Source organism: Crinia signifera, chromosome 4 (genome assembly GCF_055691185.1).
Source record: "Crinia signifera chromosome 4, ASM5569118v1, whole genome shotgun sequence".
Taxonomy (NCBI): domain Eukaryota; kingdom Metazoa; phylum Chordata; class Amphibia; order Anura; family Myobatrachidae; genus Crinia; species Crinia signifera.
The window spans coordinates 324,674,816-324,746,904 of NC_139220.1; the positions used below are offsets into that span (position 1 = coordinate 324,674,816).

The 72,089-nt window shown below is 42.1% G+C and overlaps 4 protein-coding genes across 4 annotated transcripts; 3 read left to right on the forward strand and 1 right to left on the reverse strand.

The window, feature by feature from the left end:
* Window positions 1-1,235: 1,235 nt before the first annotated feature.
* On the reverse strand, window positions 1,236-2,180 carry LOC146073399 (olfactory receptor 6B1-like). The gene has a single exon (XM_083180577.1). It carries the CDS (start codon window positions 2,178-2,180, stop codon window positions 1,236-1,238), a length of 945 nt encoding a protein of 314 aa, XP_083036703.1.
* Window positions 2,181-15,881: 13,701 nt separating this feature from the next.
* On the forward strand, window positions 15,882-16,811 carry LOC146073400 (olfactory receptor 11H4-like). The gene has a single exon (XM_083180578.1). It carries the CDS (start codon window positions 15,882-15,884, stop codon window positions 16,809-16,811), a length of 930 nt encoding a protein of 309 aa, XP_083036704.1.
* Window positions 16,812-27,495: 10,684 nt separating this feature from the next.
* LOC146073401 (olfactory receptor 6F1-like) lies at window positions 27,496-32,522 on the forward strand. The gene is made up of 2 exons (XM_083180579.1): window positions 27,496-27,517; window positions 31,565-32,522. The coding sequence occupies exons 1-2, from the start codon at window positions 27,496-27,498 to the stop codon at window positions 32,503-32,505; spliced, it is 963 nt and encodes a 320-aa protein (XP_083036705.1). The 3' UTR covers window positions 32,506-32,522.
* Window positions 32,523-51,441: 18,919 nt separating this feature from the next.
* Window positions 51,442-52,461, forward strand: LOC146073402 (olfactory receptor 10A3-like). Its single transcript, XM_083180580.1, has one exon. It carries the CDS (start codon window positions 51,442-51,444, stop codon window positions 52,459-52,461), a length of 1,020 nt encoding a protein of 339 aa, XP_083036706.1.
* Window positions 52,462-72,089: the final 19,628 nt, after the last annotated feature.

Below are 72,089 nucleotides of genomic sequence, written 5' to 3' on the forward strand. Positions count from 1 at the left end.
CCGGGGACAGGGGAGTGCATTGCACATCTCTCTTTCCCCAGCTTCACTGTGTCCGGTCCGCCAGCCATTCATACCTCGCGGGCTGGCTCCTGATTGGCTGCCGGACCGCGAGCTATGATTGGCTGAGAGCCCAGTCACAGTGACACAGGGAGGGGAAGGAGAGATGCGTGATTTACTCCCCTCCTTTCCACTCGGCTCCAGTGGCAGCAGTGGCGGCGAGGAATCAGCTGTGGCGGGGCGGCGGAGGCCATGCCCCCCGCCACTTAGATATGCACGCATGCGTATTAAACACTTAGGAGGGCATTTGTTATGGTGGTACGGGGTACCGGCACAATATGTTTTACCGGTATGCCGTACCACCCCGTACTTACAGCCCTGTATAGCAGTCACTTTTAATGGGTCACAAATTGCCCTTTATGTGTCTATGATTTAATAGAAAATGGATATACAAGAGGTGACACTGAAATAAAATGGTTGCATTGTATATTTCAAGTAACCTATATTAGAAGCACAACGAATGAAACACACAAAATATAGTGGAGGTGTACTTACAATTTGTCAATGGGCAACTCTGGCTTGAGTTCAATTAATTACAATTGCCCAATCCAATGGTTCCCAAACTGTGTGCCATGGCACCCTGGGGTGCCTCGGGACACTTGCAGGGGTGCCTCGGGATGTTGATTTAGGATTAATGTAAATTATTTATTGTAATAGGCAAAACCAGTGCTGGGAGCTGCCAGTCCTGAACTATGACATACTAACGACAAACAGAAGTGAATTGTCTCTCCTCACATATTCAAACCTAGGGATGACCTATAAAAACAAGTTATTTAATATAATATTTTTTTTCTAAAATTTCTCAATAAGAAACTTTTATCCTAGGGGTGCAGCAAAAAAAAAAAAAAAAAAAAACTACAATTCTGATTCTCCAGGGTGCCATGACTAAGAACTTTGTGAACTACTGGGCCCCAATCCAATGATAGGTGGCATACTCCATGGCATACAAAATATCAGCAATTTTTAAAATACTGTAAAACTGCATACTGTAGAATTTAGAGTTTAGTTTTTAGTCAAGGATTTGCTGTATGCCTATTGGTAAAATGATGAGATTTCAAAGTAAACAAAACTAGAGTGAGGAGTCTCTGAAGACATTTAAATATTTATTATTACAAGTGCTTCAAACAAAGTACAAATTTAGAAACGTAAATAAATGAATACTGTAGTATAATTAGATATTACATTATTTTTCCTTTTCTTTGCATTCTTATTAAATTTCCGATAATGGAACGCATCTCCTGGTTTCTCAGGCAATATATGATCGGGTTAAACAATGGTGTGACCACAATGTACATCAACACTATCAATTTGTTTTTAGACAAAGAGTGTCCTTTAGCTGGGACCAGGTATATAGCAAGCACGGTTCCATAGTACAAAGACACAACAGAAAGGTGGGAACTGCAGGTAGAAAATGCTTTGTTCCTTCCTGTGGTGGTAGAGATCCCAAGGATGGTCATGAAAACAGAAATGTAGCTGCTGAGGATTAATATAAATGGTATCACTGCTATGGGGAACGAGAGGACCAATATATCAATCTGTAAACTGTCTTTGAGGGAGCAGGAAAGTTCTACAAAAGGAACGAGGTCACAGAAGAAGTGGTCTATGACTTTTGGTCCACAAAACTGCAGATGACATAGAAAAACAAGTGTAATTAATGTGATTAGAAAGCCAATTGCCCATGAAAGTGTAGCCAGGCAATGTTGGAATTTGTGATTCATGATTGTGGTGTATCGTAAAGGGTTGCATATGGCCAAATATCGGTCATAGGACATGACCGTGAGGAGGTAGCACTCTGTGCTTCCTAGAGCTAAATAAAGATACGACTGAGCAATGCAGCACGTAATAGAGATGGTGGCTCCTTCCAGCCATATGACACGCAACATGTTGGGGACAATGATGGTCAAGAATGCGATTTCTGTCAATGACAAGTGTTTGAGGAAGAAGTACATTGGGAAATAGAGTCGCGGTCTGGTTGAGACCAAGGAGATAATCATAATGTTGATCATGATTGTGACCATGTAAATGACCAGGATCAGGAGAAAGAAGGCAGCCTTGGAGTCTCTGAGCCCTGGGAATCCTATCAGCAAGAATTCAGTTACTAATGTCTGATTCCCTTCAATCATCATTAATTTCTGCAAAGTGTATAAAGAAAGTCATTAACGCTAGGTAGAAAGCTATTTTAAAACATGCATACATTTTCCATGTTCGTGATTATTTTTCTGTTCAGTATACCAGGGAGAAACTTTAGGAAGATCCCTCACAAGCAGAGAATTGTAATAGGATGGTAACATAGAAACTGCTAACAACATTACTATTATAATTCATGTTCATTACCCTCATTATCATCACTAGCCAATGTGCCAGATTTCAAAGGTTTTCTGGGTGGAACATTTTACTCCTTTTCACCCGTTTATGATTTATATTTCCAAAATTCCCTGTTTAGTGCATTGCTGCAAATAACTGTCATCCATTTTCAGACCACTTAGCAGCTCTCATGTTCCAGGTCACCCAGCAGGTGTGAAGTTCATCAACTGTCACATTTTCCAGAACCCAATGGAGATACACTTCAATTGGCATTTGGACGTCTGGCCGCATAACTCCAAAATAAAGCAACCGCTTACAAGACCAAGAACTTTAATTTGGTATATGACATGCCCTGGTCAGACAATGACATCATAGAAAGATACTTCTGCTAATAATAATCATTATCATAATAATAATAATAATAATAATAATATTAATAATAATAATATTATACGATACCCACCTAACATTGGAGATGCCTGTAACTATAACATTTTTAATCAGGTCCATCCAAACAAAACTGTATGTTTCTTTAAAAATATATATTTTTGCAGAAGACATTGGTTAAGACTAAATTATTTTCCTGGCATAATTGAATTTGTTCCCTCTTCTTAGAAATACAGTACTCTAGTGGTTATCAGTGGTCCAGCGGTGGTCCTCTGCTCTGAAGGGGCTTCACAGTTGTCAGAGTGTGTGGCCAGAGACTTCATAATTCTGAATCCTAAAAACGATATCTACAGTATTCTCTGATCTCTGAGCTTTTATTTGTTTGGGAGCAAATAAAACCAATACTCTGTGGACTGTTTATTTCTGTGATAAATAACAAGCTACCAAGGGAATGCTGTCTTGTGTCACCGAAGCGTATTCCTGTTTAGAACAGATAACAAGAGTCTTAACATTTTTATTTGAAAAAAAAAAAAAAATCTAGATTTTAATACAAATAACAAGCATTTTTCCAAGGTAGAGGGTACATAAAAATAAAGGCATTGTGGGGTGGTGGTGGTAGGAGAACAAGGTATTATGGTGAATTGCAAATGGACAGCAATATTGCAATGGATGTTTTTAGTAATATACAGTAGAGAGTAATTTACATCGAGAATACTACAAGTAGGGGTTTAGGGATATCAAGAGAAGAAAGTGAAAATCCCGAGCTTCTGTATAGAGTGAGTTATTGGGACATAGAGGGTAAATAGAAGACATGGGAGTGTTAGTATAAAGTGGAAGATTGAAATGGAAGAAGGAGGGTTCATCAACTGAGTTGAGAAATCTAGAAGAGTTGAAGAGAGAAGAGTTATATTATGAGATGTGCTGCCATTAAAATTGACCAGCCAATGGCTTCATACCCCCAAATGAGTGAGGGCAATGTTCATCCATATACTGGTGATAGTCACACAGGAATATAAGCACCAACTTGATTAATGAGGGCTGGTAGCGTAAGCTGGTTCACTCGTTTGAAGTTGACTACTATAAGGTGCCTGGCTGCCATGATTGATGAGATATAGCAGAACATAGGAAAGGTGGGCTGGGGAGGAGACATCACAGTTTATATTACAGTGTATATTACATCAATTACTTCGCACCAGTTTTTCTGGATTTTTAGGCAGGACACCAGATGTAGAAGAGGGTGCCAGACATGCCACTGTTCCCCTAGCAGAGAGCTGAGGAGGTAGGGAAGATGGTATGTAAGTGATGTGGACCATAGTACTGCCTGTACATTAGCCTATAGGAATTCTCTGAATGGTGCGTGCATATTGAGCTTTTGGGTAGCTCTCTACAAATCTGTTCTCAGACCCTTGGATCCAGCTTCTCTTTTATGAATGCCTCCCATCAATTTTGTGGGTTTTTTACTGTTTCTTGACCAGATAAATCAGGTTTTATGAAGAGGGAATAAAAGGTGTATATAAGTCCACAAGATCTGCTTAAACATAGAGAGAGAGACTGTAGTCTAGGGTGCAAGTTTTAATAATCCAATTATATAAATGGCACAGTTTTGAGTACTGGTATAGGGATGATGATGGGAGGTGACGTCGATTCTGTAGCTCAGAGAACTCTGGGAAGCAACGTCAAGGGGCTAAGTCTGTAAACAATTTGATTTCATGCGATGCCCAGTTATGAAACATTGAGGGATCCCGGTCCATGGTAAAGGCTGTGTTGCTCCACAGTAGAGTCATTCTATGTGGTTTAGGCCCTAATTATGGTTGGTGCGGATATGTCCGCGTGCGTTCGTTCCGCCAATGTTTTGTGTTTGCGCATGTGCAGAGGCATATCTGCGCATGTGCGAAAGGGACATACGTCCAAATTCCGCATGAATTGTTTACACTACGAACAGGGGGAGGAGAGGGACGTGAAGGGCTGTTTGGCCTCATTAACATATGCATACGCCACGCGTTTCATGGGCGTTCCCATGAAAACGCTGAGCGTACGTATGGTAATGCGGCCGTGACGCACGTGTGACATTGCCGGATGTCAGCTGCCCGCCCAGATCCCTGCTTTTGCACGGAGAAATGCCCGAGTGGTCTGAGCTCGCGGGAGCTGCCTGACCACTCGGTCCTGCATTTGATGGTATGCGACCATCGAATGATGGGAGAGGTTCCCAGAGATGGAGGAGGTGTATACATGAGAAATCCACTCGTGCTCCGTGCGGTCAGCGGCTTACCGCATTTGGACGGAGTGAGTGATCCGTACGAAAGGCGGGGTTTAGGACGCACGGTCCTGGCCGCATATTCGGCTCCGGCCGCACAGACCAGAATAAGGCCCATAGTTACTAAAGAGTATGATCAGTACAGATGTATCCTCATATGTTTTTGCCAGCGATGCTTTAGCATCATGAGCTACATCTCGCAGCGTTGTATATAGTAGTGTTTTAAGAGTGTTTCCATCAATTTCCCTACTACTGATGTAAGGCTTACTGGTCGATAGTTGCTTACCTCTTCCTTTCTTCCACTATTGTGCTGTGGGACTACATTTATATTTCATATATATATATATATATATATATATATATATATATATATATATATATATATATATATATATATATATATAAATAAATATATATATATATATATATATATATATATATATACTGTATATAGCAGGTTTGTATGGCGGCACCCGGAGGCAAATAACTGTAGACAAGACTGTGGTATGCAGATCAAACATTTTCAATGTTTATTGTAACATCGTCATCAGGATAAAGAATACAGCAGTGTACATACCTATATGGGAAACACCACACCACGTGCAGTCGCCCGTCCGGCCCCGGTTCAGTGTGACGCGCCCACCAATGACGACATCAGTCTGTTCCGGTTGTCAGGGCGACGCAGTACTAAAAAATGTGTATATAAACATGGAACAAATCTGAGAAAAAGAAGAAGAGACAAAACCACATGAAAAAATTACATATATACAATAATGGGCATACATGTGTACCTGCAATAGGCACCCAAATACGCACATAAACACTTTAAAATGAATGGTCAGGGTGATGAACTTGGTAAATAATCTTATACATCAAAATAAAAGTTTTAAATGCTTTAAATCCTGGATATGCCTATAATAGACTATACTAGACTCAGCAGCTGAACAAACGAGTGTCAGTTATTTAAAGAAAAAGAGCCTAGAACACTCAAATCGCGATAGATTCGCAATGTGATAAACTTCGACACAGCCTGTCGACCATCAAATAACAGATCAGGAGCTAGATAACCCAAGTCAGGAGTTAGATGAAACAGTGCAGTCCTGTAGATTCATTGAGCCCTTTGGGTGCCAGGGTCCCCAATCTGTGGATACACCTGGCTTCTTTCTGTAATAAACGTAAGGACCTGTCACCCCTACGGATACTCGCAGGCTCATGATCAATGATCATGTAGCGCAAGGAGGCAATGTTGTGTCTTTTATTCAAAAAAATGACGTGCTACAGGCTGGTCACTATGTTTACTGGCTTGCACTGCACGAATAGAGGATTTATGTCCTGCTATTCGTTCACGCAATGTGCGGTCAGTCTTGCCTACGTAATTGAGGCCGCAGGGACAGGTGATAAGGTAGATTATAAATTTAGTAGTGCATGTCACTATGTATCGGATGGGAATACATTTCCCTGTCAGCGGATGGGGAAAGTCACTCCCAGTATACAGCGCACTACACACCGTGCAATTTATGCACCGATAACTCACATTCTTTCTTTTCAACCAAGTATCTTGTACTGATTGTGCTCCCTGCACATTTGTACCCATCAACTTTGGTTGCTAAGGTACTGGGCGATAGCACCCATACGTTTGGATTTACAAAAGGAATCATCTACACCCAGGATTACGATTACTACAGCACTAGGGGTCTGCTATGACCAATACTAATGCTGCGGGTGATGACATTGCCAACTGTTTGGAAATTGAAAATCTTGCTTTGCTGACCTAGGGATCGATACTCTCCTTCTCAGAAGCTGAGGCCGAATCCATACAGTTTGATCAACAGCTTTGTGATACAGTTGAACCCACTCCATTGCAACATCTATATAAAGATTGGCAGCACCTTAAACAGAAGGAGGTTGACTATTTATACCACGGGATAACCCTCAGCGGTTACTGCAAGGATAAAAAGATACCCCGCGGGTTTAGAATCAAGAACTCACCAACAATAGGACGCTTCAACACCGCGTTCTGTAAACGGTGGATCGCCGTCCTGAACAAATGTAGTTTCGATCTGTACTATTAGTAATTGAGGAGTCATCCCGCGAATTAACTATAGCTAAGGAGATAGTGGCTGCATTTGAAAGGGAGCATCTAGCTGCATTCCAACAAGACACCGAACAGAATTGGAGCATTAAGATTGAAGCACAGATTGCATTGTACAGGAGGGAATTGATCCAATTTAAAAAGGACAAATTAACAAAGGTAAACGCAGACTACAAATTTAATCGTGTTTATCAGTGGGCGAGTAACGACAGGCAGCGGAATCACTACCAACGTCCACGGGACTATAAACAACTCTGGCAGTCTGACTCCTCACAAGAAGGGATTACCAACAGCGATTCTGAGGGCAACACGGACAGTCACAACTCTGAAAGAAGGACCCCTTTAGGGGTAGGCTCCCGCCGCGGCGACAAAGGAGGAGAACCCGTAGAAGGGGGTGAAATCGCGCAGCAGAGGACGAGGGCGAGGATAAGTCGAGAGACCACCACTACATTTGAAGGCTAATTTTCAATCTGTCCGACCATCTACTATCCCCCATGGAAGTGCAATTTTTGCAACGGGGACTTTCATTTGTACCCTCAACCCAATTGGACAGCATGGAATGGTCTATAGAGAAATATAAACTCAATAGACAGCTCAAACTGCATGAGTACTTCAATGGATTAAAAGTAGAGATGCGTCCCCAGGCTCTTATAACAGATCCCGACCCTGGTCCGATGCAACTTAAAAAACTCCAAAAGAGATCACGCTTTGAACCAACCTCGATTAATCCATCGATCAAGACCTATAATCGATTATTGGATAAACAAGTCAGTGAAGTCCTGGTTGAATCTACAGTGTCCTGTGACAAATACTCAAATCTCAATGTCGCTGAGATGAAAGCCCTCAAAGACCTGGCACAGTATACTGACATTGTGATACGCCCAGCCGAAAAAGGCGGGGCAATTGTCGTGCAGAATCTGACCGATTATCTCCAGGAACTCTTGAGGCAACTAAGTGATGACTTAGTCTATGATAAATTGGATCATGACCCCACTACAGGTTTTTGGTAAGAAACTTGCTGATTGATTAACAAGGGCTGTCGTGTTGGTTGTCATACCAGAGACTTTGAAATAATCCCTTATTACTGAGAATCCGGTAGTACCAATTCTCTATTCACTACCGAAGATTCATAAGTCTCTGGTAGTATGTCCTCCAGGCCGACCGATTATTTTGGCATATTTCACAAAGTTTCAACATACCTTGATGCTGTACTTCAGCCATGTATTGTGCAACACCCTAGGCATTTGTTGGACACCACTCATTTTTTGAACAAGCTTAATGAATTGTCATTACCATTGGATAACTCCATCTTACTGTGTAGCCTTGATATCTCTAGTCTATACACAGTGATCCCGAATAGGAATGGCCTCTTGGTTGTGAGACGGCTGATTGAAGACAGTCCTGCTTACTCTGGTCCCGATGCTAATTTGGTAGTTGACTTGGTAGAGCTTGTATTAACATGCATTTACTTCATCTTTGATAATGTATTTTACCTACACGCGTCAGGCTGTGCGATGGGGTCCAACATGGCCCCATCGTACGCGAATGCCTATATGTACATGATTGAGGACCAGCTCGTTTTTGCCGATGATATGTTTTCCAAAAATGCAGTATTTTACGTTCGTTACATAGACTATTTATTCGTCGTTTGGTCTGACACCAGAGAGACATTGGAAACATTCATCGGCAAACACAATGATTCCGGACACCCGGTACAATTCACCTACAACATGAGTAGTGAATTTGTCAATTACCTTGATGTACGTGTAAATTTGCAGGAAGGAAAGATCAGTACGGAATTGTTTAAGAAGGTTACTGACAGAAACACCACCCTGCACGCCACTAGCTTTCACCCCCACAAACTAAAATTTTCTTTACCGTATTCGCAATTTCTCCGTGCGATCAGAATTTGTTCAGATCGCTTAACGGCGATTGCGAATATAGATATGATTATCACTGACTTTGTAATGAGGGTTTACAACAAACACCAACTGATAAAATCCAAAGATAAAGAGCTGCTATTGAGTCGTGAAGAGACATTAAGACCGACTGTCAAAAATAAAACTGACAAGAGATTACCATGGGTAAACCATTTTAACACTGACAGCAAAAGGATCTCTTAAATAACCAAACAACGCTGGCCAATAGTTAGACCCTGAACTGAGACTTGCAGATACCTGTATCATGCCCTGTTACAGTAGGGGTAAGAATATCAGAAACTGGGTAGTGAAGACTGATATAAGTGAACTTCAGGGAGCACAATCAGTACAAGCAGTGGCATAGCTAGCATGGAGCCAGTGGAGCTCAAGTTCCAGGAGCCAGAGGTTCAAATGGCGCCGTGCACTGCTAACGGCACCTGCTTCTTCTCTGCTGTGCTGCCGGCTCACAACATCAGCTGGAGCCACAGCTGGAAACAATGTTTTAATGTTTTTTTTTTAGGTATTTATTTCTTAATTGCTGCAGAGACAAAGACAGCCATGTATAAAACCTAATATAAAAAGTTCAAGGAAGCCCAAGAGGAGCCTCCAATGTTTTATTCTAGTCAGTAATTAGCCTAATTATTCAGGAAGCTACTGCCATCGCTGGACTAACATAACAGTTTACAATGACAACCGAGGAGCCCTCATACCTAATAAACATTCTTTGAGTATTACATTAAGTATTGCTACGTGAAGATCTATTCGCTTACAAAGTTCTTTCAGATGTAGGATTACACCGCCCAGCCCTAGTTCTTGAGAAAATGGATGGTCTCTATTGGGAATATGGGACTCTACCAGACCATTATAGAATTGGATACAACAATCTGGGAGTTCAAAACACAGTTATTCTGAATTATAAGTAATCGGCCACTATCAGTTGACAGTGGATATGTGCTTGATGTTGGTGGTGTTACATATTGGCCCTTATTCAGATCTGATCGCAGTACATTTGTTCTCAAAATGGGCAAAACCATGTGCGCTGCAGGTGGGGCAGATGTAAAATGTATAGAGAGAGTTAGATTTGTGTGAGTTATTTTGTTTCTTTGCAGCGTAAATACTGGCTGCATTATTTTTGCACTGCAATTTAGATTTCGGTTTCAACGCACCCCACCCAAATGTAACTCTTTCTGCACCTGTTACATCTGCCCCACCAGTAGTGCACATGGTTTTGCCCATTTTGAGAACAAATTTGTACTGCGATCAGATCTGAATAAGGGCCATTGTGCATTTCTTGTCTCTTGTTTGTGTATCTCAAAAATTTGAGTCAATCTAGAAATGCTGTTGTCATATTCTGAATCGGCACTGCAAATTTACCCCAAAATTGCTTCAATATGACTAGTTATACAATGAGTATTGGTCAGTGTCATCAGTCAAGTCAAACTTCATCCAAAAATGTATTTATTTCTGGTCAAGAAAATGATCGAAACAGAATAATCTGAACACGGACTTCACAGATGACCATATTAATTTCCCCATTCTTCGCCCTTTTTCTAGTGACTCTCTATTCAGAAGATGAGATGATACATTGAGGATGAGATGATATGTTTTATCTTGACTGAGCAGCCAATCATAGATTTATTTAATGCTGCGATCAAGGACATAAGCTCTGCAAATGTGATGTGGTTGTATGCCTTTCCATAAACCTTCTGTAAAAGAGCTTTTGTATACAAGTAAACCTTTGCTATCTCCTGTGTCGCTGCCATTGTTTTGAAGACATCATCAGAAAGATGGCCCTACTGCCAACAAAATAACGTTGTATTAGTCTAACGCATGGGTCTTCAAACTGTGGCCCTCCAGAAGTTGTGGAACTACATGTCCCAGCATGCCCTGACAGTTTTGGCATGCTCTTATAGGAAAAAATGTGGCAATTCATGCTGGGACATGTAGTTTCACAACATCTGAAGGGCCACAGTTTGAAGACCCATGGAACGTGTTTGCAAATCTCAAAACCAGAATACAAACAGAACAAAAGGTTAATATAAGGTATGGTGGTTTATATGACTATAGAGACTCAATATAATGAAACAGCCACAAACAATAACATCTTCCGTCCCAGTTGGCAAAGCAAATGATGTCTAAATGTCTTACTGATGTGGCACAACATGTAAATCCCATGGCATTCAGTAATATATAAAACGCCTAGATAATGCCATAAACATTTTACATTTATAAATAATAGTCTCCTATGCTAGGCTAGACACGCTTTACCCTTAATGGAATCTGTGGACCATTTAAAACACCTTAAAATCAGTTGAAGAGCAAAGGTAATGCCTTGATCACATCAGTGGGAAAAGAGGTTCAGCTACCTGTGAAGATCTGATCAAAATAACTCAAGAATATTCATGAAAGACTCTAGGATAGTTCATGTAGCTCAAGTCAAAAGTTCTCTTTTTTTCATGGTAAGGAAAATACTTTAAATATTGAACTGGTATTGACATTCAACCGACGATGGAAAGGTGGCCCGGGGATTTAGTTGGTTTTCTATTGAGTCTGGTGTTACAGAATTGATTCAGTCTATGTACCTATATTATTAGTGGAGGGAGAAGCCAATTATAGATATATCAATTGCTGTAAACATGATTACTATTATAGACTAGCTGACCCACCCGGCAATTCCTGGGAAAACCTTGGGGTTTTTTTAATTTCCAAAATTGCTGTAATATTTCGTCTTATTCTGTGTTGTTGTATGAAATACATCGCTCCTGACTTGATAGCTTGTGTGTGTTGATGAATTCCACGTCCACATATCTGTGCAATGTTTAAGCGTGAGTGTTTGTGTATCTGTGCAATGTTTAAGTGTGTGTGTTCTTTGTGTTGTACTGTATTTGGTTGTGTGTTGTAGTGAATGTGGGTGGGTGTTGTATTGTGAGTGGTGTGTTGTGTTGTGTGTATCTGTCCAATGTGTAAGTGTGTGAGGTGTGCTACGTATATACAATATATGTGTGTGTGGTGTGCTGTGTGTATCTGTGCAATGTTTAATTGTGTTATGTGTGTTTGTGTGTGTTGTAGTGAATGTGGGTGGGTGTTGTATTTTGAGTGGTGTGTTGTGTTGTGTGTATCTGTCCAATGTATAAGTGTGTGAGGTGTGCTACGTATATACAGTTTATGTGTGTGTAGTGTGCTGTGTGTATCTGTGCAATGTTTAATTGTGTTATGTGTGTTTGTGTGTGTTGTACTGTTTTTGGGTGTGTGTTGTACTGCATGTGGTGTGTTATGTGTGTGTGTTCTAAGTATATATGTGTAGTGTGCTGTGTGTGCGTATGTGGTGTACTGTGTGTGTGTGATGTGTTTGTGTGTATGTACAATGTGTATGTGTGTGTGTGATGTGTGGTATATGTATATCCCCAATTATTTAAAGCCTCCACTATAATGGTGGGCAATTGTTCCTGCGTCATCCGTTTCCCAGATCATCAATCTTTTTTCCAGATCCTCAATCAAGGCAAATTGAAATTTGGGGTGATATTTAATAGGATGAGCGATTCAGAAAGTGAGAGAATTGGAAAGAAATCTCCAGTTTTTTATAAAGCGGCAATCATTTATACTGCAATACCAGTTTGATTTTGAAGTGTAAATGATTGCCGCTTTAAAAAAAGGGCGATTTCTTCCCAAATCTCTCACTTTCTGAATCTCTCATCCTATTAAATCTCACCCATTGTGTTTTTTAAATTAGTAAGTGAAATTTCGGTACTTGTGCAGTTTCATGCAAATCGCACGCAAATCATATTATGTGCGATTTGCATGCAATTTGCATATGATTTGCATACAACTTGATCCACGATGCGATTCAGCACACTCCCACTATCCATGTCAGCCCACAGTGTGGTGAGCGCAGCGTGCCCTGTTCACTACCACTACCCCACTATCCACATTGGTGTGGAGTTGATGTTATAAAGTGTGGCGAGTGCAGCGAGACACCGAGCCCAAAGTGTGGCAAGCGCAGTGAGCCCCGTGTGGGGATGCAGAAAACAAGCCCAAAGAGTGGTGAGTGCAGCGAGCCCAGCAAGGGACACGGATTACTTGACGTGTATTATGCTTCCGCTCGCCACGCTTCGGGCTAGTTTTCCGTGTCCCAGTGCGGGGCTCACTGCGCTCGCCACGCTTCGGGCTGCCGCACTTTATAAAATCAACTCCACACTGATGTGGATAGTGGGGGTATGAACAGGTTGGGAGGACGCGTACTGATGTGGTGGTGTGCTAAATCGCATTGCAGATCAAATCATATGCAAAGCGTATGCAAATCGGTACTCTGGGAAGTGCCACCATGAAATTACACAAGTACCGAAATTTCTGTTTCATTTCAGTTTAATTCAAACTGTGAAGTTGGATCATGGTGAAGATATTTTCAATATGGATGTTCCCTAAGCTAAGTGCCCTGGTCTTTTTTCCTTCATTTTAAATAAAGTTCCTTATAACTTCTTTTGGAATCAAGGGCTGATATGAGACTCCTATAGAGAATCACAGGTTCTGGTATTGCTGATAGATGATGTCTAGATCGACATTGCTATAATCGACCACCCTTGATCAAACTTGTCTCGTTAAGAGCCTAAAGATAGTCGACAGCATCTAGATCAACAGTAATGAAAGTTAGACTCCAGCATTAGGTCAATGGGGAAATTATCAACATTAATAAGGTCGACATGAATTTTTCACAGGTTTTCTTGGTGGCTATGTCGACATAGGTGAACATGGACAGCAAATAAGTATACATTGTCCACATGCATGGCTCGCTACACTTGCCATTCCTTGGGCAAGACACCTTGTTTTGCTTGGCACACTATTATAATCTAACTCTATGCCCACTTGGATGGTAAAGTGTGAACGGTTGATCATGTTCCCCGCGACCTAACGCTTGCTTTCATTACTATCAAGCTAGATGTTTTCTAGCTTTAGGCATCTAACTGGATGCGTTTGACTAAGCGTGGTTGACCATTATTGATCTAGACACCGTCAATCCTGTAACCGGATATGGAATCACAGGGGTATATTTACTAAAGCATGGGTTTATGGAAATGGAGATGTTGTCCATAGCAACCAGATAGATTCTAGCTATTATCTCCTAGAAGGTGCTAGATATAGTACAAATAGAATAATATTGGTTAATATGGGCAAAATCTCCACTTCTATAAACCTGCACGTTAGTAAATATACATCATCATATTAACATTGATCTTAGAAATCCAACAAATTTCTCTCAACAGTTCTTCACCTTTGAAAGAATGCTTACGTCAAAGGATTTGAATCAGATATGGTTGTTGTCCCAATTAATCTACAAAGAGCAATGTTTCATTCTTTGCGCATGCTACCATCGTAGTGTGGTGTCAGCTGCAGATTGATTGACAGGCTACAGGTGTTTGGAGGCTACAATGGGGCATGTTTGTAAAAACGGAGGTGTGTCAGAGATGTTTCCTGGCATGCCGAAGCAAGCAGTTGCCTCATTGGAAACAGATTCATTGGCTATGGTAGATTAGTTGTGGTGAAATTCTTTGGCACCTTCGTGTTAATGAGATGTTTGTTGATCACCGAGATGGTTGCAATGTTGGATTTACAGGTACTGTACATCTTGTTTGGGATCAGTATTGACTTTATTGGTGAAATATACAAAAGTATAGAAGGAATGAATTTCCGATCGTCCAGTGTAGGCATGCACTTGGATTCGCATGCGAGTGTACGGATAAAAAAATAATTCGATGGTCACCGAACATTTTTTCCCGTTTGCGAATAAAAGTCAGTCTAGACTGACTTTTATTTGCCTCGGAGATGTCTGAATAGGGGGAGGGTGCTGACATCATGTGACTTTAGGTGCCCGTCCTGTACAGGCGTTCACATGCCTGCATTGTCATGGGCAAGGCCGCCATCAGGGGGGTGCTATGGGGACAACTGTCAAGAGACTGGCCACTCTGACTGAAAGTAGGGCCCAGGCAGCTTTATCCCCACATGGCTGCCAGCACCCCCCTTCACAAGCAGCTGCGCCCAGCCGCCAGCCCCTGTCAACAGAAGCAGGCTGTGTATCATCCGCAGCCCACCACTGATCTTTAATAATGACAGCTACCTGCTACCAATCAAACAAGCAGTGCAGCGGGCAGCAAGAAAGCTGGAAGCCCCCACCGCGCAACACTCAGGCGCCGCAACGTGATGTAATGAAGTCACGCCGCACCAGGAGGACGAGGAGTAGAGCCGACTCAGCAGAGGAGGGCAGAGAGATCTGTGTGTCTCCACCCTGCCTGCCTCCGCATGCTGATAAATAGTTACCCACAGCGGGGGGGCTAGCTGGCTTGTGTGTTTCCCCCCTAACAAAATAAAAACCTGGCATCAGAGCCAGGGTGAAACACTGTTAGTTATTATGGGCAGGCTTGCTGCTTCATCCTGCACACACTTGTAACAATAGTAGTGGGGGGCCCTGCTTATTTTCTAAGTCCCGGGCCCCACATTTTCTTGTGGCAGCCCTGGTCATGGGGACACCCAGTGTTTTTCTGGGCACACCCAGGTAATGCTGGGCGTTCCCAGGAGACAGACTTCTGCCCGCCCCTCTCTGTGTGAACGTCTCAGTGAGTGTAATACTCTCCGAAGGCATTCACACAGTGGGTACATGCGTATTTTTGCTGATACACATGCACATAGAATAGATCATTGTCTGATTTAATATTTCCTGGACATTTCCTTAATGTAGTCATATAGAATTTCTGAATAGAGGGAAGGTCAACCCAAGAACTAATCTTAAATACAGTATGGCATAATATTAATCACATTGTAAAATAAATTCATAGTAACAAAATAAAATCTTCATTGTTTATTTTCCAAAGAACTCGCAATGAGCAAAGATAATTACACAGAGGTTAATGAATTCTTACTTTTGGGATTTCCGCAAATGAAGGGTTTCAAGGCCGTCATTTTATTTCTACTGATACTGATTGTTTACATGATGACACTCATAATAAACTCTATGATCATCGTATTGGTGTCAACCAGACACCAACTTCACTCTCCCATGTACTTCTTCCTCCAGCAATTTTCACTTAATGAAATTGTGTTCCTGACTGTTATCATCCCCAACATGCTACGTGTCATATGGTTGGAAGGAGCCACTGTGTCTGTCATAGGATGTATAACACAGACTTATCTTTATGTTGCTATTGGGTGCACAGAATGTCATCTCCTCGCAGTCATGTCTTATGACCGATACCTGGCCATATGCCACCCTCTACGTTACAGCACCATCATGAACACCAAACTACAGCATTCCCTGGTTATCTATTGCTGGGTGTTTGGTTTTCTCATCACCCAGGTTACTCTTAACTTTCTGTGTCAACTTGAGTTCTGTGGACCCAACATCATTGACCATTTCTTCTGTGACCTTGTTCCCTTTGTTGAACTTTCCTGCTCTTACACAAATGCCCTACAGTTAGAGATTATGATTCTTTCTATCCACATAATAGTCATTCCATTTGTCTTAGTAGTAATTAGTTACATCTGTGTATTCACAACAATTCTTGAGATCTCCTCTACAACTGGTCGGAAGAAGACCTTCTCCACCTGCAGCTCCCACCTCTCCGTGGTGACCATGTACTATGGAACCTTGATCACTATTTACTTGGTTCCAGCTAACGGAGACTCCTTGACCATGAACAAGTTGATGGCCCTTTTGTACATCGTGGTAACTCCTCTGTTTAACCCAATCATATACAGCTTGAGGAATCAAGAGATGAGAGTCATCATGGAGAATTTGCTTAGTATTAAGTAAACATTCGATAAACTATATTTGTGTAATGGTACTACTGTATTTAACTGTGGCTTTTCTTTTATTAAAGGTATCTTATTTTTAAGTGAAAGTGTAGAAATGTACTTTGGTTTCATTAAATTACAGATCTCCTTACAAGATCATATTTAGGCAATGGGAAAATGGAAATACAGTATAAAAACATTGCATTTTTTAAGGTAGTTCACAGTCATATATTACAAAGAAGGATTAAGAAGAAGTTGCTGTATAAAGAAGTTGTTGGATATTTGTTTTTGGCTTATAAAGGGGACTATTCAATATGTGAAATGGGTAAAAGTTGTTTCAATTATCCTTTATAAACAAGAAACACATTTTGCAAATCGGAGTCTACAGAATAAACAGAAATGAATGAAAGCATAACTCTGCATTTATTACGTGTTATATCTACTGATGGTACTGGGATATATGGTCTACAAATTGCACCAATGCATCCAATTAAATGGATCTAAGATGAAATTTTGCTACTGTGATTTGGATCTTTTCTAAAGTTAATTTATTGTTCACTATATATGCCACTCTAGTCGCAGTGATTAAAACTTCTTAAAACGAATGAAAAACTCTACAAAATCTGAGTTTATTTCAGTATAAATCTGGAGTAATATGTTGGGATATGTTTACAGAAAGAATGACCAATTTAGCATTTATTATGGAAACATAGAAATATAGAATGTGACGGCAGATAAGAACCACTTGGCCCATCTAGTCTGCCCCTTTTTTTAAACATGTTACCTCAAACCATATTTGATGCTTATTTTTTTGTAAGGATTACTTCTGTATTTGCCTCTACCACCTCTGATGGGAGGCTATTCCACTTATCTACTACTCTTTCTGTGAAGTAATTCTTCCTCACATTTCCCCTGAATCAACCTCCCTCTAGTTTCAGTGCATGTCCTCGTGTTCTGTTGCTCCTCTTCCTGTGAAGAATGTCTCCCACCTGTACCTTCCTCCCTCTAGTGTCAGTGCATGTCCTCATGTTCTTTTGCTCCTCTTCCTGTGGAGAATGTCTCCCACCTGTACCTTCCTCCCTCTAGTGTCAGTGCATGTCCTCTTGTTCTGCTGCTCCTCTTCCTGTGAAGAATGTCTCCCACCTGTACCTTCCTCCCCCCAGTGTCAGTGCATGTCCCCGTGTTCTGTTGCTCCTCTTCCTGTGAAGAATGTCTCCCACCTGTACCTTGTTATATCCCTTGATATATTTGGAAGTTCCTATCATGTCCCCCCTTTCCTTTCTCTGCTCCAAAGTATACATAGTAAGATCTTTTAGTCTTTCTTGGTACGTTTTGTGATGTAGGCCATGCACCATTTTAGTTGCCCTTCTTTGTACAGTCTCTAATGTATTTATATCCTTCTGGAGATATGGCCTCCAGAACTGAACACAATACTCTAGGTGAGGTTGTACCAATGACCTATACAGTGGCATTATTACTTATTTCTTTCTACTGCTACCTCTCCCTATGCAACCAAGCATCTGACTTGCCTTCTTCATTGCTTTGTTATTATTTACACACAATCTGTAAAAAGGACATGGAACAAAGTAAACAATTAATTTATTTATGTATTTTTAAATAAAAATTCTGGTGACAATTTGTCATTAAGATTATAGGCAAAATGAAATAGGGTATGATTTTTAGACATGTGCGATCTTTTTGGAAAAAAATGAGCGATTTTGCACGTTTTCTGAAAATTTCACATTTTGTCCTGTGCTCATGTAACGGCTGAAGGACCTTGTGTAAAAAAGTGTCACCTGGCTGTGGCATGACACCACTGGCTGTTGGAGCCCGATGCTGGGTTCAAAATACTGGCGACCCCTGTAGTTTTTGTCCCCGTATCTATGGAACCAGGACCGGTCCAAGAGTCTGGTGCTGGTTTCTGAAATACAGGGGATCATTTACACATTTATTCCCTCATGTTTGGGGAACCAGGGCTGGTTTTGCTCAAAAGGGGGGACCCCCATGCCATTTTTTTTGCCAATTTTAATATTCAATATTCTTTATTTCATTTTCCATATAAAACTTGAAACACATAGCATACATAACCACATACATATTACATATATGCAACATAGATACAGTTGTCTTGTTTGCATTCGTCATCTCCCCTTACCAATTTTTTTCTTTGGCTCATATTGGCTCTCTATCCCTTGCCTCTCCTTCCCCCCTCCAACATTACCAGATTATTGTCTTGTATTTTGCGTATTCTCGGACACATAGCGATTCCATTGTATTATTCTATTATCATCATACAGTACCGTATTGTCTTAAGAGAAGTAGCTTAGGCGTTATGGCCTTTTTTCTTTCTGTCTAGCGTATATCGTTAGTGTTACAGACTATTCAATTTCTTTGTGCATTACATTTCTGTATTTATTACAATCATTTTCTTCTTTAAAGTGAGAACAGTGTCTATTATCTATACCATCTATGCAGTTTCTTTGTGCACAATCTCTTTCGGTGTTAATCAAGTGTCTACTCTAATTATGTAGAGTCTGTTTATCTCTAAAGTGCATAGAGAGACAAAATAAAAAATAAATTAAAATAAAATAAAAATCTCCATTGTGTGTCTATAGAATCATTCGTCTCTTATACTATTTAGGCTATAAGCAAGTGACTTCTTTAAAAGTGAACCATTACCGACTTTAGTGAAAAAAAAATTGAGAAAGGGCGGAAGGCCAATATTGTTTATCAATATGCATAGCCTGGCATATATTGCGCCGCCATATACTGTCGAGCTTATTTCTTCCATTTCCGAGTTTATTTTAGTTGCTTTAAGACTCGTTGTTAAATGTTTACTGTATACCCACCATATAGCATCAACTACTTTTTAAGGTTTATACATTCTTGATCGACACCAGCCGTCCCATTTAGCATGGTACCCAGAGATTGTATTTCGTTCATGAGACATATATTTCTAATGTCTATGTACTTCATTTACTAGATCTCTCTATTTTATTATTTCTGGTTGTTTTGGTGAAAACCATGTATGGGCTATTATCACCTTAGCCAATGTAAACAAGCACATAATATATTGATATATCGGTACTTGTTTCCTAGCACAGCGCCCGTAGTGGGTGATCGCGTACCTTAAGTCAAGGTAACTTAAGGTATGCGACTGACGCAACCGACCCGATATTTGGCTATTTTTAGCCTTTTTTCCCGTCAATGAAAAAATCGCGTTGATCGCGTCCATCGCATGCCATTATAATGGCATGCGATGCGACCGACGCGATCAACGTGATTTTACATAGGGAGCAATGTTAAATTAGCCGTCAATGACAAAATCGTGTTGATCGCATCCATTGCATGCCATTATAATGGCATACGATGCGACCGACGCGTTCAACGCGATTTTACATAGGGAACAATGTTAAATGGGCCAATGGCCCAGATTTTTTATTGAATAGGCACCCTTATGGGTATTTGGTATGTGAAATGGCCCCCCATTGTTAACGCCACCCCAGTATTGACGGTAACCCGAAGCGTGGCGAGCGGCGGCAGTACGCGTCCTCTGACCTTTTCATACCCCCACTATCCACGTCGGCATGGAGTCGATTTTATAAAGTGTGGCGAGCGCAGCGAGCCACCGAGCCCGAAGCGTGGCGAGTGCAGCGAGCCCCGCGAGGGTCCGCGTAATACCTGTGAAGTAATGCGCATCCACCCGCCGACGTGGATAGTGGGGGTATGAAAAGGTCAGAGGACGCATACCGCCACCCCTCGTGGACTCGCTGTGCTCGCCACGCTTCGGGTTGGCATCAATACTGGGGTGGCGTAAACAATGGGGGGGCATTTGACCCATGAGGGGGGTATGCAATGATAATTGGGGTCTGGGGTGCATTTTACATTGGTCCCAATGTAAAATGCTTCCAATGAAAAAAATTGCGTCGATCGTTTTGTTTGCATGCGATGCGATCGAAGCTATTTTTTAGGTCTTGATGCATGCAATTAAAATCGCTGGCGCCGTGCTAGGAAACAAGTACCAATATATCTCATTAGAACAGAATTCTTTCACTTCCAGGCCGAAGATACAGGCTCTGGGACTACACTGTATATTAATCAGAACTGTGGACGTGACATCGTTCCATACTCTCTTCCAAAATAAGAGAACCCCTGGGCATTCCCAGAGCAAATGCCAAAATTGAAAGTACTCTTCAATGTTCCAGGTTTGAGGATGGTTGTGCAAATGCAATGCGCAAAAATTCTGCCTGGATGGCAACTTTTTGATCACAACTGCTTTTTTTCTCTAACGAGCAAAAACGACCATGCTGAATCAGGCCCAAAATACAATAACCTCATTTGGAAACAAGAAGAAACAAGAAAGTGGAGACAAGACATAACACTTGCCTGTCCTCCAGGTTTTCAGAAACCCCTCAACCATTCAGAAGTAGGAAGTCGTTAGAATTGCTTTTTGGCTATTACCATCCGAATCCAAGATCTGAGGTGGAAAAAAAACCTTGTTACTGCTCTCATTTTTGGATTAAGATACCTTTGCTTTGATTGGGCAACAAAAATGTCAAGCAGAGGCTCCAAAAATTTTTCATCAGTAAACCCTTGTCCTACATGTGGCCATAGGTCCCGATTCTGTGGGTGCTCAAGGGCCCGAGCACCCACGGAAAGTGATGAGCACCCACAGGCCCGAGTTCCGCTGCAGGGCCACCATATTAACTTGCTAATTTGCGGCTGCAGCACCCACACTGACGGACCCGCCACCTGGGAAACTCTTTGCGGAGACCTGCACTGTGGGGGCATTTATGTACCTGGAACTCTGTTGCTGTAATTTGAATTTTGGAGACAATTGTGCTCCAATATATAAATTGGTATTATTTTGTGGTCACACCCCTTCCCCATGAAGCCACTCCTCTATATTTTTGGTTTGAGCACCCACCAGCAAAAACGAAAATCGGCACCTATGCATGTGGCATATTAATGACAGTAGCAGGCAGAAGGACTGAGTGACTTGCAGCTCAGCCCTGTCAGCAATATCTGTCACTGTGCACCCTGAGGGAAATGCGCTCAGCACAACAAAGTAGAAATTGCAGAGAATTTTCAGAATCAAGCTAGTAATTCTACTTCAGATACAATATATGAAATTAAAAACCAAAAATGTGCAGCACATACAACCAAGTCACTTCTTGAGTTAATGTATACATGTAGAGTAATTGCATACGGTGATAGGTTACAGAACAACCAGACACCAACTGCACTCTCCAAAGTACTTCTTCCTTATAGCAGTTGTCATGCACTGAAATTGTGTTCCTGGCTGTTATCATCCCCAACAGGTTACATGTCATATGGCTGGAAGGAGCAACCATCTCCGTCATAGGTTGTATAACACAGACTTATATCTACTGTGCTCTAGGTTGTGCAGAATGACCGGTACCTGGCCATATGCCACCCTCTGCGTTATAGCACCATCATGAGCATGACATTTTAACATTTCTTTGTTATCTTTTGCTGGGTGTTTGGCTTTCTACTCACTCGGATTACTCTTAACTTTTTGTGTCAACTTCAGTTCTGAGGACCCAACGCCATTGACCATTTCTTCTGTGATGTTGTTCCTTTTTATGTTCCTTCTTATGAACTTTTTATGAACTTTCATGTTATTAGATTGTTGAACTACAGGTAGAAGTTTTGATTGTTGCTATCCCATTGTTAGTCATCCAATTTCTCTTAGTTGTAATCAGTTACATCTGTGTTTTCACAACAATTCTCGGGATCTCTTCTATACCCGGAAAGAAGATGACTTTCTCCATGGTGATCATGTACTATGCATCAATGATCACCACTTATGTAGTTCCAGATAATGGAAACTAAAATTTTATTTATAGGGCACCACAAGGGTTTTGCAGCACTGTACAAAGGAACAGTACAGGAAGAAAAAGCTCACCCTATAGTACATAATTCATAAGTATTTTACTGATAAGTGATAATGTGAAAAGTATTTTGCAAAAAAAGTAAAAATTCTTTATCATTAGTAAATAAAAACTGTAGCATACCTTATCTACTTAAAAAAACTGAGTTTCATAATATAGAGTTGCAAGAATCTTAAAAAAAAATGTAGACCCTTTTATCAACTCAGCCCCATGCTGACCAAACTCAGGCTTGTGAATATGGTGTCTGGGTGTTTTTACTTTTATAGTTCCCCCATCCCTGAATATTACCATCATGAAACAAGATATTTACAATTGTTCTAGACATCAGTAAATTGCAAATTTTATCATCTACTCAATTCCTGGTCAGTGAACATGTTTTACCCCCATTTTGTGTTATCAATAGCTTACAAATCAACTTATAAGTAGAAATTCATACAGAAAAGATAAAAAAAAAAAAAAAAAACAAGAATTAAGTTTAGTTTTGGTAGCTTTCCAATCAAGGGAGTCATAAGATTACAGATTGGCCTGAAAATGGTAAAGAACAATAAAAAAAATAGAAAAAAGTCACTGCTTTTAGGTGCCTTTTAAATATGTTTCCATGTATATATTTTAGGCTTGGATTTTTAATTTTTGTCTTTTGGAATCTACAGAACTATTGAAAATCAAATTAATTTATATATTTAAACATTTAACAATACAACTATTATTAACAACTTTTATTATTCTTACTTAATGCAATTTTTTATCTTTATTGTATTTATACATTTTGCAAAACTATAGGTTTAAATTACATTTAATAATTACATCAACTTTCACTGACAATAATTTACAAACTTTGATATCTTAGTCCAATTCATCTAATTCTTCCTGGTCAACTAGTTGCTTGTTTGCTTTGGTATGTTTTGTAGAACACAATATTTAATTTCACATATAACCATTTTTAATCATTTATTTTCATCTCATAAAATTGCAAATGAGTGAAACAATGTGCACATTGTTGGATGGTGTTACATTTTTTTCTCAAAATTTTAAAGTAACTAAAAATGTTTTGTTTTTTTCCAATGGTGTAATGAATGCTGCATGTAAAATTACTAAAAATTTTGTAGTTTGAATAATCATGAAAAAATGGTAAATTTGAATATTCAGAATAGCTGTAAACTAAATAAATATTCGTCATTAATTTTATTTAAATGCAGTGAAAAAAACTTTTCAATTTAGTCGATTGCTAATGCTTTATGGTTTCAAAGTCATCTTATTCCGCTTTTTTCAAGCTATGAAAAATGTATCAAGTTAAAAACTGTGACGGAAAAGTGGAAAAAAATCTTTGCTTGAAAAAATTAGATACATAAAACAAATTATATGCAATCAATTATTACATTTCAAATGTATCACTACAATTATATATATAAAAAAACATACAAATATGAACCCTTAGAGTGCCAGCATCTCTGTGAGAGATGTGTACAATGGGGGTTGATCTAATTCAATTGGTCCCCCACGCGTTGGCACAGGGTACCGTTTGTTTGCGACTGCGCATGCAAATAGATTTTTATGTGCATGTGCAGCCGCTGTGTATGAGCATGGTTGGGGGGCATGGAGGGGTGTAGGGAGGCGGGCCAGGAAATATGCCATGGGAATGCTTGGCATTCCCATGGTAATTCCCCAATAACATGGGTGTGGGGGGTGGGACATCAGCAGATGTCAGCTGCCCTTCCTGTCCTCGCACATGGCACCCACAGATCAGAGACACCATAGAGGTTCTCAGATCTGCAAGCGCTGAAGAAATAATTTGATATTTCTCTTCACGTGTCGACAATTGCCATGTTGACCCATTGATTGGATCAACCTTTGGATCAGGTGAACCATATGTTGTCAACCAATTGAATGTTGACATATCCCATTGGGATGTCTTGCACAACAGGCCACATGAAATGTAATATATTAGAGAGCAATGTAAGTATGCAAAGACAGTTTCACAATCCTGAATAAGGGGTATGTAGGAAGCCTTGTAGAGAGATAAAGGGAAAACATATTAATGACCATCCAATCAGCTCCTAGCTTTCATTTTTTTAAGTACAGCCTGAATAATGACAAATATATAATATAAGGTAATGGTTGTTAATATATCTCTATTTTATCTCAATAGAGCTCATATCTTAGTTTATTTACCCCATACTGTCTTAGTACTGATCAATGTATGATACCCATACTGTAAAATGGAGATTTAATTACAATTTATATCTAAAATGTGGCCACAAAAATAAATTTACAGTAGGTGCAGATCTTATGGTACTGTATATTCAATATTAAATATAGCTACATTTGCAGCTAAAAAAACAGTCACTATTACCACTACCATCATCGTCATCAACAAGTAATCTTGCTTCTGTTATTTGTCATGGGCTGCCACCGCCACTGCATGTCCTGTTCATTGGCTGCTGCAGGGTCTGTTACTATTGCTGTTATTAAAAAGGTTCCTCCCAAAATGGACCGCCTCCTCTAGCATCCTTAATAATTGTCTCCTGTGAGGTGGAAGCCATTTTGTGAGGACATTTTTAAAAGAAGCAGGAGTGATGGGACTGCTGACAAATATCTGCAGGTCCCAGCAGGAGTCTACCAAAGGCCCTGCAGTCCCCCCATTACCTGCAAGCCATCCACTACCTCCAAGATTACACAGATTCTATGGGGGTTATTGCCATGCCACTGACCACCAAGCTATATTTCTTCATCTACATTATGTGAGTCCTTGCACATTCAGACTCAAGGATGTATACCATGCAACGCTTTGCATCAGCATTATGATAAAGATGCAGGTACGACTTGGCAAAAGTCATGGCGGTAGCCATTCCTGGGTTGGACTTAGAATCAGCCACAATGTCTTTCTACTTGTTGCTGGCCTGGTGACCTAATTGGTGATTGGGGAGCTGGACTGCACACTCGAATTTTAAACATAAACCTTGCTAGAGTCACACAGGGAAAAAAAGAGAACGTGAGCACGCACTCTAAGTACTAAGAACACTTATACTCTAAAACATTTACATAACACTACAATTTAACATGGCGTGAAATTGAGGTTCTTAGAAAAAAAAAAAAATGTGGGACCACCTACCATGTCACAGTGACTTCATAAGATGTTTCCTAACATCCCTGATACAATATTGATCTAATGTTCCATTATTTTTATAAAAAGAAAAGGAGAACAAAGCAGCGCTCTCAATGAAAACTAACCATGTGAATCAATAAGGTTAAAAATAATATTTAATAAACAATAATAAATTAATAAAATATAAAATAAAATTGCAACTTCCAGACCCTGTGCGGGAATGGTATATTCAGACCAAAAAGTATTAGTAGCCTGCACTGCTCCAGATGTGACAGTCCCATTGCACTCAGAGTGATATCGCTTGTAGCATGACTCGTTGACGGTATATCAATATTGGGCATTCAGCACTAATGACGGGGGGCACGGGTGCTATTACCAATCCTCGGTGCGAACATCCTTAACCATATTAAGCATACACGCTCAAATATTGCTCAGAAGGGCTGAAATGGGGCTTACGACTGAACCCTCTCAATGCTATACTGGAAGCCCTACATTCATTGACTGATTGATTCAGTGAGAGAAGCAACTTGTGTTCACTATATTGTCTCCTGATCTTCAATCATCATTGAATGCCAATAAAAGCCTGAATGTGTAACTGACATTTAGGGCTATAAATATAAACTCCACTTCGGCGGCACTCACAGCCACATATAATGTTGTTGTCACAATGCCACACGTATCTGGCGGTATTGTTGTATTTGCAGTTATGGTTGTAGCTGCTTTAGCTTTTGATGCCATTTGATGTATTTGCCCTTTTTAGCTTGTGAACATACCAGTGTGAGTGCTCCAATTTACCTGAGTGTGCTTTTGTTATTGTTTATTATATGTTACTGGGGGGGATGTGACATCACTTGTGGGCGCACACTTCCGCATGCCATTGTACCGGACGTTTGGCGGGAGCACGGGTGTTTGAGGGTTTATAGGGTGAGCTTGTCTGATATTTCTTTGTACAACGATGACAAGAGATTAAACATTTTTGAAACGTTGGAATTTCACGCTGCTGTCTAACTGATATTCATTTGCTGTGAGTGCCGCCGAAGTGGAGTTTGTGTATTTGAGACCTCTATGCCAGAAGGTCTCTTGGATGGCACCGACTTAATTGGAAATTTAATATGTGATTGCCGACCGACTGCTTTCTCTCTCTCTCACTCCCCAGCTTTTTTTCTCCTCGACAATGCTGGGTTACACTGAGGCTAGAGAGGCTGTGTGAATAGTCAGTGAGCGATCTCAATGATCATGCTCCCCCCTTGAAATGTTCCTGGCTTAGGTGATCACAGTTCCCCCATCCAATACTCCACTCGTCAATTCGAAGTTCTACAAATACTTTTTTTTTTGCATCTTTTTTCCTAAGGGGTCATGGCCATACCTCCCGCTATTAGACCACACTTTCAAATATTTATCCGAGCCCAGAAGACCACTCAGCAACACTGTCTGAACCCCAGTGCTTTCTAAATCTTTCAATGAAAGAACAGTTGATTTTTTTATTATTATTTTTAAAACATAAATTGTAATTTGATGATACCATATTATGGTGTTTGATGGGATTAAGATGTGAAAATGTATCTGAATGTTGTTTTGGGATAGCATCTTGTTGTCTCTAAAACCCCCAGTAGAGAATATAGACAGAACTTCAAGATAAATAAAAAAAAACTGCATTATTTGTTAGATAAAATAATGACGTAAACATGATTAACAAGCAGAAAAACAGTAATGTCTCGTTGGTGATGCAAAATGTTCTCCCTGGTTAGCTTGAAACAAACAGATAAATCCCACGGCACTCAGTAGCAAATAAAAACCCAGAGTGTCTTCATTGAGACTTCAAGATTTTCTCCCACTGTTTTATCTACAACATCCATAAATCTGTTACCATAGCTCCAATAACATCATAATTAACATGACAATGCCGAAGCGAGGCATATAAAAAGTAATTCTGTATGATTTGATCAAAATAGAGACTCATCTACAACAGAAGAACATGTATTGGTGCCACCTGCGATCATTTATTTATTTTCAAAGTTCTATCCAGATCATCCATGAATGACTGAAGGATTGTTAATGCATCTGTAGCCAGAATGAGTCCAAAAATTATTTCTCATGGTAAATAACATGCTGGATATATTATGGTATATTATGTAGTCAGTTTGTAGTTGCGGTAATCTGAAGACCAGTTTTGGGGATGTCAACAGAAAATACAAAGGGTGTCCATGATTTTCACTTGTCACATTTGGTCCTCCTGGCACATTAATGTTCTAATTGTACCCTATTTCCAGGCAATTCGACATTACAACATTAGCTTAATGTATTCAGAGATGTCTCGATATTCAGCAGATAACTTCATGATGAGAAGATATGTTATCGCCCCTGTCACGGTCCATCACAGGATCGGATCCCAAAAGAATGTCTCCCATTTAGTGTATTAATAATGTAGACCTTATAATCATTCTTTCATCTTAAATGTGACCTAGGACTGTCACGAAATGGCTGTGTCCTGTACTTTAGATGGCAAATTCTGTCTTTCTGATTAGCTGCCAGACCAGGGTCTTAGTGGTGCTAAGAGGACGTCCCTTTCAGGAAACACAAAAACAGATCTGTATAACTGAAAGAACCAGGATATCAGATAAAGGTCTGAGACCCCTCATAAACCAGATTAGGGGTTAAATCAACAATGTCCAGAGAGAGGGCAGGGATGTTTTCCCCCCTCCAACAGTAGAGATCTTATTATCAGATTTAGAATCCTGTCCCGTTGCATTCCAATCTGTAAGAAACTTAAAAGTAGAGTGGAATCTTCATTTCATGTACAAAGGATCAATTACTTGGGGACATTCATTAGTGTCCATCATGAAACTGGTTAAAAACTCTGGAAGGTGGGACGGATGAAGGAATCTGCGGGTACATCTACCCTTCTCTCACAATAACCTGTGTACATTTCAGGTGCCGAACGCGTTCCCGACAGTCAGGATCCTGACAGTCATTTACCCGACGTCGAGATCCCGACTGTCAAAGGGGCCTTGTTGCGCTTGCCATGTTGTCTGAGTCCGGGCAGTCGGGATCCCGATGTCGGGCTAATGACTGTCGGGATCCAAACTGTTGGAACCCATTACCACATCCTACATTTCTTGGGGACTTCCGCTATATTTTCGGAATGACCATACCTCCAAATCTGTGAAGGTCCCTCACAACAGAACTACCTAAGATTGTTGGAGTAAGTGTGTTAGGTTTTCTGTATCTTTTTCCTTTTTTTTTTCGTTTGAGATTGTATTCCACTGTGTGTATCTTTAAAATATATTTAATCATCTTTGAAGCATTTTTGTAACTAAAGCTCTGAAGTATTCTTGGAAATAAATAATTCATATTTCTAGTCCTGAATCTGTGTTCTTAGGATTTATGCCTAGAGCGTGGTTTTGTTACAGCCTTTGTATACCTTGTATTGTGTGTCCGTGGTGAACGTAAGCACCCCTTCAAATCTTGCATTGGTTGCTACATACCTTATATAGGGGACCCGTGTGTCCAAAGTGAACCTCCAGTCACGGCCAGTCCTGTTCAGATTGACGTATCTGGAGGAGCGACCAGTGGGTCTGTGACAACCCCACTGAAGTTAATCCTATGATGTCATCATGAATGCAATCCAGCTCTGATAAAGCTCCAATAATGTAATGTGGTCTAACGCCCCTTCTAAAACAGTGTCCCCCCCCCCCACTTATATCTGACTGCCTATGGTGTCATCTCTATGGTGATGTCTTTGGTAAGATGACGACTGTGCAGAGGATACAGTATCAGAGTCTTTGCTATCTCCTGGGTCTGCACCATCTTTCCAAAGACATTTAAAAATTCTAGCACTGCTAACTGTAGACGTAGTTCTGGATGTGCGGAGTGGGGACTCTCTTGATCCATGAGCCCATGTGTACTAACTGTATTATACATGCTTCTGCATGATCGTATTAAAGAAAAAGTAGATAAATAAAGACCTCTCAAAAATACCATTGACCTTATTGCAAACTCCAATAATATTATTTTATTTATTCCAATTACAGGGGCCCTAGCATTGTGCTGAGGAGTCAGAAGCTGGCTTTCCCCACTGAGGGGAATACTCAGACTGGTAGCCTCTATAACAGAGATTTTCAACTTTTCTCACCTGCCGACATACTGAAAAATCTGCTGAAATTGTCTAGGAGCGCTATACACTATATTAAGCAGATCATTTAGGGTCTATATATAGTATAGTGATAAAGTGGAGAGAGACAAAGTACCTGCCAACCAGTTCTTAGCTGTCATTGTTTTTCAAACACAGCACGTAACAGTTAGAGGGTATTCAATATGGGATTCTGACCATAGCAAAGTCATGGCAGTAGGAATCCCGAGCTGTTTTCGCCGAGCTTGATGGAAAATCGACAGCCGAAATTTAATGTTCAGTCTATTGAGTGCTGGAAAGTGGGCGTATCAGCAAAAGTGGGCATGGATTGTCGAAAAAAAACGCCCATGAGTTTGAGAATCAACATCCGTTTCCGTTGAATTACCCCCTTAGCAGCTTAATGGTTGGTAGAGTATCTCTTACATTTTTTCTCTCTCCAAAACTTGATACCCCTTAAAACTTTTAGTTTACATTATGCCTCTTGGTTGTGCCCTTTGTTCACATTGTGGCACTTTGTAGTACGCATTATAGCACAATATGACAACAACTAGTACCGTAAGATCACACCATGCCACCATCACGTTTGTCTGCAGAGCCGTATAGATCACATAGACCACTTTGCATTGCCCCCAATTCATTGCCAAACTCACATGGTCTGCTTATCTCAATCAGGAACAAATTTCTTTGGTGGGCATCTTCTGCAGTTGCTTCACACAGTCAGTCCATTTGCTATGTGAGCGGTGTGCTTAGGCAATGTTTTTCTGTGCCGCTGGCATGGCCAATGTGTGTTCTGGGATGTTGACTTTTGTGTGTTTCCTACTGTGTCCTGGGGGCTGGGTAGCAAACTTACAGTATGTACTAACCATGCCACACCAGAGTGTTCAAAACCATCAACTGAAAACCGGTGCTTTATGTTATAGTCAAAACTAGCCCAACTGTCTAGCACTGCGCCTTGTTCTGAATATTTTATTCAATTATTTTATTATTTTTCTGTTAATTACATTGGATAAGTGGAATAAGTTTTTAGTCAATGCAAAATGAGTCATTACAAGCCTTCTACCTTCTATGGAAAATACATTTTCTAGGCACACTTTGATCAATGACATAAAACATACTGAAACAAAAAAATAAAAAAACCTAAATAAATAAATACCTCAATACCTAAATTAATAAATCAATCAATCAATAAATAAATACATAAACAAATAAAAATTAAATACATAAATAAATTAAAAATCAAATAAAGAAAGTACTCAAAGTCGAAAGACAAAAATGGTACTGCATGAACTGTTAGGGTATATTCTTGGTGAACCCTTTATGGCCTCCCTGTATGTTTCAATCCACTTTTACTCTCAACATTCCTCTTGTAATTACATTTTTATTCTTTTTTTAATGAAATTATTATTTACAGTGTTTATTTGATAATTGTGACTACTTTTTTTCCCATCAACACGGACTAAGCATGCACCAACGTGGATTTAACAATTCAGGAATTAGTTACTGGGATTAAATCAGAACCTTCTGTTGATACTGTATAAAATACCATCTTAAATACAGCATCTTGATAATCATAATGTAAAATTAGTTTATAGTGACCATATAATAAAATATTTTATTTTCCATAGATCTCACAGCAATAAATAAAGGCAATACAACAGAAGTCAATGAATTTGTACTATGTGGATTCCAAGAAATGAAGGGTTTGAAGGCCGTCATTTTTTTCCTACTGATTATGATTGTGTACATTGTAACATTTACAATAAACTCTTTGATCATTGTATTGGTTTCCACCAGACCACAGCTACACTCTCCCATGTACTTCTTCCTCCAGCAGTTGTCATTCTGTGAGATTTTGTTCCTGACTGTTATCATCCCCAACATGCTACGTGTCATATGGTTGGAAGGAGCCACCATCTCTGTCATGGGATGTATAACACAGTCGTATATCTATTGTGCGTTAGGGTGTACAGAATGTCATCTCCTCACAGTCATGTCTTATGACCGGTACCTGGCCATATGCCACCCTCTGCGCTACAACACCATTATGACCATCAAACTACAACATTCCTTGGTTATCTATTGTTGGGTGTTTGGTTTTCTCATCACCCAAATTACTCTTAATTTTCTGTGTCAACTTGAGTTCTGTGGACCCAACGTCATTGACCATTTCTTCTGTGATGTTGCTCCTTTTATTGAGCTTTCTTGCTCTTACACGCATGCCCTACAGTTAGAGATTGTGATTATTGCTGTCCCCATTATTGCCATCCCATTTATCTTAGTAGTAATTAGTTACACCTGTGTGTTCACAACTATTCTTGGGATCTCCTCTACTACTGGAAGGAAGAAGACCTTCTCCACCTGCAGCTCCCACCTCTCCGTGGTGACCATGTACTTTGGTACCTTGACCACTATTTACGTGGTGCCAGCTAATGGGGACTCGTTGACCATGAACAAGTGGATGGCCCTTTTGTACATCGTAGTAACACCACTGTTTAACCCAATCATCTACAGCTTGAGGAATCAAGAGATCAGAGAAATCATTAGTAATTTATTACGGATTAGTTGACATCGATAAATTCTAAATAAAAGTGTAAAATTTTATTAGATACCAAAATGCAACTTTGTATTAGAAGAAGGGACATTTATAAAATGCATTTACTAAAGTGTTCTTTTGATTCCGTTAGCATCAAAGGTGATGAAAAAAAAAACTAAACAATTTTTTTTTTCCCATAGAAGGTTCAGTGGTAGCAGATATTTGGAACAAGATTAAAGAAAATGCAAATAAAAAATTAGAAGTAGCTCTATATTGTTAAACTCTAAAACAAAAACAGTACTAATGAATATATTAATTTTAGGAATAAAACTATTCTGGAAATTGGTATCTTCAGAGTATTATTCAAGATATTATTTATTTTTATTTCGAATGTTTGAGCAAAGAGATCCAGAGTAACAATCTCACTATTCCCTGTCAGGAACAGATCTAGGCCACTTACAGGTGTGACCACATATATTTAGCCTCTTTGTGCATTGTACAGCCCTTCTAGTTGCTGAATGCCATGGAAGGATTTATCTTCCTCTAATATGCATATTATTTGTATCACTATGCACATAAGACACACAAGCTGATTAAAATGATATGCAGCATGCCTATTTTCTGTGACTTTGGCTGTATCTGCAACATATGATTTGTAGTGCAGATGCAGCTGCAGTCACATACAGAATATAGGCACGCTGCATATCATTTAAATCAGCTTGTGTGTCTTGAATGCATAGCGCTGCAAATAATATCCATATTAAAGGAAGATAAACCACACAAAAAGACGCATGGCACTGCCAAATCCTGCCATGGCATTGTGCAACGAGAAAGGCTGTTTAACGTGCAAGGATGCTTATTATCGTATTTTTCGCTCCATAAGACACACCTGACCATAATACTGAACCAAATAATGCCCATTACACATTATGCCTGCAGCTGCCTAGCCCATTACAGATTATGACTCACACTGTCATGCTGATTACATATTATGTCACACCAACATGTCCATTAAATCAATTTACCATATACTGTATTTGATAGTAACTGAATACTATATAAAATACCATGGGGGAAATTTACTAAGGTAAAATCGTATAAAAAATTTGTGTTCGTACAGCAAAATACGATTTTTTTATGTGTATTCATATTTTAAGGATTTACTATCCTGAAAATACGGTGATGTGTATTCGTATTCATGGTGTATACATGGTATAATCATATTTTTGAATACGAATACGAATGAATACGACATCGATAGAATTCGCCTTTTTTTACATGAAAACAACGTACTTTAGTCATTTACTAACAATTCGTATATGTAAAAAATACGAATACAAATCGAAAAACGCATACGAATCGTAACAAAATACGCCAAAAAAATACACCTTGATTTGGAAGTGGATTTCACATCTTAGAATTTTACACATGAGGAAAAAATCAGAAAATAACCCCCAGCTGATCAAAATCACAAATGTGTGACTTATAAAAGGCCACTAAGCACACGTACACACTTTTGAAATTATTTATTTATTTTTAATTTTTTTTTTACACTGCTGCCTGCACGGATCTGACTGATCCATGCAGGCTAAAACCAATACGAATTTGTATTTTAAAATACAAATTTGTATTGTAACATACAAATTTGTATTTAAAAATATGAATTTGTATTTAAAACTACGAATTTGTATTTAAAATATGAATTCGTAACAGAAAAAATACAAATCAATACGCCATCGGATAATTCGAACCAGTCAAATACAACCGATTAGTAAATTATCCTCCGGAATAGGAATGAAAATACGACTACACCAGTCGTATTCATTTGTATTAAGAATACGAATATGATTTTTTGTATTTGTATTCTTAGTAAATTTCCCCCCATGTGGTATTATTTAGCAGTTATACAATACTATGTCATATTAACCTATGAATTGCCTGTAATTGTCTTAAGAAATGTAGGCAAATAATCACACCCACACACACACATATCAGAGCCAGCATACACATACTGTAGACACAGACCCTTACCAAGTTGAGGCTGGGAACTCCTCCTCCTTTCTTTCGTCTCTGTGCCTCCTCCCTGTCAGAGCTGCTGCTGCTATAGTCTCCGGAGCTTGAGGCGCTCCTCCATAACACCCCTTCTGGATGTTACACTGCCCGCATGTCTGCGTCAGTGGTTTCCTGCGTCCAGGCTCTCCTGGGTTGGGGGGAGCGGCCAACGCTGCACCCACTGTACACTTGTGAGGAAGGAGGAGGAGGGCGGAGCGGGTAAGTCACATGGCTACCGAGAATCCGGGCTCTGCTGCAGCTCCTGGGATGCCGGCGCAGCAGCAGCATCCTGGACTCGGCCCCAACGTGCACTCTTTTTTGCAGTATTCGCTCCATATGACGCACACATTCCCCCCCACTTTTTTTGGGGGAAAGGTGCGTCTTATGGGGCCAAAAAACGGTATATGTGGACATCCATAACACATGTACAATACATAAATCTTGACTATCTGGAATATGCTCCAATTTAGGAGAAATCCAACATAACAGGTCACGAGTAAAGGTGTTATACCTAGAAAAAGAACCCAGTGCTGGGGTAGAAAGCCATTGGTGGACTACAGAACTCCCAAGAAGATGTGCAGCGGTACCAGACCGTAAGGCTGACTGGCCACCTAGGGTGAAAAGTGGATGAGGTGTCGGGGACCTCTTACTCATGCACTTTTTGGAACTGGTCGCTGCAGTAATTATCATCCATCCTTTCTGGTGACCTGTTATGTTGGATTTCTCCCAAATTGGAGCTTATTTCAGATATTCAAGATTCATTTTTCTATGACCGAGAATCCATTATCGGGAGCCAAACTACATGATCACTTACTTACATCACTTACGGTCACTTTATGGTACATCACTTACAGAGTACCATAAAGATTATATCCCGTGAAGGTACCTTCTATAGGGGTCTGTACCTGTTGGGGTGCTGTGCGCATGAAGCTTATTCTCATCTCATCTATTGTTAATTAGGCATGCAGATATATGGATACACAGTGGGGTACAGCCTGCGGGGTCACAGTGCTTGTACATTATGGATACACAGTGGGGCACAGCCTATGGAGTCACAGTACTTGTATGTTATGGATACACAGTGGGGTACAGCCTGCAGAGTCACAGTACTTGCACGTTATGGATACACAGTGGGGTATGATCTGTGGAGTCACAGTACATGTATGTTATGGATACTGTGGGGTATGGCCTGTGGAGTCACAGTACATGTATATTATGGATACACAGTGGTGTATGGCCTGTGGAGTCACAGTATTTATATGTTCTGAATAGACACTGGGGTACAGCCTGTGGAGTCACAGTACATGTATGTTATGGATACACAGTGGGGTACAGCCTGCGGAGTCACAGTACTTGTACGTTATGGATACTGTGGGGTATGGCCTGTGGAGTCACAGTACATGTATATTATGGATACACAGTGGTGTATGGCCTGTGGATTCACAGTACTTATATGTTCTGGATAGACACTGGGGTACAGCCTGTGGAGTCACAGTACATGTATGTTATGGATACACAGTGGGGTACAGCCTGCGGAGTCACAGTACTTGTACGTTATGGATACTGTGGGGTACAGCCTGTGGAGTCACAGTACATGTATGTTATGGATACACAGTGGGGTACAGCCTGCAGAGTCACAGTGCTTGTACATTATGGATACACAGTGGGGCACAGCCTATGGAGTCACAGTACTTGTATGTTATGGATACAGTGGGGTGCAGCCTGTGGAGTCATGTTATGGATTTCACAGTGGGGTACAGTCTATGGAGTCGCAGTACTTGTATATTATGGATACACAGTGGGGTATGGCCTGTGAAGTCACAGTACTTGGATATTATGGATACACAGTGGGGTACAGCCTGCAGAGTCACATTACATGTACTGTATGTTATTCATACACAGTGGGGTATGGCATGTGGAGTCACAGTACTTGTATGTAATGGATACACAGTGGGGTACTGCCTATGGAGTCACAGTACTTGTATTTTATGGATAGAGTGGGGACCAGCCTGCTGAGTCACAGTACTTGTATGTTATGGATACACAGTGGGGTACAGCCTGCTGAGTCACAGTACTTGTACGCTATGGATACCGTGGGGTACGGCCTGTGGAGTCACAGTACTTGTATGTTATGGATACACAGTGGGGTACAGCCTGTGGAGTCACAGTACATGTATGTTATGGATACACAGTGTTGTACAGCCTTTGGAGTCACAGTACTTGTACATTATGTATACACAGTGGGGCACAGCCTATGGAGTCACAGTACTTGTATGTTATGGATACACAGTCGGGTACGGCCTGTGGATTCACAGTACTTATATGTTCTGGATAGACACTGGGGTAAAGCCTGTGGAGTCACAGTACTTGCACGTTATGGATACACAGTGTGGTATGATCTGTGGAGTCACAGTACATGTATGTTATGGATATACAGTGGGGTACAGCCTGCAGAGTCACAGTACTTGTACGTTATGGATATTGTGGGGTATGGCCTGTGGAGTCACAGTAAATGTATGTTATGGATACACAGTGGTGATTGGCCTGTGGAGTCACAGTACTTATATGTTCTGGATAGACACTGGGGTAAATCCTGTGGAGTCACAGTACATGTATGTTATGGATACACAGTGTTGTACAACCTGCGGAGTCACAGTGCTTGTACATTATGGATACACAATGGGGCACAGCCTATGGAGTCACAGTACTTGTATGTTATGGATACACAGTGGGGTACAGCCTGCGGAGCCACAGTACTTGCACATTATGGATACTGTGGGGTACGGCCTGTGGAGTCACACTACTTGTATGTTATGGATAAACAGTGGAGTATGGCCTGCAGAGTTACATTACTTGTACATTATGGATACACAGTAGGTTACGGCCTGTAGAGTCACAGTACTTGTATGTAATGGATACACAGTGGGTACAGCCTTTAGAATGACAGTACTTGTACATTTTGGATACACAGTGGGGCAAGGCCTTTGGAGTCACAGTACATGTATGGTATGGATACACAGTGGGGTATTGCCTGTAGAGTCACAGTGCTTTTATGTCATGGATATACGGTGGGGCACAGCCTGTACACAGTCACAGTCACAGTACTTATGCATTATGGGTACATAGAGGTATGGAGATCAATTTTTTTTTTTACTTTTTCAACATTCTTTTAACTTTTTTCATGACAATTTTAAAACTTACTCAACTTTTTAAAAAACTTTGAATAATAATGGCTTTTCTCCGGGTACTCCGGGTTCCGCCCACAATCCAAAAATATACAGGTAGGTTATTTGGCTCCCAACAAATTAACCCTAGAATGTCTGTGTGTTCGTATATATGTGGTAGGGAATATAGATTGTAAGCTCCACTGGGGCAGGGACTGATGTGAATGTTCAAATATTCTCTGTTTAGTGCTACGGAATATGTGTGCGCTATATATGTAACTGGTAAGAAGTAAATAATACAGTGTGCATCATCAAAACTGGAGCAAATGGACACAGGGCAAGTTTGTTGGTCAACAACACTGGAGCGGATGAACACTGGACATGCACAATAGCAGTACTGGAGTGGGTGAACACTGGATTGTTGTGTTAGCAGCACTGAGCATATGAGCAGCCACTAGAGTATGTAGACAGAGCAGACACCAGCATAGACAAGTGGAACTAGTGCCGGATTCACCGCCATCTTGGTCTTACTTGTATATCAAATCCAAAACTCGTGAGAGATCCGACAACGGCTGTGTCAGCAGCGCTGACAGAAGCGCTGCATCACAGCATACCGGCGCCCTTAGAAGAGCGGACCGAGCACTTCCACCCGGCAGGGAGAGCCTGAGTGACAGGTCCACCCGGCAGCGGCGCATCTCTTCTGCCCGGCCGGCGGACACTGATAGGGCTCGGGCCGCACCACCCGGAGGTTGCTTAGCAACCGGGGGACATCTAGCGGCGTGCGCCCGACCAGCTGTTTAAAATTAGCACAGATAGAGGACTTGGTCCGGCGTTGGCGGCTGATTGGTCAGGGCATCCCTTTTAAGGGATCTGGCCCAGCTCAGCTCCGCCGGTGATATTATTCCCTGCAGAGTGCTTGCAGCACTCTGTTGTCCCGATCTGCTGTGTCCCTGTGCTGTTTAGTCTGGTCCAGCTGTGGTCCAGCCGTGGTTCAGCCATTGTCTTGTCGTGTTCCTGTCACTGTCCAGCAGTGGTTCAGCCTTTGTCCAGCTGCCATCTTGCTGCGGTCTGCATCCAGTCTTGGTCTGGTCTCTGTCCAGTCTTGGTCCAGTTACGGTACCATCTTGGTCCTGTCCTGGTCCAGTCTTGATCCGGTTCCGTCTTGGTCAGCGTATCATCATCTAATCCTGCCAAGTTGCTCCTGGCATGCAAGTTACCATCCTGTGCTGCTGGAGGGTTCGATCCGGTCACGTAAGTGCTCCAGTGGAGCCTGGTTCCTTATTCCTGTATTTCTGTGGGCAAGCAGCCCTTTATACTGAGTTATCATTATTATTGTCTTAGTCCAGCTATCTGTGATAACCATAATTGGTTGCGGGCTCACACCTGTTTTGGGGTACCATTACTGTTAGCGTAGTGTTTTGTGTTAGCGTGTGTTTTGTTTGGTGGCACCCCATTATTACTTTGTCCGGTGCCTGTGACTCAGTCAGACTCCTTTGCTAGGGTGTTCAGTCCAGATAGGCCCTGTTAGTTAGATCGTCCTCTTGGTCCTGTCCCTGATGGTCACCGTAGGTTTGTACCATCCTACAACCTGGTTGCATCGGGGTCGGAGCGGGCTTAACTCGCTCCTTCGAACGCGGCGACTAAAGGAGAAGCCTAGCACCTCACAACCTACGGTCACCTGCCCAGGAGGCCAATAGAGTCAGAGTAGGGTTTTTGCCATTGCCGTTCTAAACAGCGGTCTCGCTCTGTCCACCACCACTGCTTGCACGCACCCACGCACCCACGCACGTTAAAGGCTGATGATGTTTTGCCTGATTCTGATGCCTGGAATTGGCAAGGAGTACCAAGTGGCAGGTCTTGATACCTCTGGATTGGGTCATTTTGCTTAGGCTTGGATCTCTGAGATCTAAGTCCACTTGTGTTTAGCGCAGATGTCAAGTTACTGCCCAGTAGCCCCCGCCAATATATGACTGAGGCCTGTGTGCTTAGGAGTCACTCGTAGTTGTTCTGCTTTGTGTATGCTTTCCTTGCCACATGGGCACTTTGCAGAGAGCCATCTGCAGGCAGAATTGTGTGAATCACGCCATGAGTTCATCTCACATGGTCATTCTGTTCCTCAGAAGAGCTGGGCTCCATCAATAACTGATGAACAATCCAATCAGGGAACTTACTGTAAGTAAAACTTACAAAACTAAAACTTCTTCTCTTTCAGTTTGGAAACTATTTGTCCCTGGAGAGAGTTTATTTATATTCATACAACATACAAGTCCCTCGGTCCCAAGTGATACCTAACACGATTATAAAACTCCATAAGATTCTACATTTATTGTCCATTGTCTTTTATCCTACACAGGCATTGCCATTATCACCCAGGAATCTGTTGGCTGGAAACTGATGGAATCAGAGTAAATCCTATATTATTTATGCCATTGCAGCCATCCATTTATAACTGTTTGGAGATCCCAGGTAAGTTTTACTGGGTGAATATCAACTCATTGCCATAAATCTCTCCAATGAAATTGTGTGGTTCGCGAGTACCAAAACAAAGCTTATCCGACAATGAGTATTTATGGTAAGGGAATTTCTACACATATAATACAGTCTTATATACAATAGGTTTAATAATCTGTATAGTTTTTCTGTAGGAGACATGTTTCGTATGCAGCCTTGGAAAAAAGATAAAGTTCCATAGATATCCAATGCAAACAGATGCTATAGTTTTGAAGACTGCGCTAGATACATGGCAGAAGTTAATTGATTGCTTTGGACAATATTGGGCTAGATACGTCCACCCGGAGCCTCTTCCCTTTAGAGTAATACTCAATAATCAGTGCACAAGAACTTGCCTTCTACTTTAAGGATAAGATTGATAACATCCGAGATGAAATGGTATGCTCTTCCTCAACCTCTAACCCACTTTCTTCCCCTGATGAACCCTCTGGCACTTTTTCTTCATTTGAGCCCACAAATGAGAAGGAAGTATCCACACTCTTTTTATCCTCCTACTCTACTACTTCTCCTCTTGATCCTGGACCTTACATAGTTACATAGTAGTTAAGGCTGAAAAAATACTTGTGTCCATCCAGTTCAACCTTGGTTTGTCAGCTTAACCCTTGTGTTATGTAGAGAATACTAATTTTTTATTTCAAAGACAGATTATTATTCTTACTTGTACCCGTGGATGATTTTAACCAATAAATGTTTGTCCAACCTTATTTTAAACATATTTAATGTGTCTGCCGACACCACCTCACCAGGAAAAGAGTTCCATAGTTTGGTTGCCCTGACTGTGAAATTTTTTTTCCTTGTAAGGGAACTAAATCTTTTTTCTTCTAATCTAAACTTGTGCCCACGTGTCCTGGAGTCCTTCCTTGTGGTAAAAAAGGGTATTTGACAGTTCCTTATATTGGCCACTGATATATTGTACATGATAACCATGTCTTCCCTTAAACGTCTCTTCTCTAGTGTAAACAGTCCCAATTTGTTCAATCTGTTCTCGTAGCTTAAATTCTCAATTCCCTTAATAAGCTTTGTTGCTCTTCTTTGGACTTTTTCCAGTTCTATAATGTCCTTTTTATAGTGTGGGGCCCAGAATTGTAATCCGTATTCAAGGTGCGGTCTAACCAATGCTTTGTACAGTGGCATAATTACTTTTGAGTCCCTAGTTTCCATGCCCTTGCCCTTTTTTATACAAGCTAGTTCTGTTGGCCTTATTAGTTGCTATGTGACACTGAGTGCTACACCCCAGTTTGTTGTACTCCTAGATCCTTTTCGAGTATTGAATTACCCAATTCATTCAAGTTTAGGTTATAATTAGCACACTGGTTATGTCTCCCAAGGTGCATGACCTTGCATTTGTCCACATTGAACCTCATCTTCCACTTGTTTGCCCAATCGTCTAGTAAGTTTATTAAGATCATTTTGAAGCACAAAGACATCCTTGGTTGATCTAATTACTCTGCTCAATTTTGTGTCATCAGCAAAGATGGATACATTGCTGAGTATTCCCAAACCAGGTGTGTCGATGCCTGCTTGGGGTGGGCGGTTGACATCACAAGACTTTAGCGCCCCGCCTGAATTCAGCCATCTACTGTATGTGCAGAATAAGTCATCTTCCTCAAACAGGGGTATCCAAAACCCTTGGTGGTACAGGCATTGAGGGTGGTGCTTGGCCATAGAAATGATGGGCGTTGCCTTGAAAACACAGGTGCGTCGAAAAGCAGAAAAGGGGGCGACAACCAGCGCTGGCTATGTATGTAAGTATGGATGACGGTTTCTTTCAAAATAAAATTATTTATTTAAACAATATATAAATAAAATGAATATATATATAAAAATAGAATGTAATATAATTCTCATGGAATAAAAATTGAATAGCAGCAAATTAATACCCTTGTGACACACTGGTGGTTCCCCTATATCCTGGATATACTGAAAAATGGGACGTCTCTATTAATATGCAGCAAATATATTACCGGGTGGCCGATATCCAGAAATGATGCAAATTGGCGTAGATGAATTCTGATCAGATTTCCGGTAAACTTGGGTGTGAAGTGGATGATTGCTGCTGGTCCAGTCCATTCTATTGATGGTGTTGGATTATGACCATGTAGAGAAATTAGTCCCGTGTCCAATATGCTGTTGGATTTGTATTACTCAGGAGTATATAAGTGTCAGGGATATAGGTAAATTGTTCATGTGTTTCCGTGGGAAAGGTCTCCCAGCTTCACCAGGAGCAGAATAAAGTGTGTCCATGAGTATCACCTAATCCTTAAATAGTAAATGAGCTGCAGCTGGCTAGCTGCTATCCAGAGTGAAATGAATCAACTTTTTCTATGGAGCCAGTTGGGAAAATTCAACACCATGTCTAGAGACTTGTTGTCCCACTGTCAGATGATCCCATTCCCACCAGATGATACCAACAGAGCGTATGAAGGTGGAGAAATGCGTTTCTCTGGTACCAGTTATCTTTGTGGACAGAAGTGACTTCCTTTTGGGTGGTTCCAGGCCGGGAACCACTAACTCCTATTACCAACCCATCCACAACCACGCCAACAAATACAGCTGCTTGTGAAAAGGAGTGGTAACTATATCGCATCACTGATAACTAAATATACTTTCTAATAATGCTCCATTTATTTGTTCCCATGCATTATTTATTTATTTAATATTTTTATTAACAGTTTCTTATATAGCAGCATATTCCGTTGTGCTTTACAAAGGGGACAGTGATACAACAAACAGGGTATTTACAGACAGTCAAAATGTAGGAGGGCCCTGCTCGCAAGCTTACACTCTATAGGGAAATAGGCATTGATACATAAGGATAGATACTGTATTCTTTATTGCATTGATTCCACCAGAATGCAAGGTTCTATGACTGGTTCTGGAATTTGATAAGCTTGCCTGAAGAGATGAGTTTTTAGGGAACGCTTATAGGTTTGGAGACTGGAGGAGAGTCTTATTGTGCTTGGGAGGGCATTCCACAGAGTGGGTGCAGCCCGTAGAAAGTCCTGCAGTCAGGAATGGGAGCGAGTAATGGATTGTGGATGAGAGACGCAGATCTTGGGAGGAGCGTAGAGGTTGTGTTGGATGATATTTTGAGATAAGAGAAGATATGTATGTTGGTGTAGTTTGGTTTATGGCTTTGTGTGTAAGTAAAATAATTTTGTATTGAATACGGTAGAATACAGGTAACCAATGAAGTGACTGACAGAGTATCTTTGCAGACGATGAACGTCTGGCTAGGAAGATTAGCCTAGCAGCTGCAATCATAATGGACTGTAGTGGTGAGAGTCTGTATTGGGGAAGGCCAATAAGGAGACTATTGCAATAATCAATGCGTGAGATGATGAGAGCATGGATTAGAGATTTTGCAGTGTCTTGTGTAAGGTAAGGGCGAATTTTAAATATGTTTTTTTAGGTGCATGTGGCATGATTTTGAGACAGATTGAATGTAGGGTACAAAGGAAAGTTCTGAGTCAAGGATAACACCTAGGCAGCGAGCTTGAGAGGTAGGAGTGATTGTCATCTTCTCAACAGCGATAGAGATATCAGGTTGGTAACTTTTTGGGGTTCCGCGCCCCAGATCCAAACTTAGTATTAGGGACCCACCAGAAATGAGGTCACCGTGAAGCTGGTTGGTGGGCAAATATTTCTTGGCCAATTGATATACCAAGAACCTCTGTTTTTGATTGATTGATTAATAATATGGAGTGCGCATCTGCACCATGTGTTTTTCTTTGCAGAACTACAAGTCCCAGCATGATAGCACCTCATGTATATTGGGTGTGCATTCTAAGATTCCCCCCCCCCCCCCCCCATAACCTAAAATGGTGTACACCTGTACACCTGAAGGTTGGGACTCCGTCAACTTAGAGTAGCACCCCGCCCACCTGATCTGAATATTATTTCACCAGCTTGGTCCCTGGTAGCCACAGACTGCAAACTGAGGGCACAATGAAGGTAAAACCTAAAAATTTACACTTATTGCTAGTTTTGGGGATGGATTTGGGGCGCAGCTCCCCTCGGGTTGGTGTAACCGAGTTGCTTTTGGGGTGGCACACCCTAACATTTATTTAGCACTATTTATTTTTCACTAATATTATACTTTCTCTAGCACTACACATTTTAACCTCTAGCTTCTGCTACTTTCTTATTAACACACTTCTAGCTTAGTTTTTTCACTTGTGTGCTGCCCTGGGGTGACTTGCTTATGCTGGCCTTTTTGGGGTTCCGCGCCCCAGATCCAAACTTAGTATTAGGGACCCACCAGAAATGAGGTCACCATGAAGCTGGTTGGTGGGCAAATATTTCTTGGCCAATTGATATACCAAGAACCTCTGTTATTGATTGATTGATTGATTGATTAATAATATGGAGTGTGCATCTGCACCATGTGTTTTTCTTTGCAGAACTACAAGTCCCAGCATGATAGCACCTCATGTATATTGGGTGTGCATTCTAAGATCCCCCCCTCCCCCATAAGCTAAAATGGTGTACACCTGTACACCTGAAGGTTGGGACTCCTTCAACTTAGAGTAGCACCCCGCCCACCTGATCTGAATATTATTTCACCAGCTTGGTCCCTGGTAGCCACAGACTGCAAACTGTAGGCACAATGAAGGTAAGACCTAAAAATTGACACTTATTGCTAGTCTTGGGGATGGATTTGGGGCGCGGCTCCCCTCGGGTTGGTGTAACCGAGTTGCTTTCGGGGTGGCACACCCTAACATTTATTTAGCACTATTTAATTTTCACTAATATTATACTTTCTCTAGCACTACACATTTTAACCTCTAGCTTCTGCTACTTTCTTATTAACACACTTCTAGCTTAGTTTTTTCACTTGTGTGCTGCCCTGGGGTGACTTGCTTATGCTGGCCTTTTTGGGGTTCCGCGCCCCAGATCCAAACTTAGTATTAGGGACCCACCAGAAATGAGGTCACCGTGAAGCTGGTTGGTGGGCAAATATTTCTTGGCCAATTGATATACCAAGAACCTCTGTTATTGATTGATTGATTAATAATATGGAGTGCGCATCTGCACCATGTGTTTTTCTTTGCAGAACTACAAGTCCCAGCATGATAGCACCTCATGTATATTGGGTGTGCATTCTAAGATTCCCCCCCCCCCCCCCATAACCTAAAATGGTGTACACCTGTACACCTGAAGGTTGGGACTCCGTCAACTTAGAGTAGCACCCCGCCCACCTGATCTGAATATTATTTCACCAGCTTGGTCCCTGGTAGCCACAGACTGCAAACTGAGGGCACAATGAAGGTAAAACCTAAAAATTTACACTTATTGCTAGTTTTGGGGATGGATTTGGGGCGCAGCTCCCCTCAGGTTGGTGTAACCGAGTTGCTTTTGGGGTGGCACACCCTAACATTTATTTAGCACTATTTATTTTTCACTAATATTATACTTTCTCTAGCACTACACATTTTAACCTCTAGCTTCTGCTACTTTCTTATTAACACACTTCTAGCTTAGTTTTTTCACTTGTGTGCTGCCCTGGGGTGACTTGCTTATGCTGGCCTTTTTGGGGTTCCGCGCCCCAGATCCAAACTTAGTATTAGGGACCCACCAGAAATGAGGTCACCATGAAGCTGGTTGGTGGGCAAATATTTCTTGGCCAATTGATATACCAAGAACCTCTGTTATTGATTGATTGATTGATTAATAATATGGAGTGTGCATCTGCACCATGTGTTTTTCTTTGCAGAACTACAAGTCCCAGCATGATAGCACCTCATGTATATTGGGTGTGCATTCTAAGATCCCCCCCTCCCCCATAAGCTAAAATGGTGTACACCTGTACACCTGAAGGTTGGGACTCCTTCAACTTAGAGTAGCACCCCGCCCACCTGATCTGAATATTATTTCACCAGCTTGGTCCCTGGTAGCCACAGACTGCAAACTGTAGGCACAATGAAGGTAAGACCTAAAAATTGACACTTATTGCTAGTCTTGGGGATGGATTTGGGGCGCGGCTCCCCTCGGGTTGGTGTAACCGAGTTGCTTTCGGGGTGGCACACCCTAACATTTATTTAGCACTATTTAATTTTCACTAATATTATACTTTCTCTAGCACTACACATTTTAACCTCTAGCTTCTGCTACTTTCTTATTAACACACTTCTAGCTTAGTTTTTTCACTTGTGTGCTGCCCTGGGGTGACTTGCTTATGCTGGCCTTTTTGGGGTTCCGCGCCCCAGATCCAAACTTAGTATTAGGGACCCACCAGAAATGAGGTCACCGTGAAGCTGGTTGGTGGGCAAATATTTCTTGGCCAATTGATATACCAAGAACCTCTATTATTGATTGATTGATTAATAATATGGAGTGTGCATCTGCACCATGTGTTTTTCTTTGCAGAACTACAAGTCCCAGCATGATAGCACCTCATGTATATTGGGTGTGCATTCTAAGATCCCCCCCTCCCCCATAAGCTAAAATGGTGTACACCTGAAGGTTGGGACTCCTTCAACTTAGAGTAGCACCCCGCCCACCTGATCTGAATATTATTTCACCAGCTTGGTCCCAGGGTTCCAAACACACACAAAGGGGGAAATTTACTAAAAATACGAATACAATATTTCGTATTCGTATTCTTAATACTGACCAGGCTGAAGCCTGGTGCATCCCCGGTGACCCAGTGCAGTGGTCAACGGGCTGATGAAGTTGTGTAAAAAAAAAGAAAAAACTATTGTTTAATAATGTGGAAATATGAGTCCCAGCAAGCCTCCCCCGCAAGCTGGGACTTGGAGAACCACAAGTCCCAGCATGCAGGGCATTAAAGGGCCCGCTGGCACTTCTAGTTCCACAGTATTAAAAATATTCAAATAAACACACTGACACCCAAGAAAAATAAAACTTTAATACATCCAAAGCCCACACATACTGATACTTACCTATCTTGAGCCCGTAGGTAGCCCTCGGTCTTGGTCCGGTGTCCTGGTCCATGTCGGCGTCCGTGTCGGCGTCCGGTTCCATGTCGGCGTCCGGGTCCGGGGTCCGAAGTAATTTATAGGGCACCTGTGGAAGGAAAGTATACTTACAAGCATCCTCTGGCGAAGATCTGTCCTCTTCTCTCCTGAAGTAGTCCAGGTCTTCGCAAAATAAAAAAACACGAGTGTCCCGGCGGTCCCCTGTCACGAACTGATAGAAGAGACGCAGAGATGTTTAATCTTCCGCACCTCTCCTCCGAATGATTCTATTGGCCGCCTAGCGGCCAATCACGAGCCGAATGTGGTAAGCATGAAATTGGTAAGCATGAAAAAAGGGGCAGGGGGGACAAAAAATATCCGAAAAATATTCTAAAAAAAACCATGTTTTTTGGAATATTTTGAATAAGAGTTCACTGGATACGGGAGACCTGACCTGTACCACTAATTGTTTAAAAATAATTGCCACTATTTAGCACATATTTCTAAATAGTGTACATTTTTGTAGGGCTTACATGGTATATATAATATTTCATATTCCTTTATTTTTACCTGTAACTGGGGCAATAATGTACATTTACATTCAACACAATGGGGGGAATTTGATAGTATGACGGATTGAGAAAATGAGAGATTGATACCCCTTTTTAGACTGAAAACAAAATTGCTGGGTGAAGCAGTTTCACCTGGTGATTTTGTGAATAACACGGGTCCTCTTTGTGTGTGAAAGGGCACACCAGTGTCTTACATCCCGTGTCTCCGACCCTGGAATTGACCAGGGTCGAGGACACGGGATTTATGACCCGGTTTGACCCTTTCACACAGAAGAAATACCGGTGTTATTCAGCAAATTACCGGGTAGAAATTTTCAACCTGGTAATTTGTTCTTCTGTGTGAAGGGGTGTCAGGCTGCTCCCGGAAAAATGACACAGCATTTAAAATGCTGTGTATTTGCTGGGATTTTCAGACTTTTCTGTCTGAAAGGGGTATAAAAAAAATACACTCCATATTATTAATCAATCAATAACAGAGGTTCTTGGTATATCAATTGGCCAAGAAATATTTGCCCACCAACCAGCTTCACGGTGAACTCATTTCTGGTGGGTCCCTTATACTAAGTTTGGATCTGGGGTGCGGAACCCCAAAAAGGCCAGCATAAGCAAGTCACCCCAGGGCAGCACACAAGTGAAAAAACTAAGCTAGAAGTGTGTTAATAAGAAAGTAGCAGAAGCTAGAGGTTAAAATGTGTAGTGCTAGAGAAAGTATAATATTATTGAAAAATAAATAGTGCTAAATAAATGTTAGGGTGTACCACCCCGAAAGCAACTCGGTTACACCAACCCGAGGGTAGACGCGCCCCAAATCCATCCCCAAGACTAGCAAAAAGTGTACATTTTTAGGTCTTACCTTCATTGTGCCTACAGTTTGCAGTCTGTGGCTATTTATTTATTAACAGTTTCTTATATAGCGCAGCATATTCCGTTGCGCTTTACAAAGGGGACAGTGATACAACAAAACAGGGTATTTACAGACAGTCAAAATGTAGGAGGGCCCTGCTCGCAAGCTTACAATCTATAGGGAAATAGGCATTGATACATAAGGATAGATACTGTATTCTTTATTGCATTGATTCCACCAGAATGCAAGGTTCTATGACTGGTTCTGGAATTTGATAAGCTTGCCTGAAGAGATGAGTTTTTAGGGAACGCTTATAGGTTTGGAGACTGGAGGAGAGTCTTATTGTGCTTGGGAGGGCATTCCACAGAGTGGGTGCATTAAGGGACTACTAACTACTAATCTGCATGGTCAAAACAGGATTTTCCACCTTATATACTAACTAAAATTTATGGGTGAAATGTAATAGGATGAGAGATTCAGAAAATGAGAGATTTGGGAAGAAATCTCCAGTTTTTTTTTAAAGCAGCAATCATTTACACTGCAAAACCATGCTACGTGATGATCAACCAAGGTTAATCTTTTAGAGCAGTGGTTCCCAACCCTGGTCCTCAAGTACCCCCAACAGTGCATGTTTTCCAGTTCTCCACACAGAATCATATGTGACATAATTAGCTCCACCTGTGGATCTTTTAAAATGTGTATGAATAATGAGTGCACCTGCTGGTGACCTGGAAAACGTGCACTGTTGGGGGTACTTTGAGGACCAGGGTTGGGAAACACTGTTTTAGAGCGCCTATATATGTGTTTGTCACCTTAAGGAGCAGCCGCTTTAGGGGATGGTCAGTTCCTCAAACAATGGAAACAAGAAACAACAGAAAGGGGAGAAGCGGGGCTCAAAAACACCAATAAAGTGTATGCATCAATTTAAATAAAATACGATATTTAATAACACATTAAAAATTGTTAACATACATAATCACATGAACAATGTGTAAAATATATAGGACCTATTAGGAGAGAAGATGATTATTATAGTTACCACTGGTGTGTTGATTTGACCTGCACTTATCAAAGGGCTTGTGTCCAAAGATTGTCCAGAGGAAGTCCGTTTTATATAACAGGTTTGTGGATCTCCTGATGGATGCCTAGATGTTGGCCCGTTGGCAAAGATGTTATTTAGCCAGCCCGGGGTACCTTTTTTGAGATTAGCAATCCAATGTCGAGGGTTCCAAATGCTCACAGGCCTCGATGGGTGTTGATGGGGCAGGATCAGATGGATTAGCAGGTGGTTAACAATTTCCTGATTGGGACTTATTCTTTCTCACTCTCTCCAGTTAGGGTCCAAGAAACATCAACGCGTTTCACCGTGTTAACTCACAGCTTTATCAAAGCTTTATCAAAGACACCTTGATAATTGTTGAACACCTGCTAGTCCATCTGATCCTGTCTAATCAACACCCATCGAGGCCTGTGACCATTTGGAAACCTGGACATTGGATTGCTAATCTCTAAAAAGGTACCCCGGGCTGGCTAAACAACATCTTTGCCAAAGGGCCAACACCTAGTCATCCATCAGGAGATCCACAAACCTGTTATATAAAACAGACTTCCTCTGGACAATCTTTGGACACAAGCCATTTGATCAGTGCAGGTCAAATCAACTCACCAGTGGTGACTATAATAATCATCTACTCTCCTATATGTTTTACACATTGTTCATGTGATTATGTATGTTAACAATTTTGAATGTGTTATTAAATATCATACACTTTATTGGTGTTTTTGAGCGCCGATTCTACCCTTTCTGTTGTTTCTTGTTTACACTGCAAAACCAGTTTGATTTAGAAGGTGTAAAAAAACTGGAAATTTCTTACCAAATCTCTCACTTTCTGAATCTCTTATCCTATTACATTTCACCCATTGAATAACAGTTTTTCTTTTATTGTCAATTTGTATCATTTATGTATGATTGATTTGTTCATTTTCATAATTTTTGTATTATTAATTTATTAATTTTCTTATTTTTTAGAGTGAAATATAATTTCTATTTTAGCACAGTGCATCTCATGAATGCAATGGTGGCCACCTTTATTAAACCATTAATGCAGAGGTACAAAAAGATTAATTATTGCATAAATATATGAATATGGGCCTCTCCTGGTCAATAAAGTTTGTGACGGATGATGGGTTTTTTAGTCTCTTTATTTAGAATTTAAAATGTCATTTATCCAGCAATAATTCGTAGTGGTGAGTAGATAGTCCAAAGATATAATTCCATATGGAGCTCACTTGCCACCTTGCATGCAATGTCCCTTTTTAGGGAGTATCAGAGTCTGGACGATTTCTTGGACTGTGGCGCCTAGACAAGACACTAACAGTGATGATCCTGATGGTGAAAGTGCTGACATCTGTCTGGAGACCAAGGAAGAGTGGTCACTGATCTTCCCATCATGCCCTAGTGGATGGTAGGGCATGAAATGCCGCCTGTCGGCGTACGTTGGCTCAAAAAAAAAATGAAAAGCCCATGTCGACCTTTTGACTGTGAACCTTCACCATGTCTACCTAATGCTTGTTTTGACCTAATGACCCTGTCAACCTAACACATATCGACCTTCAGTCATGTTGATCTTCATGCATGTCTACCTAGTGGTGTTGACCTATTGCTTGTCGATCTCATGCATGTAGACCTAGTGACCGTATCCAGCCGGGAATCAATGGAAGAGTGAGGCGGCCGTATGCTGTAGACAATCTCGGCAGGACTGAGGCTTTATTACCGGGTAAAGATGTACTAACTTGTTACGCTCGGATAGAGCTTTTTCAAAGAGTTCTCTTATGTCATACCAGGGTTGATATCCACATCCACAGAAACGTGCTTCAGTTGCTTTGATTAAACCTAACGTACAAAAATGATTCAACTAAGAGATCTAAAAGATCAAATTGTAAAAACAATTCTGAGAAACGTAAAAACAATCACATTTTCCAAAGAGCTCACCACTACTACCAAAAACAACCTCACTGCAGTCAATGAATTCTTACTTCTTGGGTTCCCCGACACTAATGGTTCAGAGGCCATCATTTTATTCCTACTGATAGTAGTTATGTACATTACGACACTTACGATAAACTCTTTGATCATCATCTTGGTGTCAACCAGGCAACAACTGCACTCTCCCATGTACTTCTTCCTCCAGCAGTTGTCATGCAGTGAGATTGTGTTCCTGGCTGTTATCATTCCTAACATGCTACGTGTCATATGGATGGAAGGAGCCACCATCTCCATTATAGGTTGTATAACACAGAACTATATTTACTGTGCTCTAGCAACAATAGAATGTAATCTTCTCACGGTCATGTCCTATGACCGATACTTGGCCATATGTAATCCTCTGCGTTATAGCACCATCATGAGCAACATACTTCAACATTCCCTGGTTATCTATTGCTGGGTCTTTGGCTTTGTGTTCCACCAGATTACTCTTCATTTTCTTTGTAAACTTCAGTTCTGTGGACCCAACGTCATTGACCATTTCTTCTGTGATCTTGGGCCTTTCATTAAACTTGCTTGCTCTAACACCTATGCTCTACAGCTAGAGATTTGGATTGGTTCCATCCCAATAATAGTTGTCCCATTTATCTTAGTAGTCATAAGTTACATCTGTGTATTCACAGCAATTCTCAGGATCTCCTCTACAACAGGTAGGAAGAAGACCTTCTCCACCTGCAGCTCCCACCTCTCGGTGGTGACTGTCTTCTATGGAACTTTAATCACTGTTTACTTGGTTCCATCTAATGGAAACTCCTCGACCATGAACAAGTTGCTCTCCTTCTTGTACATATTGGTAACACCACTGTTTAACCCAATCATATACAGCTTGAGGAGCCAAGAGATGAGAGTCATAATATGGAAATTAATTAGCATTCGTTGACCGTGAGATGACAAGAGACTTTAAGATGTTTATAATACAGTAGTAATATAGATATTGAAAGTGTATTTTATCATAAAATTGCAACAGCGTCCATATCCAAACTTTCCATTCACTTGTACAATGAGGAGATATGGGCCCTTATTCAGATCTGAGCTCAGTACAAAATTGTTTGGAAAATGGGCAAAACCATGTGCACTGCAGGTGGGGCAAATGTAACATGTGCAGAGAGAGAATTACATTTGGGTGGGGTGTGTTGAAACTGAAATCTAAATTGCAGTGTAAAAATAATGCAGCCAGTATTTACCCTGCACAGAAACATAATAACTCACACAAATCTAACTCTCTCTATACATGTTCCATCTGCCCCACCTGCAGTGCACATGGTTTTGCCCATTTTCCAAACAAATTTGTACTGCGATCAGATCTGAATAAGGCCCATGGTCACTAGGTCGACTCACTTTAGGTCGAATAGCATTGAGTCGTCCACACGGCTTAGGTCGACACCTGAAATAGGTCGACTTGGCAAAGGTCAACAATGGCAAGGCCCTTGTCTTAATTAATAAAATATGCATCCTACTCAACACTGTGTGTGGTTTACAGAAACTGGAGCATCGTCTGAAGAAAAGGTAACAGATTAAGGGCCTTATTCAGGTTGGCTCGTAAAGAGACGAGTTCGGTCCGGGGACCGAAGGTGCGGCTCTGCACATGCTTATATGCGGATATACACATGTGCAGTGCAGGAAGGAGGCAGACACGGAGCTTGCACATGGGGCGTGCCCACAAAAAACGGTATTTACACCCTGAAAAAAGTGATTCCCGAGGCAAATAAAAGTCAGCTCATTTTGACTTTTATTTGGGAACAGGGGAAAAATTATTTGGTGGTCGGTGACTATCGAAATGATTTATCTCCCTTATGCTTGCATGCGAATGGATGAGTCAGCATGTACATCAATTCACTTAGCGGAGTGGAAATTCGGTCACCGGCGGGGGGCATGGTCGTTCACTCCCGGTGGTTGGTTTTTAAGCGCTCAGTAAGTAGTGAGCGTACGCTGCATACCAAGCCAACCTGAAACACCCCTACATCTCCAGATACGTTCTACATCATTCCCGGGTGAGAGTCAGGGACATGGATATGTATCACATTAATGACATTTTGGGGTGAAGGGTGCAGAACCTTTTTTATTGAGGATTTAGTGGCGGCCTATAGACAGTTCTTGTTTTTAGGAGTCAGCGTAGTTTAGGATTTTTTATAACTATGTGACGTTGTCCTGGAGAACATATGGTGGAAAGGCTCCTATCAGGAATAATTGGATTGTTAAAGTTCATTATTTTACTCATTTTATTTATGTACATTACCCCTATAACAAGGCTGTCCCTTTCTCACCACCACATGTCCTAGTAAATAAATCTGGTAAATCTGGTGTCCATGTCAATTATTTATTAACTGTATGATCTTATATGACTGTGAATAGACCTGGGCAGGGCAGCCGAGAGGGGAGGGGGGGTACTAATTACCCGGGCCCAGGCTTGCTGGAGGGGCCCCACAGGGGCCCTGGTCCAACCCCTCCCTTTCCCCTCCGTCCCTCCCGGGTAGCAACAGCAGCACACACTGCTACAGCATGTGGGAGGTGCCCACACCCCCACACGTAGGCCACACCCCCAAAATGTTACCGGGACCCGGCATTCCTCTCGGCTGCCCTGGACCTGGGGCAGTAGGGGTTATATGCGGCTTGTTATTAACAGAAATGGATGGACTCTGGATGCCCTGAAATCGGCAGACAAGATGCAGCTGAACAATATATTAAACCTTGTGCTAAAATCCAGTAGTAATTATTATTATTATTATTACTACTATTAATATAAAATCAGTCGGCGCGCCCATGGAAACGCTGGGAGTACTCGGAACAATGCAGGTTTTCCCTTGCATGCTAGGGGCGGGCGCCCGCCCAGACATCCCAGAAATCTTTGCAGCTGCCGACTGACTCCTGGGTTGGGTGGCTGCTGCTAGCTCCAGCGAGAGGAGGAAAGATTATTTGATGGTAAGTAACCATCGGGCAATTTTTTCCTCTGTGCAGGTGCTTGCAAATAGATGTGCACTCATACACAACCGGTTTTCAAGAGTTAGAAAAACTTTTAGCGCTACTATGGTTGAAGTTCGCCTATCCCGGGTGATATATTTCCCTTATCCCTGATTAGCAAATACGGTTTAGGTGGTATACTCGGGATTGGGCGCTCTCCTCACGGGCTCAAATAATTAATACTTGCAGTAAATAAATAATATATGATATTCTGCTTTATGGAGTACTATTAAAAAGAAAATGTGAGAAAGAATACTCCCCTTCTGGTAGATCTTTGATTCTTTTCTTCTTCAAACGTGGTCTCTTTTTAGTCTCTCCATTGTAAACATATAAAATGAAACAAAAAATGCAAAGGGACCAATGTGTGAACCAATTTCAAAATAGCTTAAGGAAAAAATCTCCTATTTAAGTAAAACAAACCGCTGGAAAAGATACCGTTATATGTGTTCAACTGCCGACCCCATCGGGAGTACGGGTATGCTACCCATCCTTAAAGATACCTTGATAAGTGTATAAACCAGAATTTACGAGTGAGTTGGGGTACGCCTATAATAGACCAACCTTGAAAAACCAAATAGGAGATTTTTTCCTTAAGCTATTTTGAAATTGGTTCACACATTGGTCCCTTTGCATTTTTTGTTTCATTTTCTATGTTTACAATGGAGAGACTAAAAAGAGACCACGTTTGAAGAAGAAAAGAATCAAAGATCTACCAGAAGGGGAGTAATCTTTCTCACATTTTCTTTTTAACCCCGTCCCGCCGCAGCCTGTTTTTGCCTTCCTGACAGAGCCCTTTTTTTCAAATCTGACATGTATCACTTAAGTGGGGATAACTTTTTTTTGCTTTTACTTATCCCTTTGATTTTGAGATTGTTTTCTCGTGACACATTGTACTTCAAGTTAGTGGTAAATTTTCGTCGATACAGTCTGTGTTTTTTTGTGAAAAATACCAAAATGTCGTAAAAAAATGGAAAATTTAGCAATTTTCAAAATGTTAAATTTTCTGCTTGTGAGACAAATAATCATACCACTCAAAATAGTTAATAACTAACATAGACCATATGTCTACTTTATGTTGCCATCATTATTTCAACCTCCTTTTAATTTTTTTGGACACTAGGAGGCTTAAAATATGAATAGCAAATTCTCAAATTTTCAAGAAAATTTCAAACACTGATTTTTTTAGGGACCAGTTCAGTTATGATGTGACTTTGAGGGACTTGTATGTGAGACACCCCCATAAATGATGCCATTTCAAAAACTGCACCCCTCACAGTATTCAAAACAGCATTTTGGAAGTTTGTTAACCCTTTAGGTGTTTCACAGGAATTAAAACAAAGTGTAGGTGAAATTTCAAAATTTCATTTTTTTTGCAGATTTTCAATTTTAATACATTTTTCTAAGGAACACAGTACATTTTACTAGAGAAATGTGACTAAAAATTGATTCCCCCAATTCTTTTGTTTTCATAAATATCCTATATGTGGCCCTAGTGTGCACGTTGACCAAACCACAGGCTTCATAATAGAAGGAGCACCTACTTGATTTTGGAGCCTTCTTTTTATGAGATTATTTTTTAGGCACCATGTAGGTTTCTAGGCACCATAAGATGCTAAAAGTTAGGAACCCCCCCACAAATGACCCCATTTTGCAAACTACACCCCTCAGGGAATTCATCTAGGGGTATAATGTACATTTCAAACCCCCAGGGGTTTCACCAATTGTGGTACAACTGGGCAGTGAAAATGAAAAATTAAATTTTTTACACAAAAATGCAGTTCTGGCTCAAAATTTTTCATTTTCACAAGGAATGAAGGAGACAAAGCACCCCAAAATCTGTGCCCCAATTTCTCCCGAGTACGGCAATGCCTCACATGTGACCAAAAAATACCATTTGGGTGCATGGCAGGACTCAGAAGGGAAGGAGTGATTTTTGTATTTTGCAGCTCAGATTCTGGTGGAATTTTGGTGGGTGCTATGTCGCATTAGCAAGACCCCCAAAGCACCAATACAGTGGAAGCCCCCCACAAGTGACCCCATTTTGCAAACTACACCCCTCAGGGAATTCATCTAGGGGTATAGTGTACATTTCAAACCCCCAGGGGTTTCACCAATTTTGATACAACTGGGCTGTGCAAATGAAAAATTACATTTTTTTACACAAAAATGCAGTTCTGGCTCAAAATTTTTCATTTTCATAAGGTATGAAGGAGAAAAAGCACCCCAAAATCTGTGCACCAATTTCTCCCGAGTATGGCAATGCCTCACATGTGACCAAAAAATACCATTTGGGTGCATGGCAGGACTCAGAAGGGAAGGAGTGATTTTTGTATTTTGCAGCTCAGATTCTGGTGGAATTTTGGTGGGTGCTATGTCGCATTAGCAAGACCCCCGAAGCACCAATACAGTGGAAGCCCCCCACAAGTGACCCCATTTTGCAAACTACACCCCTCAGGGAATTCATCTAGGGGTATAATGTACATTTCAAACCCCCCGGGGTTTCACCAATTGTGGTACAACTGGGCAGTGAAAATGAAAAATTAAATTTTTTACACAAAAATGCAGTTCTGGCTCAAAATTTTTCATTTTCACAAGGAATGAAGGAGACAAAGCACCCCAAAATCTGTGCCCCAATTTCTCCCGAGTACGGCAATGCCTCATATGTGACCAAAAAATACCATTTGGGTGCATGGCAGGACTCAGAAGGGAAGGAGTGATTTTTGTATTTTGCAGCTCAGATTCTGGTGGAATTTTGGTGGGTGCTATGTCGCATTAGCAAGACCCCCGAAGCACCAATACAGTGGAAGCCCCCCACAAGTGACCCCATTTTGCAAACTACACCCCTCTGGGAATTCATCTAGGGGTATAATGTACATTTCAAACCCCCAGGGGTTTCACCAATTGTGGTACAACTGGGCAGTGAAAATGAAAAATTTAATTTTTTACACAAAAATGCAGTTCTGGCTCAAAATTTTTCATTTTCACGAGGAATGAAGGAGACAAAGCACCCCAAAATCTGTGCCCCAATTTCTCTCGAGTACGGCAATGCTTCATGTGTGACCAAAAAATGGCAGGACTCAGAAGGGAAGGAGTGATATTTGGATTTTGCAGCACAGATTCTGGTGGAATGTTGGTGGGTGCTATGTCGCATTAGCAAGACCCCCGAAGCATGGTGAAATGATGAACCTATTAATCCATAGATGTGTGGTATATTTTAAAATACTCCTTTATACATAGGCCGGGTTAGTCGGGGCAAGTGTCACACTGGAAAATAGTTTGCTTTCTTATTCCCTTTTTATAGCACACTTTGCACCTTTTTTGTGTCCTGCCCTTTTTTCCAGTGGAGGGGATTTCATCAGGAAAATGCTGCCCTGGTACAATACGGGGGCCAGTACTAGAAGTACTGGGGCCCTCTGACTGCTGGTTCCCAAATATTAGGCCCTTTATGACTTCCTCTTGAAAGTGCATAAATGTCCCCCTCTGGCTGGTAGAACGGAATAGCACGTAAGCGTTATACAGTGCCATCTGGATGATATACACGGCCAGCTTCTTGTACCAGATTTTTGTTTTCCGCAGGGCACTGTACGGCTTCAGTACCTGATCTGAAAGATCCACTCCGCCCATGTACTTATTGTAATCCAGGATACAATTAGATTTTGAGGTGTGGGTACTGGTACCTCGTACAGGGACGGAGGTGGTACTGTCTCCGTGAATTGTTGTCAGTATAAGGACATCCCTCTTGTCCTTATATTTGACCAACAACATATTTTCGGTGGATTGTGCCCTGCTTTCACCCCTTCTCATTACTTGGGCAATGTGCGTTTTTGGGAGGCCTCTTTGGTTCTTGCGCACAGTACCGCAAGCTGCTGTACCTCTTGAACCAAGGGCCTTAAACAGGGGGATGCTAGTGTAAAAGTTATCCACATAGAGGTGATAACCTTTATCCAGGAAGGGGTGCACTAAATCCCAGACAATTTTTCCACTAACACCTACGAGGGAGGGGGGGCATTCTGGCGGTTCAATTCTTGAATCCTTCCCTTCATATACCCTAAACCTGTGGGTGTACCCTGAGGTGCTTTCACACAGCTTATACATTTTTATGCCATACCTTGCCCTCTTATTGGGAAGGTACTGGCGGAATTTAACCCTTCCTTTAAAATGTATAAGGGACTCGTCTATGCAAATGAATTTATCTGGGATGTACATCTCTGAAAATTTGGCACTGAAATGATCAATGACCGGCCTGACTTTGAATAGCCGGTCAAAGGTGGGATCATCTCTGGGTGGGCACTGTGCATTATCGTTGTAATGCAAAAATTTAAGGATTAACTCAAAACGAGTCCAGGTCATGGCCATACGGTAAAGTGGGGTGCTGTACAGAACATCTGTACTCCAATATTGCCTAATTTCTGGCTTTTTTACTATGCCCATATGAAACACCAGACCCCAAAACGTCATAATCTCTACTGCATCTACAGGGGTCCACCTAGCAAATGATGACGTGGGGTTTTGAGCAATAAACTGCTGGGCATATAAATTAGTTTGGTCCACCATTAAATTTATAAAATCATCAGAGAAAAATAATTTGAAAAAGTCAATTTCTCTGAGACCTGTGGAATCAAATTGGATTCCTGGGATGGCCAAAAACTCAGGAACCTGGGGCTCAAAATTGTCTGGTGGTGGGGTCCATACGAGATCAATTATTGGGGGGGGTCTCAGCTGCTCTACGGGGGCGTCTTTGAGGGGGTCCCTCATCACTAGAGGAGGAAGAGGAGCTTAAGATGAATCCTTCAAATTCCCCGCTTGCATCACTGGCTGTGTCAGAGTCAGAGGCAAGCATGGCATATGCCTCCTCCGCTGAATACATTCTTCTGGATGACTGGGATGACATTTGGGATGACATTTGGGATGCTATTTTTATTTTTGTGTTTCTGGTAGTGAAATGTTTCAACACGTGTATAGTGTAGGGGGGGGTACAAACTTTATTTCAACCCGGGGGGGGGGGGGTATGTAGTGTGTAGTGTGTATGTAGTGCAGAAAAAAAAAAGGTCCTGCGCCAAAAATTAAGCACAGATGTTGGTCAGTAACGTCCGTCACTGAACAGCGCTCAAAGGCAACAGGAATTTGATCAAAAAAAAAAAATAGATCAACCCTGTGCCGAAAAAGCTGATCAGTGATGTACGTCACTGATCAGCGCACAGTGGCCACAGGACACCCACAAAATCACAGTGTGTGTAAAAAAAAAATTAAAAAAAGACCCCACAGCACCCTCAAAAAAAAAAAAAGGTGATCACTGATGCGACACTGATTACCAGTGAGGGGCAGCAGGTGCACAACCTTTGGTGCAACTGACAGTGCAACTGGCAGCAACTGACAGGTATATATAAAAAAAAAACCCTGCACCCCCAAAAAGTTGCTGATCAGCACAGATATACTGATCAGCACAAAAGGGGGGGCAGCAGACACAAAATATAGCACTCTCTATCACTCTCTGTCACTATCTCTCTCTATCTCTCTATCTCTCACTATCTATCACTCTATGACACTGCAGCAGCAGCACTGACAGGTATATATATTAAAAAAAAAACTCTGCACCCCCAAAAAGTTGCTGATCAGTTAATTTATACTGATCAGCACAAAAGGGGGGGCAGCAGTCAGTTGCACACGCAGCACAGCTGTATATATAAAAAAAAAAAACCCAGCACCCCCAAAAAGTTGCTGATCAGCACAGATATACTGATCAGCACAACAGGGGGGGGGGGGGCAGCAGACACAAAATATAGCACTCTCTGTCACTATCTCTCTCTATCTCTCTCTATCTCTCTATCTATAACTCTATCACACTGCAGCAGCACAACACAGGAAGTCACAAGAAGTCACAAGATCCAGGAAGCATCCAGCACGCTACAAGCAGTGATCAGGTAAGTATTTGCAAGGATCAGGTCAGTATATCACGGCAGATAGGCACGGTGACCGCACTGCACGCAATTCCAGACCGGAATGGCGTCTGCAGTGCAGTCACCGTTAGTTTAAATCACCCTCCATGGCTGTGATTGGTCCGTCGGTCCGACGGACCAATCACAGCCTTTGGGGGCGGGTGGGGTGAGGTGGGGTGACACCAGTGTCACCCTTACACCCCGTGGTGATTGGTGCTGTACTTTACAGCACCAATCACCACCGATCCCTGTGTCACCGGCGAACGTTATTCGCCGGTACACAGAAAACGCTGTAATTGGCTGTTCACATTTGAACGCGGTGACAGTTTAAAGCCATGACGTACATTTATGCCATGCGTCGGGAAGTACATCCCGGCCATGACGTAAATGTATGTCAAATGTCGGGAAGGGGTTAATAGTACTCCATCAAGCAGAATATCATATATTATTTATTTACTGCAAGTATTAATTATTTGAGCCCGTGAGGAGAGCGCCCAATCCCGAGTATACCACCTAAACCATACTCATACACAACCGTTTGCAACCTTGAACAGAGGCACGAGTGTCGGAAGGGGGGGTGGGGACTGGCGTGCCTACAATGGGGCAGCGTTAACCTGCTTGCTGAGCTGCAAAAATTTTCTGAATTTTTAGAACAATACAGGATACACAGATCAAAATATTACAGTGACTGAGACACTAAAACAGCAGCACAATTCTCAGTACACAAAACAGCTGGGATGTAGGGAAGCAATTATCTGCACACTACTGGCAGGGGGGGGGGCTGTTGCCATTAGGGGGCAAGAACGATAATGAGTGAGAAGATAGGCGTGTATAGATGGTCGCTGAGTAGGAGAGAGCTGACAGGTGACATGAGGAGCAAGCAAGGTGGTCTGACCACAGGAAAGTAGGGAGCATGGCCTTGGTGCAAGGTTATGCAAGTGGGTACGCCTTGATAAATAGGTGGGTTTTCAGTGTCCGTTTGAAGCATTGCAGATCGGGAGAGTCTAATATATTGAGGGGGTTCATTACAGTGAAGGGGGCAGCAAAAGCTTGGATTTGTGCAAGGAATACAGTATCCAAGGTAGAGGAAAGGTGACTGGAGAGGGTGGGAGGGAGTGTGTTGGGAGATGAGGTTGGAGATTTAGGGAGCAGTGGAGTTAGAGAGGGCCTTGTCTGTGAGGGTGAGGAGTTTTAGGAGAGGAGGAGGCCAGGGTGCAGCCTCCTCCATTCGGGCCACCTCTTCTCTCCGAACTAGCGCCGCCCTAGTACACAGTGCAGTAGAGTCTGGGCTCTAGAGGGCTCAGACTCTACTGCATATGCACAGAACTCTCAAAAAAATGGGCAATGCGGCCATTTTTTCCGCGATTCTGGCAGCGTTGCTGCCTTCATCCAGGACTTCAGAGGGGTAGGTACTAAATATGGGTGCAGTGTGTGGTGTGGGTCCCCCTGGGACTCATTGGCACATGCACACATTGTACCCATTACAAATATGCCACTGAATTCAAGTCATTTGGAGGCAAGCGGGAGAGAAGAGATGGGGGGGGGGGGGGGGGGGGGGGGGCGTAGATAGCACGTGAGGAAGGGTCAAGGTGGTTTTCTTTAAGAATATACAAGAGCATAATTGAATGGTGAGGGAAAGATTCCAGTAGAGAGTAAAAGGTTGAAGAGGTGAGCAAGGTGACAGTGGGCAGTGGGGGCGAGGGAGCAGAGGCAGGAGGGGAAGGGGTCCAGGATTCAAGTGGAGGGAAGAGAGGATAAGATTAGAGAGTGGAAATCTACTCTATTCACCACTTCTACCCCATTTACCTCCATATGGATGACATCCATATAGAGGTGAATGGGGTCGAAGAGGCGGATTGGGTGGACCTCAAAGGTTAATAAAGTGAAGGAGAGTTTGAGTAGGATGACATGAATCATATAAGATTACTAGATTGTAAGCTCCTCCGAGTAGGGCCCTCTTCCCTCCTGTTGTCAAAGCCCACTTCTCTTCACATTTCACTCACAGCTCTCCTTTACTCCAACACTCAGTGACCATCTTCATAGTCATCTCCATCATTGGCCTCAAGCCTCTAGTTGTATGTTGATTGGGTCCTCACTACTTACATTTAAGCTGTAATGTGTATTGAACTATGGTGCTCTTTATTTGTACTGTATTTTTGTTATTTATTCAATGTTATGCCAAGTTTTTGTCTCCCTGTATTGTTCCTTTGTACGGCGCTGCGAAACACTTGTGGCGCCTTATAAATAAAATTATAATAATTATAATAATAATATAAGGAAATGGAATGCGATTTATGTGCTCTTCGTGCATCTCCTGGTAGTATAATGCGAAATCAGAACACCCCCCCCCCACCGCATTCACATGGGGACGCCCAGCCTTTTTCTGGGCACACCAACCATTTTGTGGGCACACCCAGGTAATGCTGAGCATCCCAATGTGACATCCCCCTGCCCGCCCACTTCTCGCCCCGCTGTGTGCGCACGCCTCGACCACTTTGATAGTCGCTGAAGGTGTTCGCACATTGGGTGTGCAAATGCGGATATTCGCTGGTACGCATTCGCAGACTTAAAAAATTAGTCCCCACAGCGAATTCACAGGGCACTGAGATAATGGGAATCAGGCCCAATCAGAGCAGCCAGGCCGCTTTCCCTTCCTGTTTCCCAGCCTGCAGCTAGATCATAAATAGCAATTATCATGCTGAGTGGTGGATGAGTGAAGCTATCCTCCAATCAGAGTACGACAGCCATACACTGTAGGGAATCAAGTAGAGAGATAGGACGGGACCACAGGAGGGGCTTGCTCGACAGCAAGACAGGCTCCAGTCAGTAGACTCCAGTTCCAGCTCCAGCTTGGATACTCTGCAGCATAGCTACAGTAGTCCCAGCCTGATTCCGGTATCTTGTGTAGCTGGTCCCAGCCTTGTATAATTCAAAGAGGGTTCTGGCTCAAAATCGAGTTTAGTCCATCCGAGGCCGATGCCCAGTCCATCATCTGGTCTTAGTCCTAGTTCCAATACAGTCTGATTCTGCCTTGTGTCGGTCCTACTGTCTTCACCTGTAGTAGCACATAAAGTACTTAGCTACAGTAAATCTCATTATACCTACAGTACATCTATATTATGTATTATTATATATTTATTACCAGTTACTTATGTAGCGCACACATATTCCGCAGCGCTGTACAGAGTATAGTTGAACATTCACATCAGTCCCTGCCCCACTGAAGCTTACAATCTATATTCCCTACTACATGCACACACACACATACATTCTTGGATTCATTTTGTTGGGAGCCAATTAACCTACCAGTATATTTTTGGATTGTGGGAGGAAGCATGAGTACCCAGAGGAAACCCACACAAGCACGGGGAGAATATACAAACTCCACACATTGCTACTAAGAACGCTAATTGATTTTTCAATAATGAGCAAAATGTACAGTAGAAAGGTGCGATATTTTCGACTGTCTAAAAATAGCACATGTGACATGTGGGTGTGTGTCTCTTTATTTACACATTCTTTTTACAGGTGAATTACAAGGCACATTAATCCTCCCCATCAGGGTTGCCTACCCTCCCGGAATGGCCGGGAGGGTTCCGGAAATCGGAATAAAGTCGATAAGTATGTCCCCCATGCTGTGCATTGCAGTTCTGTAAAAAGCAATAAATAATAAATAAATAAATAGATAATAGTGATTTTCACACACATCAACCCGGCATCTACTGCCCCGGGACACCGGGGACAGCCCCGACAGCAGCCCTGGATGGGTGATGCCATGCCATGCAATCTCACTGATCTGTGCATGGTTTTGTCAAACTCACCAGTCTGGACCTAGTCTATTTGTTTTGCAATTTTAGGTAATTTTAAGGTTGTAAATTGAAAATGTCACCCTTTTACATTTGTCATTTTAATGTTCTCTATGAGAAAACATCTGGATCTGATTTTGAATGTGCAACTTTTAGACAGGTCCCACAATTTGCACGTTATTACATGTGGGATTTTGGGGAAATTTTTTCATAATTTTGGTCAGGGTGATGGATTTATCCATTAGGCAACTTCAGGTAAGACCCTTACATTCTTAGGGTTCAAGTCTGGGGCATGGGGCACCCCCAAAACCACCCCAAGCATTCACACTAGTGGAGCAAGTGAAAAGTTTAAGGGCCTGATTCTTGTTCATTCAATCTCCCACGGGGGGGGGGGGATGTTTTGCTAAGCATTTATGTTAATGTGCATACACTGGGTGCGAGCGGGCATGGCAAACTGCCAGTGTGGGCGGGGGCATTGGGCAGCAGCGAGAGGAAGCACCCATGGGAATGCCCAGTGTTTCATAGGATGTCCATGAAAACTCTTGCCATTCCCATGGAAATTAGGCAGCGACGTGGCTGCCGGGGGTGGGCAGCTGACATCACCGAATGTCACCTGCCCGCCCTGTACCTAGACAGGGAACACGCAAAGCTAAGACACATGAGAGTGCTCCTTCCAAATCATTTGATTAAACAACAGAAGTGGTAAAATGTTTTTTGAAGATCAGTCATTTACCCCATTTGTGCCTTTATATTATCGATATATAGATGATCTATTGTTTTTTTGGACAGGGGACATCGAACAGTTTTTGGGTGTAATTGAAAGGCAAAATAATTCAGGTCATCCCATTAAATTAACAGTAGCCCACAATAAAAAACTAATCAACTTTTTGGATATTAACATAGCCATTGAAAACAAAAATATTGTAACATCTATGCACACAAAGCAGACCGATAGAAATACTTTGTTGCATTATCAAAGTTTTCATCCTCGGTCAACTGTGAATTCATTGCCTTATTCCCAGTACGTTAGGTTTCTGCGGTGTAATAGTGACCTTGTAATAGCAGACCAACAATTAGATGAAATGACCAATAAGTTCAGTGAGAGGGGATACCCCAAGCAGGTCCTCAAACAAGCCAGACATAGGGCCACTAAGGTGTCACGCAGCAAATTATTGGAAGAGCTTGACAAAAAGAGTAAGACATTGGCAGTGCCTTGGGTGCAACAATTCCACACACAAAGTATGGCCCTTAATAAACAGGCCAAGTCATTATGGCCCATCATTACATCTGACCCCGATCTTAAGATGTTCAAAGATCACAAGTTAATGCCTAGTTATACTAGGAGCCGCAACTTGAGAGATTGGGTTGTAAAGACGGATGTCACACATCTGGGCAAACCTGAAATTAAAGGAGGCACCAGCGGGTTCCTAAAACAGGGCAACGGGTGCTTTAAATGCACCGGCTGCACGACATGTAGTCACATGTCGGTAGGAAAGTTTATAGATCATCCCCATTCAAGCAAAAAAATTGCCATCAGGATGCCCCTCACATGCACATCTAGGTTTGTTGTGTACGTTCTGTTTTGCCCATGTGGGCTTTACTACGTGGGCAAAACAGAGCGACAGTTCAAGGAACGCATGGCACAACATAGGGCGGCCATTAGGGCAGCGCTGGGTAGTGGCACCAGTGACCAGCCAGTGGCCCGCCACTTTGCCCAACATAAACATTCTGTTGCTACATTACGTCACAAAATAATCGACCAGGTGTCCCCATCCCCACGAGGGGGGGGGGGATAGAGGGAAAAAATTGGTCCAGTTAGAAAATAAGTGGATCTATAGGCTGGATACAGTCACACCCAGGGGACTCAATGACAGCCTTTGGCTGAGCTGTTTTATATGATATATGTCTCAATGATAATGGTTATAGCCTGTATGTGAATATGTTCTTTGGTAAATGTTTTTGTGTAGAACATGGTGCTAGTCAAATTACATGCTGAGTTGTAGTGCATAAGACACAGACAGCAGAACATTTGGGATACCTCTAATTATATACGTGTATAGTGAGAAAGTTCCATGTATGTGATCACCGGGGAAGGGGGGGTTTTAGGAACACATCACGTTAATCAAGACTATATAGTCTGTTTTTTAAAAAAAAAAACAAGTATCATGTGCACTTGTCGGACACAAATTACAACACTGTGTGGGGGGCAAATATTATTGCCAGCCACCATGTAACTCCGCGTCATTGACGTGGTTTAAAAATAGATATAGCACGGATTTTTATAAGCAAGCAAGGTTTTATGGTATAGAATTAGTTTTTAATGTATATATACAGATGGGGCCGGGCTCATCTTTGCAGGGGATGGCGATGGCGACGCCATCGCCATTCCCTGCTCCCGCGCCATCAGTGTGTCGGAAGGGGACGCGCGCGCACGAGGTGCGCGCGCGTCCCCTTCCGACGGTGCTGCCGTCCCCTTCCGACGGTCGCCCGGTGCCCACACCGGGCGCCCGCACCCCCCCACAGCCTCCTCGGGTCCCCCCAGCCCCCCTCGAGCGGGAGGCGGACAGTATTGCGTCCGCCTCGCTGCCCGGCCGCCTGGATCCTGAGAAGCGCGTGCGTGGGGGACGCACGCGCGTCTCAGTCAGATGGCGCGCCGTGTTGCTGGCGGATCGCCAGCAGCATGCTGCTGGCGATTCGCCAGCAAGCATAAGGCCGGCGCTATCTGTAATTGTTGGTTTGTCATGTGATGTTTTCTGTATACAGCCGTGTCCCCATGGCAACAGGACGCTGTCCTGACTGGGCGTACCACGGCCGGAGACTCCCGGCACATCACATCCGGGTGACGCACTTCCTGGAAACGGAATGAGCGTCCCCGGAAGGCGTGGATGGAGACGGAGGCCGGAGGAGACGCCGGGAAGGAGGAGTTGAAGGTTGTTTGCCGCGTTTTGTAAGTATAAATGTATGCACTGCTTTTATTTGTATCACTTGTGTGTGGCTTGAGAAAGGGGTGCGAGCCCCGAAATGTCGCTTTAATAAACCACAGTTTCTTCACCTTCATAACAAGTCTCCGAGTGCCGCTCCCTATCTGTGTATGTATATGCTGCTGGGCCTGGACCCAAGTATCGCTTTGAGAAGGCACCTGAGCAAGGTAACAGACATAAATATTGGTTTACCCCGTGAGTGCCGGTTTATTGGGACTATATATATATATATATATATATATATATATATATAGCGTAGGATAGATCAGGCGGCACTCAAGGATTCCAATGCAAAAAACAGGTGTTTATTCCTCCGACATGTTTCGGGCTATTGCCCGTCCTCAGGGATCCATGAGGACGGGCAATAGCCCGAAACATGTCGGAGGAATAAACACCTGTTTTTTGCATTGGAATCCTTGAGTGCCGCCTGATCTATCCTACGCTGTATTGGGACATTACGGTCCCGTGAGGAAGGCACCAGGTACTATACCCGCTTATGATTGTGGAGTGCCGGGCAACATTGGAGATATATATATATATATATATATATAGACAGTTCACGATCCGGCACTCCCGGTAAGGCGGTCGATGGCCTGGGTGCTCCCGCAGTAGTATACAAACACAAATGGATGACAGGAAGCTCCTAAGAGGGACACAGTCACCAACGCGGCACTCCAGGGCTTGTGATGAAACCAAAGTTTAATGTGCAACAGTTTCGGGGAAACAACTCCCCTTCCTCAGGAAGACAGCAATACAACAAATCAATCATAGGGTCCTACCTTATAACAGTGTGGGTGGTATGAGGGCAAAAACCCTGATATTGAAGCAGAAGATGTGTATAACATGCTTTTCAAACTAAGACGTCGGGAAACCGACTACTTACTTCATGGCCAATCTTTGTCGGACTATTACCGCAAAAAAATTATACCGCGGGGATTCCGAGTCCGGAACATCCCCACCATCGGCAGATCGAGTCCAGAGTTCTGCAGGCGTTGGGTAGCCATACTTAACAAATGCAGCCTGGACTTGATGGTGCTGGTGGTGGAAGAGACGGGCAAGGAACTCAGAGCCACTCGGAGTAAAATTGAGGACCTGAAAACCGCTAATGCAGTCCTCCTGGCATCTGCCGAATTTGACTCCTGGGCAGCCAAACTCAAAGTACAATGTGACAACTACCGTCGAGACTTGGCACGATTTAAGAGGACCAAATTAACCACAGTGGAAGCTGATTATGAGACCAATCAGGTCTACAGGTGGCTCACAGGCAGTGAACCACAGCCTCGCAGCTCCCGTGGACCAGCCAGACGCAACTGGAGATCCCGCAAATCTCCAACAGCTCAACAACCTGGGTCCTCACAATCGGACAGTGATTTTGCACCAGTAGAGTCTGATGACGGCACCATCACTAGACGCCCCCCTTTAGGGGTTACAACCAGGAGGGGTCCCACTACAAAAGAACCCGTCGCGGTGGCCAGAGGGAGAGGCTCTTCAAAGCGAGCCGGCCCAAAATAAAAGCCATATTCAATCTCTCCGATCGCCCACTCACTACTGACGAAGAAAACGTTCTAACTAAAGGTCTGTCGTTTATACCTACCACCCGACATGACGACTTTGAGTGGCAGCTTGACATACACAAAATGAACCGTAAACTTAAACTACGGGAGTTTTTCCAACACCATGAAGCCCCTATTCAACCTACACCCATTATGCAATTTATCAGGTCACACAGCAAATCTGTTTTCGACCCAATGTCTCATAACCCTTCAATCAAGACATACACACGTCTACTGGACTCGTCCATGGAGAGATTTAAAGCAGCATCTATTCCTTTTCATGCCAATCTATCCAGAGGAGAAACCCATGCATTAAAAACGCTACAGAATGACCACAGCATCATCATCCGCCCCGCCGACAAAGGCGGGGGCATCGTCGTTCAGAATCTCAGCACGTACCGAACAGAGATTATGCGGCAACTATCGGACGGCAACACTTACAAAAAATTGCTCAGCGACCCCACTGAGAAATACCAGAAAGAGCTAACAGGATTACTCAAAGAAGCGGTCGACCTTCACAAAATTGACATCAAATTGAAGGATGCACTACATACTGCTCATCCCATCATGCCAATCTTGTACAGTGTGCCAAAAATACACAAGCACCCCACCTCTCCACCAGGCCGCCCGATAATCTCTGCTCAAGGTAGCCTATTCCAACCTGTCTCCCAACTGCTGGATGTGTTGATACAACCTCATGTCGTCACACAGGCTACACACCTCCTGGACACCACCAGTTTTTTGAATCGTTTAAAACAACTTCCACAATTACCCTTGACAACTTTGTTATGTACGATGGACGTCTCATCTTTATACACATCAATACCACATGACCAGGGGCTCCTGGCCATGAAGGAATTCTTGGACTCTTTAGGTGACGACTTTACTTTCGACAAAATGCTCTATCTACAACTTCTAGAATTAGTTCTACGGCGCAACTTCTTCAGATTTGATGGCCAAATCTTTTTACAACAAGCCGGGTGTGCCATGGGATCGGCCGTGGCACCGGCATATGCCAATGTCTTTATGATTGCCCAGGAACGAATCTTCTTCACAGAGCAAATTAACAACAAAAACATCATACTCCTGTGTCGATACATCGACGATTTGTTCATGCTGTGGCAGGGCATGACAGAGGAATTCGTCGACCTAATGTCCACCATCAACGCGATGCCGGGTCCAATCAAGTTTACCTACACACACAGTTGTCATACCATAAATTTCTTAGACATGACTGTTACACTTAAAGAAGGGTTCATAAGTACCTCCATCTATTACAAAGAGACGGATCGCAATACCTTACTGCTATCTAGCAGTCATCATCCTCCGCCATTGAAAAAAGGATTGGCGTACTCCCAGATGCTCCGAGCAGCACGCATCTGCAGCAATGTAAAAGAACTGCCTGCCCAACTCGACATCATTATACAAAGATTTCATGAGAGAGGTTACCATCTGTCAGCATTAACCAAGGCCAAACAGCGAGTACTCGCCCTTAATCGGGATGAGTTACTTAAACCAAAGAATGCACATAATAATGACTCTAAAGCTTTCCCGTGGTCCACAAGATTTGATACTAACAGCAGCCTGATACCCATCGCAAGCAAAGCCCTGTGGCCCATCTTGGCGACCGATCCCAAACTGCCATGCTTCTCCCAAGTTAGACCCATGACGTGCTACAAAAGAGGACGGAACCTCAAGGACCTGTTGGTCCATACGGACATAACAGGCTTTGATGATAACAGAACATCTACTAGGCAAATCAAAGCGCCAGGATGCTATAAGTGTATAAAATGCACAACTTGCAATCACCTAATCCAAGGCTCCACATTTAAACATCCGCATACGGACAAAATTTATAAGATACGCCAGATCCTTACATGTAGCACAAGATTCATCGTCTACATCATAATTTGTCCTTGTGGACTTTATTATGTGGGAATGTCCACCCGACAGTTCAAAGAAAGGATGGCCGCACACCGCTCGGCAATTAAGGCAGCGTTAGCAAACAAACCTATGGACCAACCAGTGGCAGCCCATTTTAAGCTCAAGGGCCATACTCTCGCATCACTCAAATATGTCATTATAGACCACGTTCCACCAATGCCTCGAGGAGGTGATCGACAAAAGGCCTTATTGAGATTAGAAGCCAAGTGGATCTTTAGGCTTAACACCGCCTCACCAAATGGCCTCAACGAGCGCATCATGTGGAATACACTGATGTAAACCCATCCATACTGGAACGCTTCCTAAGTGATGTTGAACTTGCCATTCGTGGCTGATAAGTGTGGTACCGGCTCTCATGATTATCTATGTTCTATAAGGACTTCTTTTTGCATAGTTATGTTTAGTATAAGTACAACGGACTCTATCTACCAGTGTAACTGGGGTAAACCAAATGCCCCACATTATAGTAGCAATGCTTTATTATATACCAGTGCGCCCTAGCTACTGACCTAGCGCCAGATAATTAATAGCTACAAATTTGTATATCACTGTACCTCAGCCCAGTGTTTTTAACAGTGTATGTAGGTATATTTATTTCACACAGCACCTTTTGTATCTTTTCACTTTCAGCATCCTCCCGTATAACCGCCGTGACAATGAGCCTGGTTGCCTGGAGACGGCCTGTAAACATCTACGCTACGCTGTATGCCTGGCAACGGACGTCAGCTAGTCAGCCGTGACGGAATGACGTCAGAACCCGGAAGCAGCGTTCACCCTGCACCCGGCTGACGGCGTCTCCCGCTCTCACCCAGTCCACCGGCCACGCACGGCGGTAGGAGGTGCCCTCATACCACCCACACTGTTATAAGGTAGGACCCTATGATTGATTTGTTGTATTGCTGTCTGCCTGAGGAAGGGGAGTTGTTTCCCCGAAACTGTTGCACATTAAACTTTGGTTTCATCACAAGCCCTGGAGTGCCGCGTTGGTGACTGTGTCCCTCTTAGGAGCTTCCTGTCATCCATTTGTTTATATATATATATATATATATATATATATATATATATATATATATATATATATATATATATATATATATTACATATGCATCCCCCTTGGCAGGAGAAATAGCAGGCGGCACTCAGCGGGCTTTTAGTAAAACAAAACTGTGTCTTTTATTTAGATCGACATTTCAAAGCCCCATGGCTTTTTCCTCAGGATGACAAACCCTGTTTGCTCACGGACACTTTTCCTTCATCAGTGCAATAAGAAACATTTTGCACTTTACAGAAGGCACAGGACACTTTATAAAGGACGCACCAGCACTTTACC

Bases quoted from the DNA above. Each gene is read 5' to 3' on its own strand.
- LOC146073399 (XM_083180577.1), bottom strand. From the start codon at position 2,180: ATGATTGAAGGGAATCAGACATTAGTAACTGAATTCTTGCTGATAGGA.
- LOC146073401 (XM_083180579.1), top strand. From the start codon at position 27,496: ATGATTAACAAGCAGAAAAACA. The intron at 27,518-31,564 runs GTAATGTCTCGT...TATTTTCCATAG, and splicing joins GATTAACAAGCAGAAAAACA to ATCTCACAGCAATAAATAAA.
- LOC146073400 (XM_083180578.1), top strand. From the start codon at position 15,882: ATGAGCAAAGATAATTACACAGAGGTTAATGAATTCTTACTTTTGGGA.
- LOC146073402 (XM_083180580.1), top strand. From the start codon at position 51,442: ATGATTCAACTAAGAGATCTAAAAGATCAAATTGTAAAAACAATTCTG.